The 72,089-nt window shown below is 41.0% G+C and overlaps 1 pseudogene; it reads right to left on the minus strand.

Moving 5' to 3' along the window:
• Nucleotides 1-13,914: 13,914 nt before the first annotated feature.
• LOC122681070 lies at nucleotides 13,915-31,135 on the minus strand (annotated as a pseudogene).
• Nucleotides 31,136-72,089: the final 40,954 nt, after the last annotated feature.

Here is a 72,089-nt window from a genome sequence, read left to right on the forward strand (position 1 = left end):
ACCTTTAGAGGAAAAGAAAATAAAAAATTTCAGAGACATTTATCAATTTAAATGGGCTTCCTAGATGGCACAGTGGTAAAGAATCTGCCTGCCAATACAGGGAATGCAGGAGACTTGGGTTCAATCCCTTGGTTGGGAAGATCCCCTGGAGTAGGAAATGGTAATCCACTCCAGTATTCTTGCCTGAAGAATTCCATGGACAGAGGAGCCTGGTGGGCTACAGCCCATAGGGTTGCAAAAGAGTTGGACATGACTCAGGCGATTTAGCATGTAGCATGCTGTTTAAGGTGAGTTAGTTCAAAAACATTTGACACGGATATAATCTTACAGGATTGTTCTAACCAATAGTTTCTATTTCTCTGTAAATCTAGAGTTAATGAAAGTGAGGTATAACGTGTGTTGTTGAGAAATCATTGCACAACAAATTTGTGTTTGAATGATCTTAACTCATTCAAACTAGTGGGTTATTTTTCCAGTTTATTTTATACTTAGAGTTAATGAACATGTGTGAGAGCAGCCAGGAGATCAGAATATTGAAACTGGTGCTGCCACTTCTGTGACCTTGTGTGTGACACTCAGACACTAGGCCTCATCTCTTTGTTTGAAAAGTGAGGTTGGAGTAGAAATCTCTCAGACCTATCTTGTGTTAAATGTGTGATATTCTTTGAAACCATGGCTAACTGTGGTGAAGTAAAGAAGCAGCAAGGTGTTTCAGAACTGGAAGGGATTATGCTGCTATGTCTGCTAAGTCGCTTCAGTTGTGTCCGACTCTGTGCGACCCCACAGACAGCAGCCCACAGGGCTCCCCCGTCCCTGGGATTCTCCAGGCAAGAACACTGGAGTGGGTTGCCATTTCCTTCTCCGATGTATGAAGGTGAAAAATGAAAGTGAAGTCACTCAGTCATGTCCGACTCTTCGCGACTCCATGGATTGCAGCCTACCAGGCTCCTCCGTCCATGGGATTTTCCAGGCAAGAGTACTGGAGTGGGTTGCCATTGCCTCCTCCGAGAAGGGATTATAGAGACCTGCTATTGTTTAATTTGCTGTCCCTCCTGTGCCTCTTACATCCCTGTCCTTTTTGACCAGTGTCATTTGTAAACTGAGAAATGCACCTTAGTTATAATTGCACGATTAATTATACATTTAGTCTCTTCCAAGTGAAATGGCAGGAGTTACTCCTTCCATCTACAGCTCAGTATTTTGCTCCTTAAACGTTGAAAAAGAAGGCTTAACCATACATCCTTTAGAACAGTATTGCTTAATCATTTTTGGGTTGTGAATTCCTTTCAAAATCTAATAGAGAAGTTTAGACTCCCTACCTAGAAAAATGCACACGTAGAATTTAGAATACATTTTCATCTGACAGTTACCCATGGCTAAAATCTGCTGCCTTATCCTCAGTGCCTGTATTAAAATTTGTTGTTTTACATTCTTGCCTTTCCTGACAAAATACCATTAATGACAAGTGATGTTTTAAGGATTAGTAATTATGTAAGAAAACCCCCTGGCTCAGTATCTGGCTTGTTGTCAAAGTTCAATAAATAAGAGCCCATACTGTTGCTACCATTTATGTTATTGTTATGGTATCATTACTACTCCTGCTCAGTAAGGGTCTATATTTTTTTAATATTTTCTTTGGTGACTTGAGTATAAGTATACAACTTTTCTATTCTTAAATTAAGAGTAATTGAAATTTTGGGGGTTTCCTAATTTGAAGCTTAATGTTGGGAGAGAAGAAAATTTTTATGAGTAGTCTTTTAAGATTCTTATTAGTGCTGTCACCTAATTCATGTTGGAGTTAAATAAAATTAGTTATAGTTCAATGTTAAGTAGAAAAATCTCCAAAAAAACAAAAAAGAAAAAGAAAAATCTCCAATTTGATTCTTTTGTTTTACTTTGCTTTTGTCGTGCTGGTTTTGTGATCACCAGAAAGCAAAACTGGGAAAGGGAGAGTTAGTCCTTCAAATAGAATTAATGACACTGGGTTTGGAAAGTACCAAGAGGCCATTATGTTTTGCAATATGCCCTGTGGACAAAAATATCTTTAGCAGCAGTAATTACAGTCTATAGAAATAGTCATACATTTTTTGTCCCCTGCAATTCAGACATGAGATAGTTATTGTCTTGATTTTATTAATGCAAATAAGTCAATAGAATGGTCTCATCCTACTTAGGAGATAATGTGAGGGGAGATTTATTAATTTCATAAATCTAAAGAGCTTTAATGAAAACTTTTTGAAGAGCTTCTAATAACTGACATTTATGTCTTATATTAAATAAAATAATTCTGGAAGACAAAATCTTGAAATACTTTGTGATTATCTTTTCCTTTCATTTCATGCCTTCCTTCCCTTCTTTACCATTTCCTAGGTGTAGTCCTTCATTATCCCTTGTTATGATCTTGGCAGTTGTTTTCTGTTGATTTTCTTAGATTTTTTTTTTTTTTCTGGCATTAACTTTTCAATATATAGAGCAGTTCCTGCCATTCCTTTCTTTGGCAGCCTTTGGTAGCTGCATATTGCTGACTAGATTTCATGCACCTTACTCAGCATTGCCAGGGGATACCTACTCTGGCCAGCATGTGTCCTTCAGCCTTCACTTTTTATTGTATCTCTTCTTTGCACTTCAGTAATAGTCAGATTACTTGTTTCAAAATGCTCAACTTCACACCTTTCTGTTTTGACCTGAATTCGGAGTGGATGACACATTAGATTTCTTAAAAAATTAATTTGTTGCTTTCCAAGAGACTTCCTTTCCCCCTTTTGTCCATGTCAGTTAAAGCATTACATATTTGCTAATATCATTTTCTCAGAAGGGCATACCAGTACAGTTATACTGAAAAAAAAACCACCAAAAAAACCTGCTTTTCACACTTGGGAAATGGAGCATGGGAAATATATTCGGTAGTAAACTACTTTGCTTTGGGGATTCTTTAATTACTTTTCCAATAACTTCATTCCTCTGAATATACCTGCAGTGAGGCCATATTTCTAGAAGCTGACTACATTAGCTCTTCTTGAATTGTATCTAACTTGTGACAAAATACAACAATCAGGAAGACTTATCAAATGTTTAGAAAGAAAAGTCAAAATTACTAATCTGCCTTTTTGACATCTCTTTTAGCCTGCTCTTGAGGTTCACAGATGATACTTTTGATCCAGAACTTGTAGCAACAATAGGTAAGTCCATGTTTAAACATTTAGTAGAAATGTCAAATATTTTCTTGCCTTCAGGATGTTTTATCTAAGTCCTCCTACCCATCCTCTCACTACCCCACTGCTTCCGTGTCTGTCAAAATTTTACTTGTCTTTCAAGTGTTACCTTTGGTAGTCATTCAGTTTCCAAAGTGTTTGTATGCTGCCAAATAAAAGACATCCCACAGCACAGGAATGTGTATACAGATAACCATAATATCTTCAGTGTTAACATAGGACCAGGAGACAACAGCAAAGGAAGTTGTATTTTTGCTTGGTGAGATCTACAAAGTCTTCGGAAACTGAATGACTACCAAAGGTAACACTTGAAAGACAAATAAGATTTTGACAGACATGGAAACAGTGGGGCACTGTCCTAAGAGATGGGTGTGGTGATCAATAACACAGGCTTGGTGTCTGTCACAAGGGACCTAGCAGTGTCACCCGAGTGTGTTGATTTTGTAGTTTTAGCATTTCATATAGTATCTGATATGTATTCTGGCAACATATTTATTGATATTAGTTATTAAAGACTGTGCACATAAATGCCTTTTAAAAATTGAAGTTTAGATTGCCTGAAAGTGGTTTGCCACACCAGTTTATTAGAGTATATGAGAAGACAGAGCTAGACAATTTGGTATCACATGTTTAGGGAGTAGTTGACAATGTAAAGTTACAAGAGAGAAATTGCAGTGGTAGAAAGAGCTGAGTCAGAGCAGTGTGATCGTCTCAGCTCTGCCTTTAATGTTGTCACCTTGAGCAAGTCATTAACTTCCTTGTCCTCATCTGTAAGTTGGGAGTAATTTGGGTGAGAATATATTTTTCTTCCAGCTCTAAAATTTCATGATCTGATGAGTAGAATGTAGTAAAGATCTGATCTTGTATTACTATTAGGGAAAGTGTCTTAATCAGATTCCCAAAATGTTCACATTTATCACATATGCTTTAGCATTCTCTCCACATACACATACACAGTATTCCTGCCTTTTTTGAATTGTTTGAGAGAAAATTGCATTCAGTATCTTCAATGTCTTTAACTCTAAGGACTTTATTGTATATTTCCTTGATGAGCATGGATACAGTTCTCCCAGATAGATTTTATCAGTTGTTCCACTAATATCTTATATACCAAAGAAAAGAATTGTTTCTGGTCCAGAGTCCAGTCCAGGATCCTACACTGAATTTTGCTGTCATTTTTCCTTAGTCTCTTTTAATCTGAACAGTTCTTCATTCTTTCTCTGTCTCTTCATGGCCTTGGCATTTTTGAAGAGCACATGCAGGCCAGTTGTTCTGTAGAATATCCTTCCATTGCAGCTGTCCATGTGTCCTCATGGTTAGATTCAGGCTGTGCGTTTGGGGCAGGAATTCCTCAGCAGTGCTTCTCAGAGCGTGGTGCGTATTGGTGCCGTTGGTGGTGATTGGACGCGGTTACTTAGATGAAGTGCACCATGTCGCTTCCTGTCTGCTGTCATCCCAAAACCCTGGTGGTTGTTGAACTGTGGTTTTTCAAATTCCATCTTTCCATTTACATTTCTTACTTAGAATTCTGCAAGGAAGAGCTTTGGACATGAGTCTGAGCAAACTCCGAGAGACAGTGGAGGACAGAGGAGCCTGACGGGCTACAGTCCATGAGGTCACAAAGAGTCGGGCAGGACTTGGTGACTAAACAACAACAGAGGAAAGGCTCTTCTTCGTTTCTATCAATATGATCTCATGGTGCCTCTAAACTTAATAAATTAAATCAGGCATTACTTCGCTTTTGTCTGACATATTAGCATTGACAGATTTACTGTTATGTATGAAAATAGAATCATTTAAAACGCTACTAGTTCAAAATCTGTTCAACTTGGTTTTGGTATATTATTTGCTTCTTTAAAAAATGAGCTATTAGTAAAACTTGATTTTACACAGACCATCCCTGGTATTGGATAAGCAAAGAATAGAGAATAGAAAGTGTCAGGTAAATAAACTTGCCTAGAGTTAAATTTTTACTAAGGGAATGGTCCTGCATATAATATAAACTTGTTGCTTAGTCTCTAAGTCATTTCTGACTCTTTGAGACCCCAGGGATGTAGCCCATCATGCTCCTCTATGCATGGGATTCCCCAGGCAAGAATATTGGAGTTGTTGCCGTTCCTTCTCCAGGGGATCTTCCTGACCCAGGGATCAAACCCTTGTCTCCTGCACTGGCAGGCGGATTCTTTACCGCTGAGCCAACAGGGAAGCTCACAATACAAACTGTCTTCATTTCAAACCCAAATGTCACTGGGGTCTTTCAGATTGTCAGATGATTTGTTGTCTTTATTACTAAAAAGGTTCTGCTTTAAAAACAAATACTAAGATTGTAGCATGTTGAGAGAACACTCATAATTTGTTCCCCCAGTCAACCCTGGGTCTTGAAAAGAATCTTTTACATTTTGGCATCAGATAATTTTCTGCCCTAGGTTATAACCAATACACACAAGAGGTTTTGAAATAAAAATAATTATCTCAATTGTTAATGGCTGTATGAAAATTAGTATTTTATGGAAAATTAGGGTTTTACCTCACAGTGTAATAGTAAGTAAAGCACACCTTTGTCTTCCAGTAGTACAATGAGACATTCAAGTTTCAATCATATATAAAATACCATATTAATTATTTGATTTTGGATTTGAAGATGGTACTATTAAGTTGGCATTTTCTTCTGCATTCTGGCAATTGGCTAATAACAACAAAGACAGAGAAAAACTAAAATACAAACCCCATAGTCTACTAAGCCACAAAACAGGGGAATGGCTGCCTGAAGCAGCAGAGACCAGGCAGGCCGCCTGTGGGAGAAGGTGGACGATGCCATGGCTGCAGAGCTTGGAGCCAGCAGGAGATGCTTCATGAAGTTGAGAGGCCCACCTTGAGGTGCAAAACCTGTTAGCCTTTGTTTGTAAAAGCAGGATGGCTTCTCAAGCCAATGGCAGGGGTTTCCCTGCCTCTGGTTTGATTTTGAGAAGTTGGGACGTGAAACCAAACAGGGAGTCACATAGACAAGGGGAGGAGAGGCCTTTTACAAGTGTCAAAACCCTCTATCTCCTCTGGATGCTGAGAAGTAAATAGCTGACTGATTCTCACGTAAAACCCTGAATCAAAGCAGAATTTTGCTGGTGCTGAACTGATCCACTATGGCCTTCTGCATTAGCTTCCTGCAGACAGCTTGTCCAGGAAAACGTCATCACTTTCAGTGATGACTTGGCAAAAAGAATCCAGCTCAAGGCTGCTACTGCCATTCAAGAATTGAAAAAGAAGACAGGAATGAAAAAAGAAAGGACAGGTGAAGAATACTCATCAAAAAACAATATTGCTGTAAAGAAGATGAAAAGAATGACCAAAAGTTTTGCCATGAATTTAAGACCCTTAATGGAAATATGTATTGGTGAGAGCACAAACAGTGGTATGAGGTCAGGGAAGAGACAGTGTGACTACTGAGAAAGTGCAGTGTGAGCTGACTGAGGGGAAAGAGAAATAAGATAAGAAAATGAAACTATTGCTGAAGATAAAGTTGGAAGGCTCACAAGGCACAGTAGAGACTGTGGAAAACACAGTAAAGAACAATGAGCTAGAAATGGATGAGTGGCTAGAATTTACGAAAATGAGTAAGAATGTTAAAACAAATTAGAGTGAGAAAACGTGGGAATCACAAAAGAAGTTTGTTATATAGCCTGTTTTCATCTTGAAGAAGAAATATAATGAAACAGCCAATACTTAATGATATAATCCAAGGTAATATTTCTGATATAAAAATAAACACACACACAGAGAAAACTGTAAGAATATTTTGACCATGTTTTTGTTTGTAACATGTGAGTGTTTTGGGGGGAAAGATTAGATTTTTCTTTTTTCTGTGGCCAGGCCATAAGATGATGCTTAATTACATCTTTACCTGAAGTATTTAATCAGCTGCATTAGATACAGTTGGTTGAATTTGAGCATGGATATTAGATCTAGTCTGAGTAAACAGCCAAAATTTTCTTCATGTATTCTGTTTGTGTTTTTTTAAATTTACCCTTTCTAAAGAAACCTTTGAATGCAAAAGGAGTGCTTTAAGTAAAACTTTTCAAATAAAGAGAAAATTTAGAACTGATTCTCTACTTAAGACAGGTTCACAAGCTATTTCTTAATTTGTAAGACTTATAACTGTTACAAATGCAGAAATATTTTGGGGGAGTTGATGCATTTTAGCTTAAGTTAGACAAATATTGGTTGTTGTTGGTGGACTTAGGTCAGTGATTCTTATCACTCCCTTAGTAAGTTTTTAAAGATACCCAGTTTGGCTTCTAAGGGCAGATACAAGATCTCCTCCACCCAGTGTTACTTTATCATTTGGGCTTACATAACAGAAAGATAACTTAATGAAAATAGAAAGCAGCTAAGACATCCTGTTTAATGCCATAACATAACCTTGTTAAAATACTTGGAAATGTGAGATAACCTAAAGAAAAACAGAACTATTCTATTTCATACAATTTCATTCAGGTAAAGGTTTTAAATGGAGTAAAGCTATAAATATGGCTCTGACATTTCTTTACTTAGAATGATGGCAAATGGTATTCATCATATATAAATTGTTTCTTTTTTTCTGTCTACTTACAGGCTTTATTAGAAAAGGTTGTGATTTTTTTTTTTCATGTGTTTTTCAGCACTGACTGATGGTTGACAGACCTTTTTATACTGAAATGTCCTTGCTTTCCTAGTTAAGTCTTTACTCATTTGTTTGATGTATTTCTGGATTTGGTATATTGCTTTGGGTGGTGTTGTCATTTTCACAGCATTGATTCTTCCAGTCCACGAACATGGTATGTCTCTGCACTTGTGTCACCTTTGTTTTCTTTCACCCAGTATATTTTTCTGTGTTCAGGTCTTTCAGAAGTGATTCATGCCATCAGTACCTTATTTTGATTTTATTTTTTTAACTTGTTGCTCAGACTAACCATACATCTCTTTGGCTGAACTACCATACTACATATGTTTCCCTGGTTTCATTTTTGGACAGTTAGAATTTTCTTCTTGACTTTTTCTTTTGGTTTGAGTCATGAGGACTCCCTTCCTTAACCTCTTCTTTCTGGTTGCTGTGGATGAGTTTGTGATTGAATCAACTAATGCTTTTTTTTTTTTTTTTTCTTAACGAGTTTGGGATTTTGTGTCACAGTAGACAGACTTTTTTCTTTCTGAGATTATAATTATCTACTTTTTTACACTTAAATATTGAGCCATCTGGAAACTTATTTTAAAGTAATGTGAAAAGGTTGTGAATCAATGATATTGAATGCTTGCTTCAAACAAAAATGGTGCCCCCTTTTCATAATATGGAATTTAATTGAAATATGGCTGCCCAATCAAGGACCTCATTTTCTAAGTCCTTTAACTTACATGTGTGGCCATGTGACCAGTAGTCACTAGAAGATGTACATGAGAGTGATGTATATCACCTGTAGGCCAAGACTTTTAAGAAGCTCTCTGTCCCATTTGCCATCTAAACACAGGCAACAGAAGAGGCAGTTGGATTCTGACACCGGATGTTTGGCAGGAACCCAGGTCCCTGAATTACCAGGGTCAAGATAGCCACTCACTGACCCCGAATATCAACAGTGACTGTTACACAAGTGAGAATTAGACTCTCATTGTGGTAATCCACTACAAAGTTGGGGTTTACTTATTGAAGTGGCCAGTATGGCTTCACCAATACAGAATCCAAAGAGAAGCTAACATTCCCTGAGCCCCTGTGTCTGAGCACACTTCATTGTATTCAGTGAGCACTCTGCCCACTGTCAAGGAACAGGAAATGTTAGTTACGTAATATTTGTAAAGGATCGGGAAGGAGGGGTGGTTTATCAGTGGGTGACTTTCACAGTTAACTATATGTTAAAGTGAAAATTCTATACAGTGCACCTGTGTCATTTACTTCACTAAACTAGACCACGGAAAAATCTGAACGTAAAAAGCAGAGGTATATCAAACCAATCCAGCCTTATTTTCATTTATCTCTTAATAATAATACTTCATTTAAAACAAGGCATCCAGTACAAACTTAAAATAGATGGTATACCAGGATGATGGTAGGAAACAATTTTGGCTTCTGGAGACAATTCACAATTGTGCAGGAAATTCATCAATGACCTCTGTTAAGCAAAATAGGCTTCATCTGTAAATACAAATGGATAACCCAAGATTACATCTGGAGGAATACATGAAAGGAGGAGATGAGCTAATAAAATACCTAAAGTTACTGAACAACAAATATTTGGCAATTAAGTTGAGGTTGAATTAAAAATATTCAAGCATTATAGCACACAGTTGTTCCTCTTAGCTGCCCAGTATCAGGCAGAGTTTACAAATACTTGATGCTTTGTGGAACTACTTTGAAAATCAAGCTGCTGCCCTGCAAAGTTATTGAGCTAATTTGTAAAACTGTCACCAGTTTCTAAATAGAGTCCTCTAGTCTTTTTTGTTGCAATTTGTTGAAAATCAGTTGTGATTCTTTAATCAGAATGTTCAATGAAGGGAACACCATAGAAACATAATAGCAAAATAGAATTCTTGAAAACATGGTACATAAACAGGAAGTAATTGAATTTGCCAATTCAAAAGTGAGGGACAAAATGACAAAATCAATTAAGAGGAGTTGAGCGTACCTGATTGAACTTTTATAACTGTGGTTTGTAATTTCACAAATTGTGAGAAGAATTTTTGAATGAGCTTCCGTTTGTAGGGTAAATTTACATTCTATAATGAATAGAATGAAATTGAAAAGCCCTATTTTTGTGACATCCCTATTTTGTTTGGCAAAGTATTCAAGATAATTAGAAACAGAGACAACACTGTTGAGGAGTTTTGTGTTATAAAATATTTGTCTAAGAATGAGTTTTAATGAAATGAAAATGATAATATGATGAAAATATTTGGACTAAAATATTTAAACATTTCCACACATAAAAGCATAATTATGTACACTCACTGAGAATTTTCCTGAGCTTACCAGGAATCTCAACATATGTAGAAAGAGTTAATTTTTTCAACAAAATATGGGCTACAGAGAAGAGCTTTTTGAAAGTGTCAATAAATTTCAATTTATTAATGATAAAATGCAATCTTGGGGACTGTTACAATTTTATGACAACTGAAAATAATGAGAGCATTTTTGTAATTAAGGTCACTGAATGAAAGGGGAGAGACAATGTGGCAGAAAAAACATTTGAAGAAATAAAGGCTAAAATATTTCCAAATAAGATGGAAAATATCAAGCCACAGGTCCTAAGTGCTTAAAGATATCTAAGAAGATCGAATAGAAAAAACACCACATATAATCTCATCATAGTCAAATTGCTGAAAGCCAGTAGTAAAAAAAAATATTAAATGAATATAGAGGGAAAAAAGACATATACCATAGAAAAGATCAATATGAAAGTGAAGACTGAGTTCTAATCAGCATTGCATCAAGAAGACAATGCAATGACATTTTTAAAGTGTTGAAAGAAAAAATTCTTCTCAACCTAGAGTTCTATATCTGTTTAAACTATTCTTCAAAAGTGAAGAGAAAATAAAGGTATTGTTTAATTCATGGTCAAAGAAGAAATCACAAGGGAAATAGGAGCTTATTTTAGAATAAATGATAACAAACATCCCTCATAAAAAAAAATTTTGTGGATACAGTTAAAACAGTAGTTAGAAGGAAATTGGTAGCACTAAAAGTTTTCTTAGAAGGGAATAAATGTGACTTATCCTACCACCTTAAAAAACTAGAAAATGTAGAGGAAGTTAAACTCAAAGAAAACTAGAAAGAATAAAGAGTAGAAATCAATCAATTAGCAAATAGAGAAACAAGAGAGAAAAGAGAGCCAAAAGTTGGTTCTTGAATAAATTTAATAAAATTGATAATTCCTTAAGAAATAAAAGGTATATAATACAAATTCCCAATATCAAGAATTGCACTGGGGACTTCCTTAGAGATATTTAAATGATAAGACATTTAAGTCACCAGGACTTCCTTGGTGACGCATCAGTAAAGAATTGGCCTGCCAAAGAAGGAGACACAGATTCAATCCCAGGGTCAGGAAGATACTCTGGAGAAGGAAACAGCAACCCACTCCAGAATTCTTGCCTGGGAAATCCCATGGACAGAGGAGTCTGGTGGGCTACAGTCCATGGGGTCACAAAGAGTCTGACATGACTAAACAACAAGAAAATAATCAATTAGCCAATTAGCAGAATGTGTAAATTCCATATAAAACAAACATACCAAAGTTGACCCAAGAAGAAAAAGAACATCTTAATGGTCTTCTATTTGTTAAAGAAAGGGAATCTGAAATAAAAATTCTCAGAAAAACTCCATGCCCAAAGACTTCACTAGTAAACTCTACCAAACATTTGATAAGAAATGAAAAAATGATGCAAACCATACATCATCTATTTCAGAAAACTGAAGAAGAGGAATATTTACTGGCTTGTTTCCTGAGGGCAGTATAACTCTGATATCAAGACCTGAGAAAGGCATTACAAAAAAGGGAATTGTAACTAACATGCCTCATGAACATAGGAACAAATATCACTGACAAAATATTAACAAAAACAGCAATATGTGAAAATAACAATGTGCCATGACCAAATGTGAATTATTCTAGGAATGCAAGGTTAGTATAAAGTGATTCCATGTAAGCTGATTTGACTTAAAAAATCATTCAGTATTAGTTGTCACATTCCACAGACTAAAATAGAAAAATAGACATGATAATCTCAGTTGACAGACAGAAATTTGACAAAATTTAATACTCATTCATGTTAAAACATCCCAGAAAACTAGAAGTAGAAAGGAGCTTCCACAATCTGACAGAAGATGGCTATGAAAAACTTCCAGGTAAACATTATATTTGATGAAATATTGATTCCGTTCCTTACAAAGTTGACAACAAGGCAATGGTGTGTCTATGTTTTCCTACATTTTCCTGGACGTTTTAAACCAGTGCTTAAGTAAGAGATAAAGTTTATGTAGGGAGAAATAAAATGGTCTTTATGTGACCTTTACATAATTACATAGATAAAAACTACTAAAAAACCCACAAAAATCTACATGAACTAATAAACAAACCTAAAAAGATTACACGGTATAAGATAGGTATACAAAAATCAATTGAATTTTTATATACTAGTGAAAAAAAATGAAAAAGGGGTTTAAAATATTTACTATGCTAAAAAATTAATATACTTAGGAATTAAATCCATGTATATCTATATGATACTTCTGAGAGACATTAAATAAGATAATAAGTAAGAGATAAACCATGTTCACAGATTGGAAGATTCCATATTGCTAATACATCTATTTTCCCCAAATTGATCTGTAGACTCACCATAACCCAATTCTGATCCCAGAAGCATTTTTTTTTTTTTTGATAAATGGACAAGTGATTCTAAAATTAGTATCTAAATGCAAAGAACCTATAATAGCCAAAATAATTTGAAAAAGAGGGGAAATGCTGGATAACTTACCTAACCTAATTTCCATAATTAATATAAAGCTTCAGGAATCAGCACAGTATGGTATGCACTCTACTACAGAAAAACAGATCAATGCACAAAAATAGAGCCACAAATAAACTGTCGCTTTGTTCTCTGACAGAAGTGCCAAGTTAGTCCGTCTGGTGAAAGGACAGTCTTTTCACTAAAAATGCTGGGACAACTGGATAACTATAATGGGAAGAAAATGAACCTCTATCCATACTTCCCAACAAACATAGGTCTATGAATCATAGATATAAATGTAACAACAAAACTATTAGCTTTGAGAAGAAAATATAGATGATTTTTTTGAATCTTGGATTAGGCAAAGATTTCTCAGAAAACACTAACTATAAAAAAAAATAAATATGATTCCAAACTTTAAAAACTTCTGTTCGTCAAAATACACCATTAAGAAAATGCATAGAAAAGTCCCAGGCTAGGAGAATAAACAATAGTCAGCTGCACTTTTACATAATAATGCATATGAGAAGTACAATGAAAATAATATTCTATTTTAGAGTACAATACATAAAAGTTTGAATTCCAGGCATAAACTACTAATTATGAAATAGAAGGACAAATAATTGGAAAACTATGCTTGATTGTATAGACTGTAATAAAGATGACAACACTTCCTAATTTAGTAGATATTTTAATGTAAGACAAATTAATTTTTCTTTTTTCTTCCAAGGAGCAAGCATCTTTTAATTTCATGGCTGCAGTCACCATCTGCAGTGATTTTGGAGTAAAAAAAAAATAAAGTCTCTCACTGTTTCCACTGTTTCCCCATCTATTTTCCTTGAAATAATGGGACCAGATGCCATGATCTTAGTTTTCTGAATGTTGAGTTTTAAGCCAACTTTTTCACTCTCCTCTTTCATTTTCATCAAGAGGCTCTTTAGTTCTTCTTCACTTTCTACCATAAACGTGGTGTCATCTGCATATCTGAGGTTATTGATATTTCTCTCAGTAATCTTGATTCCAGCTTGTGCTTTATCCAGCCCAGCGTTTCTCTTGATGTACTCTGCATATAAGTTAAATAAGCAGGGTGTTAAATAAGGTTTTTAAACAGTGTTTATAAGCCAAGGAAGCATGCCTTTGCTTTTAGTCTATTGACTATTCTTAATAGTGCATTTTCATCAGATTGGATTGGGCCAATCAGGAATTCTGTAATTGGTCTTTGGTTTGTTACTGGCTATTCAAACTCACTTTCAAAAAAAGGTTGAGAATACTGGATAAAAATTAGACCATGAGCAGCTCCAAATAACATCACAAGAAACATAGTCTTAGAAAATATCCTGAAGACGTACGCTTCATACCCCTTTGTCACACAGGGTAGCCTAGCAGATACAATGCTTCAGTGGCTTTTCAGTTTACTGAGGGCTCTGAATTGGAAACAGATGCATAGGAAATGTGACCAGAAAAGTCAAAAGAAAATCCTATACAAATGACAAGATTAATCATGGCTATGCAATCAAGATTGACATTCCAGAAGGCCATAAATCCCATGACGCCCACAATCACAGAAGCAATAGCAAAAGTTACCCAAAAAGAACAGAGGGGATGAGGAATTAACAATAAGGAAACAGTGAACATAACTGTTGATGCAACAGTCACATTTTGAACAGTGTTTTCTAATATTGCAGAATACTGACCAAAATATATGAATGCCTGGTTGTATACCATTAGGGGAACTTCATACTCTTCCGTCATGTCTCAGAACTGGAGTAACATCAGCTTCTTAATGGTTGAAGAAGACATACCCATGGTTTGAATGAAGTCCTGGGAGCAAATGACTTCCTGTGATGATGTAATATTAACATCATACACAAAAAGTGGAAATTCCATTAAAAAGTGGGAATATTGCTTAGAGAAGCTGTCTTTTTAAAATCTTGATGGAGTTTTTCCATACATTTTATATATTCTTGTAACCAAAACTCTGTAAGTTTTTCATCTACGTACTTAGCATTTTCAAAATCTTCCAGACATTTTTCCAGTTTTTGCCTAGTATCTTTATCCCAGTAGTCAAGAGTCTGTACAAAGTGCAGAGTTATTATAGAACAAGGAGTGATGAATTGTCTTATGGACTCAGAGGCAACCGGAGAAGGCGTCAGAAAAAGCAGTATCCAAACACAGACTCCGCAAGATCAATGAGACCTTGAGAGATGGGCAAGGTCCATCTCTGGGATAACCATAACCCTGGGACTATAACTTGGAAACTGTTCTTCTACATTAAAATATGGTGTGATGTAAGAGTCATCACTTGCCAAATTTCAGAGATCTAAACATACCTGCACTCAGAAACACCCATATATACTCCTTATGATGTATAAAATGTATAGGAGTGCTACAAAAATCTTGGACTGGGTGCTTGTGAGAAAAGGACCAAAATAGTCTCTAAAGAATAGATTCACTGGATGGATATCAGCTTTATGTTCATGTTGGAGAGAATTACGTGGGAGGCAGCAGGACTATTTAATGAGGAAAATTTTTGGTCAGTTGTTACTGGCTTCTTCAACCAGCTTAGATAGACTACTTCTCTTTTCCCATCCAAGGCCATAAATGCTCCAAAACAGGTGATGTTATAAAAATAACAAAAGAGCAGGGTTGCTCCTCTACAGATGCAAAAGTATTGTACAGACCCGAAAGAGGCCATACCATAGTTCCTATACAGGCCAGGACGTTGGTGATGGTGGTGATTGTCACGGACACTGCCACTTTTGCATAGACATCAGACATCCGCTTGCTTATGCTATCCATGAGGCTGGTCTTCTGCCAGGCAGAAATCATGGTAAGTATGTCATCAACCCCAACACCTGTTAGAGAAAGAAACAGAGTATTCATACTTTTTCAACATCTATTAAAAATTAACCAGATCAACTCAAACCATTTTCTTTGCCCATCTCTCAAGGTCTCATTGATCTTGCGGAGTCTATGAATACAGCTTTCTCTGACACCTTCTCTGGTTGCCTCTGAGTCCACAAGGCAACTCATCTCTCCTTGCTCTGTAATAACTCTGCGCTTTGTACACACTCCTATTTGTACACATAGCGCAGTACACTCTACTCCTAGTCATCATTCAGGGTGTTCAATGAAGAGTCAGGAAACCTGGCTGACTGCGTATTAGGTGAAGCAGGATTAGCAATGTATCTCTGATTCCATTAGAACATTTGAGAGACCATTTTCTCTTATAAACCATTTTACTCTAAGGCACTAATATTGAGGTAACATCCTGTTGTTTAATATATGAGCTGGATTTATCTGTTCTTCAGTTAGTATCTAGCTATCAATGTGGAATGATTTTAAAGGCACCCCATAGTTTATACACACACAGATATATACATACATGTAGTTTTCTTGTTAGTCTGTTTCTGATACTGAGAATGCTATTATTCAAACTTCACTTGCCCAGGTTAAAGCATTATGTCAGTAAAATGTAGGTACTCTTGAGATCAGAAATATGTACCAAAGTAAACCTTAAGATCCTTTACATATTAAGTGAATACTAAAGCAACCAGTCTCTTCCACAGTGATGTTTCCTGATTGATTTGTAATAAAGAGGACTGGAGAACATTTGAGGACTCTGAAATTGTCACCGAAGGTTAGGAGAGGAGGACTACAGAGAAGAAAGGGGATTACAAAGGACAGCCTAAGTATGTTGCAGATAAATTTCACTTCCCTCAAGCTTCCTACCTCTTTCACTCCTGTACACCTCCGTTTCTGTGTGTATTGATACAAAATCAATACTTAGAACTGAAAAGTGAAAAGAAAGTGAAGTCGCTCAGTCGTGTCCAACTCTTTGTGACCCCATGGACTATAGCCTGCACCAAGCTTTTCCGTCCATGGGATTTTCCAGTACCGAAGTGGGTGGCCATTTCCTTCTCCAGGAGATCTTCCTGACCCAGGGATCGAACCCAGATCTCCCGCACTGCAGGCAGACACTTTACCCTCTGAGCTACCAGGGAAGCTTGGAACTGAAATGCTGATTGATTTTAATATCAACCTTGGGAGATCTTCTCCATGGATTACATGGGAAGATACTGGGAATTGCACTTTGCCTTTAATTCCAATGTTCTGTGTGTATGATCTGGGAGAAGGGCCTACAGTGACACAGGCTTATGTAGTCTGAAACAAACTGCATCCTGACACGCCCCCTGCTGCCAGCTTTGTGGATTTCTCTTGCATTCAGCTGGACGAAGGGCAAGAATCCAAACTACTAAGGACCACAAATAAACTGATTGATACGGAACAGGTATTTAAAAACCGGTTTTATTATTTATGGAACTTGGTTCAGAAATTGTCCTGACACATTTCTTGAGCTACTGAAATCATAGCCACCCCCGCCACACACATGCACCCCTATACTCACATGTCTATGCATATACAGACAATATGAAGATGGTTGATATGAAGTCAGTTGTCTACACTTGAGTTGTTGATGGCTGTGGGAACATTAAATAAGCGTGAGCGTGTACTAGGAGGTATACATCCTGTGTACAGTTCCTTCCCTATATCCCCTAGGAAACCAATTATTAATTCTTTCGATCTGTTAACTTTCCAAAATATAAACATATTTACCTTCTTACACTTATTGTAAAATAAACCCTGAAAGTACAGGAAAATACAAAGAAAAATTTTAAACAACTGCAATTCCACCTGTCAGGGATAATCGTTGCTAATATTTTAAGTGTTATCTATCCAGAATTTGCTATACAAATACACATGCATATTTGTATATTGCTCAATTTTAAACATCTTGTTTCATAACCAGCATTTTTCATTTAACACTTTATAGCTACCTTTTTTTAAAGACTGAATAGGATTCCAAAACTTTAATGTACTCTGAGCAAACCAATCCCATGTTGAAATAGGATTAGCTTGTTTTTGAACACCAAGAACCACCAAACTATTTTTCACAACTATTATACACCATTTTATATCCCACTAGCAATGTATACATTTTTATGTTTATAGTTGTTATATCATCTTGATTAATTGGCCCTTTTACAAGTACATAATGTCGTTCTCTCTCTTTTAACAGTTTTTTAATTAGTCCGTGTTGTCTGTTATCAGTACAGGCACTCCTAGTCTCTTTTGGTTGCTATTCATATGGAGTATGTTTTTCAGTCCTCTTAACTTTCAATCTATCTATGTCTTTGGATCTAAAGTGAATCTCTTGTAAATAGCATATAGTTGAATCATACTGTTTTATCCATTCTAACAATATCTGCCTTTTGATTGCAAAGTTTAATCTGTTTAGATTTAAAATAATTTAAAATTTTAAAATAATTGCTGACAATGAAGGACTTAATTGTTTTGGTATTTATATTCTGTATATATTATAGCCTATTATCTTCACTTCATCCATTTATGCCTTTTTTGTGGCCAAACCCAGGCCCCAGCAGTGAAAGCACCAAGGAGTTCCAACTATTGGACCACCAGGGAACTCCTGATTTATGCTTTCTTTAATGTGTAGTTAGTGAGCTGTTTTAATTGGTCATTTTGCTGCTGGTGATGCCCAAGTCAGCCTGAGCCCTGGAATCACATGAAGACATTTTTAAACACGTGGATTCTGCAACTTCTCTACAAACTGTAGATCAGAGTCTGCAGAGATGTGTTCCAGGACTGCAGGAATCTAAAGTTCCAAGACTCTCCTAAGTCATTTTGAAAAACTGTTTAACCAAAGTTCTTCTTGGGGACTAAAAAATCTCCAAGTGTATTCACTAGTGTTCTATATTCACATCTTTCCTTCCATTGCCTATTGAACATTAAAATAAAGGTCATTTAGAGAGTCAACACAGCGACTAGTCAAAGTCAAATCACTCTACCCAAAAACATACTTCACTGCCCCCATCCTCTGAAAAATTTATAGCACCAATTCAGAAACCTGAAAGAGGGAATAGGGCTAAACATGTCATATGTAGCTTTTATCCTATTAATCTTTCTGATTTCAGGGTTCATCTTGTTACTTTTATCTTCAGTTCAGTTCAGTCACTCAAGTCGTGTTTGACTCTTTGTGACCCCATGGACTGCAGCATGCCAGGCCTCCCCCGTCCATCACCAGCTCCTGGAGTTTACTCAAACTCATGTCCATTGAGTTGGTGATGTCATCCAACCATCTCATTCCCTGTCATCCCCTGCTTCTCCCACCTTCAATCTTTCCCAGCATCAGGGTCTTTTCAAATGAGTCAGCTCTTCGAATCAGGTGGCGAAAGTATTAGTGTTTCAGCTTCAACGTCAGTCCTTCTAATGAACACTCAGTCAGGACTGACCTCCTTTAGGATGTACTGGTTGGATCTCCTGGCAGTCCAAGGGACTCTCAAGAGTCTTCTCCAACACCACAGCTCAAAAGCATCAGTTCTTCGGTGCTCAGCTTTCTTTATAGTCCAACTCTCACATCCATACATGACCACTGGAAAAAACATAGCCTTGACTAGATGGACCTTTGTTGGCAAAGTAATGTCTCTGCTTTTTAATATTCTGTCTAGGTCGGTCATCGGAGAAGGCAATGGCACCCCACTCCAGTACTCTTGCCTGGAAAATTCTGTGGACGGAGGAGCCTGGTGCGCTGCAGTCCATGGGGCCACGAAGAGTCGGACAGGACTGAGCGACTTCACTTTCACTTTTCACTTTCATGCATTGGAGATGGAAATGGCAACCCACTCCAGTGTTCTTGCCTGGAGAATCCCAGGGACGGCGGAGCCTGGTGGGCTGCCATCTATGGGGTCGCACAGAGTCGGACACGACTGAAGCGACTTAGCAGCAGCAGCGGCAGCAGCAGCAGGTTGGTCATAACTTTCCTGCCAAGGAGTAAACGTCTTGTATCTTAAACTCCTGTAAATCAATAGTGTTACATTAAGAAAGTATTGGTTGTAATTAAATTTTGTTGTAATAAAGAAATTTACTTTTATTTTGGCGCATATGTGTGTGTGTATGTTTGTTGATTTGGGGCCCTGAGTTTAACTGATAGAACCAGCAGTTTGAGAAAAGGTGAAATACAGACACACATAGTTGTTTTAATAAAAAGAAAGTTTAATTATTTTAATGTGGCCTTGCATGAATAAGGTGTTTAGTTATATTCTTGCTCTTTGGGAATCAGTAACTCCATTTCCGTAGCTGAATTTCTTAGTCTTCAAACGAAACTTAGTTTCTCTCTCCTACTAAAAGTTTCTAGAGGCAGTTATCAGTCATTTGTTTTGAAGCAGATAGCAATGAAGTAAAACAGAAACCTAGAGATAGTCATCAATATTTTAAGATGTAAAGTTGTGGTTGTAAGGGAGTTAAAGTATTAAATCTTTATTTTTTTATTTTTTTAAATGCTATGTATATATTCCAATTTTTGTTGGTCCAACCTAGAAACAGGCATAAGTTGTGTTATTCAAAGTGGAGCACATATTACTTTTTTTGCAATTAGTAGCCACTTTACTTGGGCTTCCTCAGTGGCTCAGCAGTAAAGAATCTGCCTGCAATGCAGGTTTGATCCCTGGGTTAGGAAGATCCCCTAAAGGGAGGGCACGGCCACCTGCTCCTCTATTCTTGCCTGGAGAATCCCATAGAGAGGAGCATTTCATCCAAAGATGAGCACAATATAGGACAGAAATGGTATGGAACTAACAGAAGCAGAAGATATTAAGAAGAGGTGGCAAGATACTAAGAAGATATTAATTAAGAGGTGGCAAGAATACACAGAAGAACAGTACAAAAAAGATCTGCATGACCCAGATAAGCACGATGATCTGATCACTCACCTAGAGCCAGACATTCTGGAATGCGAAGTCAAGTGGGCCTTAGGAAGCATTACTATGAACAAAGCTAGTGGAGGTGATGGAATTCTAGTTGAGCTATTTCAAATCCTAAAAGATGATGCTGTGAAAGTGCTGCACTCAATATGCCAGCAAGTCTGGAAAACTCAGTAGTGGCCACAGCACTGTAGAAGGTCAGTTTTCATTCCAATCCCAACAAAAGGCAATGCTAAAGAATGTTCAAACTACCACACTGTTGTACTCATCTCACACACTAGCAAAGTAATGCTCAAAATTCTCCAAGCCAGGCTTCAATAGTATGTGAACCAAGAACTTCCAGATGTTCAAGCTGAATTTAGAAAAGGCAGAGGAACCAGAGATCAAATTGCCAATATCTGCTGGATCATCAAAACAGCAAGAGAGTTCCAGAAAAACATCTATTTCTACTTTATTGACTAGTTCAAAGCCGTTGACTGTGTGGATCACAACAAACTGTGGAAAATTCTTCCAGAGCACCTGACCTGCCTCCTGAGAAATCTGTATGCAGGTCAAGAAGTAACAGTTAGAACTGGATACAAAACAGCAGACTGGTTCCAAATCGGGAAAGGAGTACATCAAGGCTATATAATGTCACCCTGTTTATTTAAGTTATACGTAGAGTATGTCATGCGAAATACTGGGCTGGATGAAGCACAAACTGGAATCAAGATTGCTGGGAGAAATATCAATAACCTCAGATACGCAGATGACACCACACTTATGGCAGAAAGTGAAAAACTAAAGAGCCTCTTGATGAAAGTGGAAGAGGAGAGTGAAAAAGTTGGCTCAAAACTCAGCTTTCAGAAAACTAAGATCATGGCATCTGGTCCCATCACTGCATGGCAAATAGATGTGAAAACAATGGAAACAGTGACAGACTTTATTTTTCTGGGCTCCAAAAATCACTGCAGATGGTGACTGCAGCCATGAAATTAAAAGACGCTTGCTCCTTGGAAGAAAAGCTATGACCAACCTAGACAGCATATTATAAAGCAGAGACATTACTTTACCAACATCAGTCCTTCTAATCAAAGCTACGGTTTTTCCAGTAGTCATGTATGGATGTGAGAGTTGGACTATAAAGAAAGCTGAGCACCAAAGAATTGATGCTTTTGGACAGTAGTGTTGGAGAAGACTCTTGAGAGTCCCTTGGACTGCCAAGGTGATACAACCAGTGCATCCTAAAGGAAATCAGTCCTGAATATTCATTGAAAGGACTGATGCTGTAGCTGAAACTCCAATACTTTGGCCACCTGATGTGAAGAACCGACTCATTGGAAAAGACCCTGATGCTGGGAAAGGTTGAAGGTGGGCCGAGAAGAGGACAACAGAGGATGAGATGGTTGGGTGGCATCACTGAAGAGATGGACTTGAGTTTGAGTGGGCTCCGGAAGTTGGTGATGGACAGGGAAGCCTTGGGTGCTGAAGTCCATGGGGTCGCAAAGAGTTGGACATGACTGAGCAACTGAACTGAACAGATTCGCAGCTTTCCACCCCCCACCCCCCACCACGCTTTGTTTTTGTTCAGTTGGTCTGGGCTAGTGCCTGGACATTAACATTCTCCCACAGACAAGTATGGGAGTTATTGCCCATGAGGACTCTGAAGAGGTGTCTGAGTCAAGAATGTTATGAATTGCTGGAATTTCAGTATGGAAGCTACCACCACAAGTTCCATTTTTCCCTCCAAATTTACAGGTGTGACTGTATATGAAACAAAATGTGGGTCACGGCCTTTGGAGTAATTTCTGCTGCCTTGGCAGTGGTGAGCAACTTTGGCCTAATGTTGTACATTGGGGTGCCATTTGTGATCATAGTTGCAAATTCACCATTTCTTATTCTAGGTGAGTAAAACAAAGCATGAGGCTGCACACTGTGTGTGTGTTGGGGGGGGGGGGTAGTGTGGGGTGGGTAAAGGAAGAGTATTGTGTTAGATTAAGCAAAATAATTATATATAGATGACTCTACAGATCCAAAATGAGGAATCAGAAGAAAAAGAAAATCAAATGGAATCATGTGCTTTTAAGAGTCGGAAAAATCTAGTACCCCAAATGGAAAAACACACACCAGGGACATGAACAGACATTTCACACACACACACACACACACACACACAGAATCCAAAATACTAATCACTGAAAATATACGAAAGAAATATTTGTCTTTTTGATTATCAAGGGATGCAAGTTCAACCAAAAGTGAGACATCTTGTCTTTTTATTAGATTAATAAATATTATAGCCAGACTGAAGGTTTGGGGAAGGTTGTATGCAAATAAACACATATTCTGCTGAGGGAAATTTATAAATCAATACACTTTTAAAATATAACTTTGCAACAAATCAAAAGACTTAAAAATTTAAAACAGAATACCTTTGACCAGCCAACTTCACTTCTGGGAATTTGTCCTAATTATTGGACAGGTTCTTACAAAATAGAATAAGTATGTTAATTTCAGTATGATTTAGAAGAGGAAAAAGCAAAAACAAGCTAATCCTATATCAACACGTTTGCTCTACTGAATGATTAATTCTGAATATGGTCAGTGTCAGGAACTTCTCTCATATGCAGCCAGCGGCCCCCAAAAATGAGCTAACTCAGTGGGAAGCTGGTGGAACACATGGAAGCATCTCCGAGTAATTATGAGCTGACCCCCCAGGCCAGCTGCTCCACCCTTCCCAGGTAAAATGCCCTGTTGTTCAGTTGCCCAGTTGTGTTCAACTGTTTGCAACCCCATGGACTGCAGCATGCCAGGCTTCCCTGTCCTTCACCATCTCCTGGAATTTGCTCCAACTCGTCCATTGAGTTGGTGATGCCTTCCAACCATCTCATCCTCTGTCGTCCCTTTATCCTCCTTCCTTCAATCTTTCCCAGCATCAGGGTCTTTTCTAATGAATTGGCTCTTTGCATCAGGTGGCCAGAGTATTGGAGCTTCAGTTTCAGCATCAGTCTTTCCAATAAATATTTGGGGTTGATTTCCCTTAGGATTGACTGGTTTGATCTACTTGCAGTCCAAGGGATTCTCAAGACCTCAGAGTCTGAAGGGAAGGGCTTGGAGCCTCTTGGGCCACAGCACGCTTGCCTGGTTGGCTCGTGCAGGCCAAGCAGGTTGCTCCTAGCCCTGGGTGAGCTTCTGGAAGCTTCCATTCCCTTACTTGAGTTACTCCTCCCGTCCTTCCCCCTACTGCCTTTTTTCTTGTGATAGCTTATGGTGAACAGTGTTGGATTCATATCTCCAAAGACGAACATTTAGCTTTGGGACCAGGGACCAGGTTTGATCACTCAAGAGCTTTTGTGTAGCGGAGTTTTATTAGAGTACGAAAACGGACAGAGAAATCTTCTGACATAGACATCAGAAGGGGGATGGAGAGTGCCCCTCTGCTAGTTTTAGCAAGCTGTTTTATGTTTGTTAGAAAGTTATTAAACAGATAAGAGAGGCACCTCAAGGCTGACGGAGTTTCACCAGGCCCCTCTCCCACAGTTTGCATTTTTGAGATAGGATGGTGCGAGGTGTGTCATCCCCCAGCCATAAAATGATTGATATGAATACTGGTTTATTGAGCTATTATCAGCCAAAAGTTAGTCTTAGGTGGAACCATTTTGAAGAAAGGCCAATTCCAAAGCAAATACGTAGATTCAATAACATTGCTTAAGAAAAACATTTCCATAGAGAGCTTGTTTCCTCCTGCTGCTTAAGGGAGAGAGAAAAAAAATGTCTGACACTTGCAGCCTATTTCCTCCATTTGGAGACCCCTGGCCTTCCTGCCTGTTACCCTCTCACTTGCTTCTTCACCTCTGTCTGGGGGAGAGCTTCCAACAGCAGGTACAGGTGACATGTCCTGTTCCTTAGCAGGTGGAAGCCTGGCAACTCCTGTGGACCGTCCTGCAGTGCCCCACTCAGCCCGGGCTACCTGCAAGGTCCTCACTCCTTCTCCAGCCCAGTCCCAGGGCAGAAAGCATGGCCTCAGGTACAGCTGCAGGCACTCTTGTTGCCTGGAGGGGGGAAGACTCAGTCCAGACACACCTAAGAAGGGCTTGCCGACGGGCCTGGGTCAGCCAATCCTTGTCCATCAGGGGCTCATAGTTGTAGAAAATGGGTCTTGCTGCCCTGGCCAGTTCCAAGGAACAGGTTTGGGTCCTCAGGGTCAGGATGAACATGTGGCTGCAGCTCTGGTTTTGTTTTCTAAGCATTTTAACTGGTCCATGAGTAGGAAGCAACTTCCCAAAGCCCTTCTCTGCATGAGAGGAACCCAGGAGTCAGGGAGGGGAAGGGTGGTGGGTGCAGACAGGTGCCCAGTCCCCCAGGGGCCATGGCAGCATTTTGAAGATATGCTGGAAGGAGGCCACACAGAGGGAAGCCCAGGGTCACAGACCTGTCCAGGAGCTGCTGTTTGTTAGTTCAGGTCCTGCTCTGAGGGGCTCAGGGTCCACTCTGACCAAGAAATGCACTGGGGATGCTCTGCAACAAGGGCCATGTGCACAGCTTCTCTGCACCGAGCCTTGCCTTGGTGCCCGTCCAGATGGGCCTCATGCCCTAGAAGGGGCCTGGCCATGTGAACCCAGTAGGCTGCCAGATGCCTGCCCACAAGAGCTCTCTGCCCAGTGCAACGAAGCCCACATGCCACAACTAGAGAGAAGCCTTCACACTGCAAGGAATGAGCCTAAGATTCCCATGTGCTGTAACCAAGACACCATGCATCCCAAATAATCAAATAAATAGATATTAAAAAAACAGGCAACCTCGAAGAAATGGAGAGATTCCTAGAAACAGTCTCTCAAGACTGAATCATGAAGAAATAGGAAATTGGAACACACCAATAATGAGCAGGAGGCTGAAACGGTCATTAAAAAAAAAAAAAAAAATCTTACCAACAAAAAAAGGTCAGGATCAGATGATTTCACTGAACCATGTTTCAGTTCTACTAAACACTTAAAGAAGAATGAATGCTAGTCCTTCTCATGCATTTCAGGTCCAAATTCTTACACTCAGTCGTGTCTGACTCTTTGCAACCCCATGGACTCTACAGTCCATGAAATTCTCCAGGCCACAATACTGGAGTGGGTAGCCTTTCCCTTCTCTAGGGGATCTCCACAACATCAAACCCAGGTCTCCCACATTTCAGGGGGATTCTTTACCAGCTGGGCCACAAGGGAAGCCCAAGAATACTGGAGTGGGTAACCTATCCCTTCTCCAGTAGATCTTCCTGACCCAGGGATTGAACCCAGGTCTCCTGCATGGCAGGTGGATTGTTTACCAGATGAGCCGCAAGGGAAGGCAGTCCTTCTCACATGCTTCCAAAAATTGAGGACAAATAGTCTAAAGGAGAATTTCACAAAGAAAATATCTGTAGAAGATACAAGAAGAGTGGGCCACTTTCTCTAACTCTCCTCCCTTACCCTCGTCCCTGTTGTCAGCCTGCCGGCCTCATCATTGTTTCTCTGCAGACGTCTGTTCTCTCAGGTTTACGGCTAATGGTGAAAATGTCAGAGCTTCAGAATTTACACATCCTATAATTAAATCTCCAGCAGGGAATCACAACATCTTCGCTTTTCAGGTCCAAATGCTTACAAGAGGAACTGTCTCATTGGTTCGGTTGGGCTTTACTGGGAAACCTGAACCCAAACATCAGCGACTATGCAGGTGGCGGCGGCGGCTATGGCTTTGCAGGCTATAGACAGAGCACACGCTGAGAACTGAAAAATACACCAAAGGGCACGCATGGCATCTTTGTATATTACATGAGCGTGTGTGCTCAGTGGCTGAGTGTGTCCAACTCTTTGTGACCCTGTGGACTGCAGCCCACCAGGCTCCTCTGCCCATAGAACTTTCCAGGCAAGAATACTGGAGTGGGTTGCCATTTCCTACTCCGGGGGATCTTTCTGGCCCAGGGATTGAACCCTAATCTCTTGCATCTCCTGCATCGGCAGGCAGATTCTTTACCGCTAGAGCCACCTGGGCAGCCTATATATTTCTTAGTTGTCTACATAGACAATACTGATGGCCCAAGTCGATCCGGGCAAATTTCAGTGTGCTTGCTTACAATTTGCCTAGCTTATGGGTGATTTGTGGATTATAAAGTGATGGAGAAAGGCTGGTGATTTGTGTTCACAACAAAGAAACTGTGTTTAAATATTTAAGCTGCGTCAGTATGAGGCAGAGCAAGGCATGATTTAGATGGTGCTGCGTAGATAATTTTAGCCTTTGTTGTTGTGCTGACATAAAAAAGAATAACTTTTGTTGCTTTTAGAGGATAAGGAAGAGATAAGAAGTTTTCCAAAACTGATTTTTTTAAACTCTAAGGATTAAGGTTTGTTTTCATTGTTCTTATTTCAAGGTCAAGAAGATGGAAAAATTTCTAGGTGTGAGAGAAAGTCAGTGTGAGGAAAGTCAGTTTTGAGGAAATATGACTATTGAAGACAGTCTTAAAGACAAAAGAAGAAATCAGTTTATTATGTATGCTGTGAGTGGTGAATTCTAAGTGTAAGGGAAGGAAAGAAAGATTGCTGAAAGATAAGAAGAAATAAATGAGGAATGTGAGAAGCCTGTTTGGCCAATTTAAAGGGAAAAATAAAGGGAAGGCAAAATCAATACAGATTTATTCCTCAAGTTCATCTGGAAGAAAAATAAAAGTATCAATATTTGGTGAAAATAGCAAGTTTTTTAAAGAGAAAGTACAGGGAGAATAACGGGTTTCTCCTAATGCAAAATATAATGTAAATATTATATATTTAACATAAAAATAAACTAGATGGCTACAAGAATTAAAGGGGTGGGGCACTGGTCAAACACCTAATAAACAAAGCAATAAAACAAAATAATGAGTCCTGAAAGAGACTCTAAAACTAAAAAAAAAAAGAAAGAAAGAAAAGAAAACTTTGAAAATAAGATACAGGAAATAACACAAAACAATGATGAAATAGGATGGGGGGAAAGATAGATCTTTGATTTACAATATATGCTCAAATAAAATCCAAGAAGAGGGAACTAATGGAAACAAAAGAGAGGAAAGAAATAATACTTTTCAGGTAAACTAGTAGTTGGACTTCAGCTGAACTTAGTTGGGAAATGACTTCCTTAATGTAAAAGCAGGGGAAGACATCACAGTTGCTCAGCCTTGCTGTGTCCCTCCACCCAGAGGAGGGCTAACTGATCCCAGAATGAGAGCTGACTTCCTTTCACGTGTGGAAATTGTCTCCTGAAACAGACAGATCTGGGTTCGCAGGATCAGGACCTGATGACTCAAGACTGTGTTTCTCTCACTGTGGTCAGTAGACCAACTGTATCCGAACCTCCCGAGATAAACTCTGAATGAAGGAATCAAGGAAGGAAGGAGGAAGAAGGAAGGACAGGAGGGAGGAAGGGAGGGAAGAAAAAAAGGAGGAAAGAAGATACAATTAAAAAAAAAGATTAAAAAGAAATTTTGATTCTATCTTGAATTAAAGCCTCTGGCAGTACAGCTCAAGATCTATTTTAACCCACATTTCAAACACAGTTATCAGGTTTTGAGAATTGCTAGCTTAAAAAGAAACATTGCTAAGTGGACTACAAGGAGGGCTTTTGAACAGAGATGTTAGAACACTCCATGGTCCCTATTGTGACATCCCAGGGTCACCCACAGAAAGATGTGGGTTTCTGGCTAAGGACAAGGCAGGTTCTCTGACTCTGATCCTACTCCCTACCCTTCACAGCCCCTGCCATTCTGTCTGGTTTCACGGCAGCAGTTGGCCCATTTACTCACAATCAATGGGTAAAAGTGCAAGAGAGAAATCTGTACAGTGTCTGGGTGGATTTTCTGTCGTTTGCAGAGAAAGTAAGCTACCTGCCATTTGGCATCACTGGACAAATTCCTGTTGACTAGGTCCAAACCAGAACTGGCTCATTCAATTTTCATTTCACCTTCCTTCTAAGTTTGAGAAGTTAGAAAGCCAAACGCTCTATTCCCAGGCTTCTTTGCTATTGGAGGTAACATGAAAATTCGATTCTGCGAATTGGATTGACTCACATGATCCTTGGATCATAGGAGCTCAGTGAAGATCGTCTTCCTGGGCTCTTTGCTGCTAAGCCAGGGACTCTGAAGCATCCTCCTGTTATATGTCCCCAGTTTCTTGGTGTATAGACACCAGAGGCTTGTTGATGTGGGGACATCTCCAGGGATGGTCTCCAAGGAGGTAGTTCTGCTGGTGGTCAGTTCTACAGTGTTCTGACAACAAAGATCGTGGAATCCCAGCCTAGAACTTGTGTTGGACTCCTCAGTAACTGTGTAATCACCTAAGATTATATTAAACCCTTTCTTGCTGAAAATATGCAGAGTGGATTCTGTTCTTACACCAAGCCCTCATGAACAAAATAACAATAAACAGTGCCAGGGATTCAGCTTTAAATGTCTTGAACAGGTTTTAGAAAGTCAGTTTCACTGAAGAATGACCTTGAAGAAGCAGTAACAATTATTAATTTTACTATTTACCCTTAAAATACATGTCTTTAAAATTTTCTGCATGATGAAATGGGAGGTAAGCATAAAGCCCTTCTGCTTCACGCCAGGTTGAGTTTGTCTAAAGGAAAAACACTTGGAAGGTTGTTGAGTTGTGAAATGAACTATTTACTTTTTCACAAAACATCATTTTTACTCTAAATAACAAATTACAGGCAAAGCAAGTTTATTGAGATTTGGGTATTGGCAGATATTTTCTCAAAAATGCACAAAATAAACCTGTCATGGCAAGGAAAGTCACTTGGCTGTTGTTGTCAATGACACAATTTGAACCTTCAAAGCAAAAAGTAAAATTTTAGGAAATTTATGTCCACCATAGTGGACTTGACATTTTCTCAACTTAGTGAGAAACTTAGTCACTCAACTTGAGTGACCTTCTCAATGTCACTTTTCTGGTGACATTGGTGGTGAAAATACTAAGTACATTTTTTCCTGTTGTAGAATGTAGTGGAATATGTTAAAACTCATAACTCAGCAGCCAGTGCCTTTCCAGATGGTCACAGGTCAGTGTTACAAAATCAGCTGTGGATAAAGACAGATTCAAACTGCAATAGAGACAACATATTTTAATGTGACAGAAAAGAACTTCACTGATGAGCTTTAAGATTTCACAGAGCAGCTAAACCTTAAGGAACTACCACTTGTCATATTTCAATGTAGATCAGAGAAGAAAATACCCAATTATTTGAAAAGGCTATATCCACCTGTGAGGGTGGATTTTCTTCATGTACTTCAACCAAAGCACCGCTTTGAAATGGACTGAATGTAGAATTGGACATGAGAATCTAGGTGTCTTTTATTAAGTTCTATACTAGATATGCAGCAATTTAAAACAAGGCAATTATTCTCACCAATTTTTTGTTTTGGGAAACGATCTTTTTCATAAATGTTATTTATATTAATATGTAATGACTTTATTATTGCTATTTTAATGCCTTAAGAAATGTTAACGTTTTTGTTTGCAATTTATAATACTATAAATATCGATTCTCAATATTGATCGTCAATAATTTTGGGGTGTACAGGGTGTCTGTGAACAAAAACCTTGAGAACTGTTTTAGTGTGCGGTTCAATACCACATGTCACCAGGAGGTGGCGTCATGAGCACACGTTGCACGTTCCCCGGCTGTGGCTTAAATTGAACGCTTCAGTTTCCGCAGCACACACAAACTTGCACCAACAACCTAAGGAGTTTAACACTCTACATGAGTTGATGGTGAGGAAGGAGACGATATAGAGAGGAAGATCGACTCTAAGTCTTATTAAACCCCTAAAAGAACCTGTGATCTTCCTTAGGAAGGCAAGGAAGAAACCAAACAGATGGTCGGAAATCTGCAGGGGTGAAGTAAGTGCGTTTTAGCGGCAGCGCCTACATTAGTGATGCTGGCTCATCTGCACCTTGAACTTGGAAAGCATCTCTGCATGCCCAGCTGTTAAATGAGACCTGACTTTTCCCCGAAGGAAAGCCTTCCACTCCTCTGGTTGCTCTTTACACCCAGAGAACGATTTCTTACTGTGAACATCAAGTTACTGTGAGACTTGGCCCTGACTTCATTCTTCACTGTCCACAAATTCAATTTCCCTCACCAAATTAACAGAAGCAGTTCTCTGCGTGGGAAGTCACAACCCTGTAGCTAGTGTATACCTAGAAATGCCAATTTCCTAGCATCATGAAAAATTATTTGATATAGCATATATTCATGTGGTTCATTCCTTGGGAAATTTGTTCTGAAAAAGCTACTTCATTTTGAAGATGTGGTGCCCACCCCCTGGAATGTAACTGTGTTTATTGTAAGGTTAGACTCTGCCAGTTCTTCATAGCTAATCACCCAGCCCTATGAGCAACACTCCTAAATGTTGATGTCCCCTCCGTGGACTGAGGTCACTGCGCTCAGAGGTCATCCACCCCTTCTAACTTACAGCTGCTCTAAACTCTGAAATGTGAGGCTGTTACTGTCCTGAGCTTCAGTTCTGGAGCAGCGTCACTTCCTTGGCCGACCTTCCTTCTCTGTGTCCTCTTCTGTGTCTGAATCCTCCTTGCTGGGCTGGCGCAGGCTCACTTTGTTCCTCCTGATTTTCATTTCTCTGTCCCTCAAGGAAATCCCTGTGCCTTGAGCTGATGTCACACCCCCTGGCTTTGCTCTCATCGCCCTCCACCCTCCACCAGACAAGAAAACGCAATAGCTGTGTCTTCGCCTGCAGAAGGAGAACCCCATCTAGACCCGGCATGGACAGCATGATTTTTCAGGGTTTCTCACTTACTGCTGTCCCTTCTACCCTGTTTTCCAGAGAGCCAGGTGGACTTGACCATCAGAGCCACCCCTCTGATTTGTGACCCCATGGACTGTAGCCCCCCAGGATCCTCTGTCCATGGGGATTCTCCAGGCAAGAATACTGGAGTGGGTTGCCATGCCTTCCTCCAGGGGATCTTCCCAACCCAGGGATCGAACCCAGGTCTCCCGCATTGCAGGTGGATTCTTAACCAACTGAGCCACCAGGGAAGCCCAGCTGGTGGATATCCAAGACCAAATCTGTAAGGCATCATCTCAGCCTCAGGCTCTGCTTCCATTCTTCCCGGTCTCTCTTCTGTCTTATGACATAGGAACCTCAATACCTTCTTTGTGCAGAAGTCCACCCCCTCACAGGTGCTGCTAGTGGTAAAGAACCCACATGCCAATGCAGGAAACATAAGAGACGCAGGTTTGATCCCAGAGTTGGGAAGATCCCCTGCAGAAGGAAATGGCAACCCATTCCAGTATTCTTGCTTGGAAAATTCTCACGGACAGAGAAGACTGGTGAGCTCCAGTCCATAGGGTCACAAAGAGCTGGACACGACTGAAGCTGCTTGGCGCAGCACATGCCCCCACTCACAGCGCTGGCGAGCCCTGTGCACTCGTGGGACCTCAGGGGGGTTCACAGGAGGACATCGATAGAAATCACGCTGTCATGGGGCTGCAGGTTTTACCAGGATCCTCTGCCGGGTCTCCCTCCCCTGGTCCCAGTTGTATCCAACTTGCTTGTTCCTTTCTCCCCATCCCTCCTTTGCTTTCATTTCACCTTTGTCTTCCTGAATCACAAGTATCAATACTTTTCTTTGTTTAGGAAGGCTGCTTTTACCTTCTCTTCTGTGGCTGGGTCCCAGGAAGGACCCTGTCCTTTAAATTTTCACTGTTCATCCCAGGATATATCAAGTTATATTTAGAAAACCAAACCAAACCAAGCGAAGCTCTTTTGGTAAAATAACGGATGACAATTTTTCTAGCTCATTGTTATTTTAGCTTTCAGTTTCTATTAAATTGGGATCCCACAAGCAGACCCCAAGTCGAGAGTTTTCCCGAGAGTGCCTTACTTGGGAGGTGACCGTGAGGGGAGGAAAAACAGGAAGAGCAGTGGAACGTTTACCATGACGGTGCTGGAACGTTCCTGTGTGAGTCTTTCTGGGACATGGGCTTCCATTCCTCCTGGTAAATGCCTGGCATCACATGGTCGGGTCATATGCCAGATGTAGGTTTAAATTTTTTCCGAAATTGTCAAACTTTTCCAAAGTGGCTGTGACTTTTTACATTGGTGTCAGCTCTGTGTGTGAAGGATCCGGTTTTTCAAGATCTGTATGCCCAAAATGATAACACAGTGTGTGTGCGTGCGTGCCAAATGCATCAGTCCTGTCTAACTCTTTGCGACCCCAAGGACTAGTCCACCAGGCTCCTCTGTCCATGGGATTCTCCAGGCAAGAATACTGGAGTGGGTTGCCATGCCCACCTCCAAGGGATCCTCCCTACCCAGGGATCAAACCCACGTGTCCTGCATCTCCTGCATTGCATGTGGATTCTTTACCACTTAAGCCAGAAATGCAAAAGGCCTGGGACAGACAAAATAACTTTGAGAAAAGAACAGCAGGATTGAAGGGATAATTTCACCTGATTTCAAGAATTCTCATAAATCTGGGCAATGTTTAAAAGTTCTGAGGCCTGGCCCATGCTCAGCTGGGGTGGGGCCGAGCAGCAGGAAGTTTGAGTCTCCCTAATTCCTATGTGCTGATTCCTCTGTGCAGACTACTCTGAAAATCTACTTTAAGATTCTTAAGTGGACATATTTCATGAGACCGTTAGGGGGCAGCCTAAGCTTAGGACTGCTGTGATTTTGCATTTGCATCACAATAGTGGGTCAAACTGACACTGCCTAATTTTTTCAGATAATCAGATAATGTGGGGAAGAGGGGAAAGGAGAAAGAATAAAGAAAATAGGAGGGATGCTTACTACCTCTGGTAGTACTTTAAAAAAAGCACTAAATATTCACCGGGCATGGGGACTGAGCATGCTTTGATTGGTTTTTGATTCTGTGTTGATTGATGGCATCCTGATGTAAAAAGTAGCACCCAGTACTTATACATGTTGGTGGCTGATAGAATTTTAGACTTAGCCTGGTGCTTGAAACCTTATCAAACTTGGCTCTAGTTTAAACTTCCATGCTCTTTGAAGCTTTCCCAGACTCCTACATAAACCCTCTGCTTCAGTCACACTGGTCTAGTCTAATCACCTCTTTCCCAACTTGAGGACCACCTCGCTCTGATCTTTGAGGTCCCCAGCCAGAGAATGCCCCAGTCCTCCTCCCCAGGATGTCCTCTGTTTCCCTCCAGCCCTCAGGGACCGCTGCTCCTCAGAGTCCACTAAGACCTCTTGTTTCTTGCTGGGAATTTATTACAAGTGTGTATACATGCTCAGTCTTAGCCAACTCTTTGCAACCCCATGAACTGTAACCCGCTGGCTCCTCTGGCCATGGAATTTTCCAGGCAAGAATACTGAGGTGGGTTGCCATTCCCTACTCCAGGGTATCTTCCCCACCCAGGAATCAAACCCACATCTCCTGCATCTCCTATATTGGCAAGAGGATTCTTTACCACTGAGCCACCTGAGAAGACCCACTTATTACAGGACACCCCCCTGTAGTCCTGAATTGCTTCATTACTTGTCCGACTGACCATACTGGAAGGCTCTTTGAGTCCTGGAGCCCCACTCCCTTTTAATTTAATAATCGTTGGTAGTGTTGCATGTAGATGATTGATGATATTTACATGATGAAAATTTTTGTTATGATTAGATGAGTTTAAAGTGAACTTCCCAAGAAAAGAGCTACATTTTATGATTCTTAACCTTTGTGCTTAGCATCCTGCCTGGAACAGTGCAGGTGCTTGGTATATGATCATTGCCTTGAGATAAATGTGTCCACGTTCAGTATTTCCTTGCTTTAAGCTGAATATTTTCCCTCCTCCTCTTTTTTTCTCCTTCTCTCTTTTCAAGAGACAGCTTGGTGCAATCTGGCCCTGGGCTGCTGCTTTTCCTTCCCTCCTCCTACCTCCCCTGTCTTCTCCTCTCCTCTCTCTGATACATGTGCCTCTGTGATAGAATAAGAAACCCAGGTTTGGTCTCTGCCCCCAGTTTCTGGCACAGAGCTTGTAAAACCCTTGTAACTTTCTGAGTGATGGGTGCTGGGAACATCTCTTGGTTTAGTATTTGTTTTTTGATTCCCAGTTCCTGACACAGAGCTCCTGAATTCATTGGAATTTCAGGGGTGATAGGAACATGTTTTGTTCTAAGGAGGTCACTCTGGATGGGTTCCCAGGTGGCTTCAGAATGGAGGCTGGTCACCAGAAAGACAAAGATGTGATTAGAAGCTTAGGACTTTCAGCTCCATCCTCCATCCTCCAGGAAGGGAGGCAGGCTGGAGACTGAGTTAGTGAGAGGTCATGCCTACATGGTGAAGCCTCCATTTACAAAATCCCTAAACTATGGGCTTTGGGGAGATTCTGGGTCTGTGAACACATCCACGGGTGTGGGGTGATACACCCCAACTCCAAAGGGACAGAAGCTCCTCAACATGGGACTCTTCCAGACATCACCCTATGCACCTCTTCATCTGGCTATTCATTTGTATCCTTTGTCATAAACCAGTCAGTCCTAAAGGAAATCAATCCCAAGTATTCACTGGAAGGACTGATGCTGAAGCTGAAGCTCCAATACTTTGGCCACCTGATACGAAGAGTTGATTCATTAGAAAAGGCCCTGATGCTGGGAAAGATTGAGGGCAAGAGGAGAAGGGGACTACAGAGGATGAGATGGTTAGATGGCATCACCGACTTGATGGACATGAGTTGAGTAAACTCTGGGAGATGGTGAGGGACAGGGAAGCCTGGCGTGCTGCAGTCCATGGGGTTGCAAAAAGTTGGATACAACTGAGCGACTGAAAGACGACAATAAGCCACTATAAATGAAAGTGCTTCCCTGAGTTCTGTAAGCCATTTTCACAAATAATGGAACCTGGAAGGGAGTCATGGGAACAAACTGCAGTCTAGACCTGGTTAGTCAGAAGTACAGGTGATGTGACGACTTAGGAAGTGGGATCAGACTTGCAGGTCGATTCCCTAACATGTGGGTTCTGTACTGACTCTTCGTAGTTAGTGTCAGCATTGAATTAAGTTGTAGGACACCCCTTCCCACTGAGGTCAAAAGAATGGTTATCAGTGAGAAGAAAAACCCTATACATTAGTGTCAGAAGTTTTATGAGGGGAGAAATGGTTCTCCTTGAGCTTGATTAACACATTCAATAACAAGACTGAAGCAGAGACAGGCACAAGAGCCAAGGTATTTACAACAACTCTCAAGCTTTCTGCACAGAGCCATGATGTTACTGATGACACAGTCACAAAAGCCACCAATGCCACTCTGGTTTATCAACCGACGTTCAGGGTTGAAAAAAAGTGTTAAATTGTCGCAGAATTTAGTGAGCATGAAGATGTAATTTCTGCCCAGATATGCTCACAAATCCATTCTGTCTAGAAACCTTTGGTGCCAGGAGGGGTCTGCGGTGTCTCCAAGTTAAAAACCTCTCATGTAGCACGATTTGTGAAGTACGTATTTTTCTTTAATGGTCAAACGAATTCTCTTTCATTTTCTTTTTATTAAAAAAATTCTAATCTTCAGAAAAGTTTCTAAGCTGCTACCTTTGAGTATTGGAGAAGGAAATGGCAACCCACTCCAGTATTCTTGCCTGGAGAACCCCGTGGACAGAAGAGCCTGGTGGGCTGCCGTCTATGGGGTCGCACAGAGTTGGACACAACTGAAGCGACTTAGCATGCATGCATGCATTGGAGAAGGAAATGGCAACCTACTCCAGTATTCTTGCCTGGAGAATCCCAGGGACAGAGGAGCCTGGTGCGCTGCCGTCTATGGGGTCGCACAGAGTCGGACACGACTGAAACGACTTAGAAGCAGCAGCGGCAGCACCTTTGAGTATAAGGTCCCACGGATAACCTGAGACCAATATCAATGGTGCTTAGACATAAGCATAGGAATCAGAGGGCGTGTTCAGCCCAGAGGCCAGGAATGGCTCACCCGAGGCAGGTAGGCACTGAGCATCTTCATTTCCAGCAAGCACCCAGGCGATGTTGCTGGTGCAGGATGCCCCTCAGAGAGCCACTCCTTATAAGAGTTTGGCCTTCTGACACACTGGGAGTTTGAATTGGCCGAGTGACCCCCTGGGAGGGGGGAGGCCAGGGGAAGCAGGAAGAGCTGCTGCGTGTGCTTGTGACCTGAGGGGCCTTTGAGTGTGAACAGCCTCGGGGAGGGGCTGTGTGCAGATGCTGGAGACGGAGCCGGGTGGCAGACGACTTGGACATCCCACCTCACTCCGTGGTCACCCTCCAGCTTGCTGACGTTGCCCGGGGCCAGGCCTGTCCCCCACATCACTGGGGTCTGTGCCCCTGCACGCCGGGAGAGGGGTGCCCTGGTTGGCAGCATCTTCCCATCGAGGTCTTGGAACACATTCCCAGCCTCACTGTTCTTGCACCACCTGATTCTATGTGGCTGAGAGCCTGTCGCCCAGGGCAAGGATATGCAGGCTGCATCCCACTTTACCTGCCGTCTCTGCCTTTCCTGTCTCACCCTCTTCTCTCTCCTCTCACCTTCCAAAGAAAATGACTCCTTCCCCAGTGCTTGCAGCAGGGGCTGTTTGTGGGGGAAACTCAACTCACCCTAAGGCATGCTTTCAAATCCCAGCCTGCCCCTCACCCTCGGGGCGCCCCAGGAGTGGACCAGTCTCCCCAGCTCCATTTTTGCACCAGAACTAAGGGACCCACCTACCTATTTCCCAGTTATCACCGAGATGGGCTCATATTCCAGAGGCACCCCAGGGCCAGAGCCTGCAGTGGGTTCCGGAGCTCAGCAGAATGTAGTCCCTGGTCCTCCCTTGAGGCTGGCGGCATCCTGGGAGGAGGAAGGAAGAAGGCAGAAGAGACGATGAAAGTGTCAGATCCGTGAAACCCACAGGCGAGGGGTTTGCAGCCACTCGGTGATCCTCGGAGTGAGTGGGCGGACCGCGTCTCTACTCCCCAGAGATGCAGCTTTCCTTCTTAGAGAATCCAACTGACAGTAAAACCGTGGGTGGTGGCCTTGGATGCTTTGAGCCATCCTGCTTATCTCCTGGGATTTAAAAATCATCCTCCCACAGCGCCTTCTATAACCGTATAACATATTCGGTTTCAGCGGCCGAGTTCTGAGTGGAGAAGATGGCCTCATTGATTATCTAACAACCTGGTCTTGCCTTCTCCTCCCTCCTTGTCTCAGAAAGGAGGGTTTGCATTTTTATTAATCTGGTCATTTATCTCAGAAGTATTAATGACATGCCTGGAATTCACTGGTTTGTTTGATGGTGGATCTTTTAATTTATTTATGGTTTGGATAAAATTCTATACAGTAGAGAAAGAAATAAAAAAATTCTTTAAATTAATTTCAGAATTTCTTGCTCAGCAAGCATCTCCCCTTCCAACTGAAAACAAGATATTGAAACAATTGGATAAGTGGTGCGGATGGGGAGAGGCGATCAGTGGGACTGGCTCTTCCTTCTCTTCTACTCTGTGTGAATTTTCAAGCAAGCTCTGTCAGGGGAGATGTGTTTTTTTTTTTTTTTTAAGAACATTTGCTACAGGCAGATGCATCCAAAGGACAGAAAAGGAGGAAGACAGAGTTAGAGAAGATGAAGAAATCATGAAATGCAAGAGAATCCCAAACAGACATGTTTAGAGTGGCAAATCACTTTTTGTAATTTAAAAGAATTTTAAAAGACAGTTTTTATGAGTTCAGACTGAAAGGAGGGCATCTGTCTTCTGAGGAAATTTTACATGTAATTTGAAGTACGGAGCTGTGGATAGCAAAGTGCGCTTTATCTGCCATTTCATCCCTCAACTTGGTCTTAGCTCAAAAGAGCCTGTATGAGCCAGTGAGTCCATCTTTCTGACTCCTGGCTGAGCAATGGAATGTGGCAGTGGGTCAGGAAGATCAGGGCAGATTTTAAATAGACAAATGGAATTTGAGATGCAGATGATTAAAAGCTAAGAAACTGAAGTGAATCTTTTGATAGATCACGGCAGTCTGTTTCTTCAACCACAGTAGACCAAGCTGCTTGGGTCCAGGATTCATACCTGATACATCCTGAGTTTTTGCACAGCACCCCTGGCCCTTGAAAAGATCTTGTGCAAATAGGTTTAGCCTTCAGATTTTATTGCATAACATCTTTGCTATATATAGTGTGTGTGTATAAGCAAGATGTCAGATATCAAGTGTATACATGTGCATTCACACACTTGGAGTGAAGGGAGAGAAAGGGCAGAGACAGACAGATAGAGACAGAGAGAGAAACCTTTAAACACAGAGCCCAGAAATTTGCATTGAATTCAGTTGGCCACAGGAGTCAGTCACTAAAATTTTTGCATGGAGTATTGATAAAACCAACATTTGCTTTCAAGAAATTTATAGTGGCGATAGATGGATTAATTATCTAAGAATTGATGGTGCTGAGGTTGGTGATTAGAAGTAGAAAGGATAATCTGGAAGCTCTTGAAGATTGTCTGGGTGAGAAATATGTCAAGCTTACCCAGTACCAGGGGCTTCCTGGGGGTTCAGATGGTAAAGAATCTGCTTGCAATGCAGGAGACCTGGGTTTGACCCCTGGGTTGGGAAGGTTCCCTGCTGAAGGGCATGGCAACCCACTCCAGTATTTTTGCCTGGAGAATTCCATGGACAGAGGAGCCTGGTGGGCTACTGTTCATGGGGTGACATATAGTCAGACATGACTGAGTAACTAACACTTTCACTTTCACCCATTACCAGGAACAGAGGTGAATTAACATGCTGGGGAGATATTGAAGGAATTGGGGTCAGTGACACAGCAGTTCTTCATGTGAGGGGGTGAAAGGAAGGAGCCACAGAGAGTTCAGAAATGCTGCATCCTGTCTGTCCATCTCTGAGTCAGGACCTCATTAAAAGAGCCCCACACCCAGTTATTTATAGTTCTGGAAAGTCCTCCCAAGAAATGCTGTGTGTCCGCCAGCCTCTGCTACCTTAATGCTTGCATGCTGTGCTGTCTATTCCACAGGTGACAGCACTCCAGGTAATCGGTGTGAAGGCTTTGGTTTTATATAAAAGTAAGGGGGCAGCCTTTTAACACTGGATATATTCTTTTTTAGGTCTTCCCAGGTGGCTCGGTGGTAAAGAATCCACCTGCCAATGCAAGAGATGCAGGAGGCAAAGATTCCATCTTTGGGTTAGGAAGATCCCTGGAGGAGGAAATGGCAACCCACTCCAGTATTCTTGTTACAGTCCATGGGGTTGCAAAGAGTTGGACACGTCTGAGTGACTAAACAGCAGCAGCATACTCTTTTTTGAGATGGAATTTGGTTAGCCTTTATAAGATCAGCTAAATTATCTAAGAAAGGAGAGAAGATGGCCTCCTCAGCTTTTGGATGGGAAGATGGTACTTTGGGCACACAGACAACCGGGACTCCAGCCTCCCAAGGGATGGCAGGACCTGAAGAGTGCCAGCCTGGATGTTTCTGAAGTCTGGGCAGTAAGCACTGGACCTGGGGATGAGAGGAGAGGAACCCCAGGAATTCAGTGGTCAGTGGGGTGGACATTAAGAGGGACAGATTTGTGGTTTTCCTGAGCCAGACTTCTTTGTTGAAGCCATATTAGAAAACCTCTGGTTTATCTATGGCCCAAGAGATGGAATGAGGGAGCCAAGATAAGGGCTGACATCGCATGGACATCTTACTGGTCCTAGTAAATGGAATCTGAAAGCCAGGCTTATATTGATTTTTCTTTCACAGGTCTGTTCTCAACTTTATTCTGTTCCAGTTGTTTGTTTTTGTGTCAATTTCGTACTTGCTTAATTATTACAGCTCCACGTGTGTGCTAAGTCACTTCAGTCATGTCCAACTCTTGCAACCCAGTGGACCATGGCCTGCCAGGCTTCTCTGTCCATGGGATTCTCCAGGCAAGAATACTGGAATGGGTTGCCATTTCCTTCTCCAGGGGATCTTCCTGATCCAAGGATTGAACCCAAGCCTCTTAGGTCTCCTGCATTCAGCAGATGGGTTTTATTTTTTTTTAACCGCTAGCGCCACCTGGTACCTACCACAGCTCCATAGTAAGCCTTAATATCTGGTAAGTCCTTCAGCTTTGGTTGATTTCTTCTAGATTATTCAGAATTTCCATGTAAATATTATAACTAGTTTGTCAGTTTTCTATAGGAAAAACTTCTGGGGTTTGGACTGGAATTGCTTTTAATCTATAAATCAGTTGTACGTCTTTGTAATGTCAAATTGTTCTTCCCATACATGAACATGGCATATCCCTCCATACATGAATATGAGTCTCCCTTAGTCTCTCTAAATAATGTTTACCTTGTTTTAGAGAATAAAGACATAAGGTGATTCATCTACTTAAATACTGTGGGCCACAAATACCTGCTGCAGTGATTAAAATGCATGGCTCTGCAGTTTTATTGGGCATGCTTTTTAGAGGTGTTTCTATGACTGATTTGATTGGGTTTCAGTTCAGTTCAGTTCAGTCGCTCAGTCGTGTCCGACTCTTTGGACCCCACGGACTGCAGCACACCAGGCTTCTCTGTCCTTCACCAACTTCTGGAGCTTGCTTAAACTCATGTCCATGGAGTCAGTGATGACATCCAACCATCTCATCCTCTGTTATCCCCTTCTCCTCCTGTCTTCAATCTTTCCAGCATCAGGGTCTTTTCCAATGAGTCAACTCTTCTCCTGAGGTGGCCAAAGAATTGGAGTTTCAGCTTCAGCATCAGTCTTCCAATGAATATTCAGGACTTATTTCCTTTAGGATGGACTGGTTGGATCTTCTTGCAGTCCAAGAGACTCTCAAGGGTCTTCTCCAACACCACAGTTCAAAAGCATCAATTCTTTGGCGCTCAGCTTTCTTTAGTGTCCAACTCTAATTGCAAAACTCTCAGCTTCCTGGGATAGCTTGATGCTAGAGTGGAAATCTATAGTCAGTGTCATCAGGGGCCCGGGAAATAGAAGCTATGTTGTAGACATTTTTTTTGAGCCTTGTTAATTGTGTATGTATCTCTAAGATAAGTTCTTTCTGAGCCTCATCAAGATAATTCCAAGCCTGTTATACCATTCTGGAGATTGACATTGGGCATCCCTGTTCATTCTCTAAGTTGTGCCAGTTTCTTTGTGACCCCATGGACTGCAGCATACCAAGCTCCTCTGTCCTCTGCTATCTCCTAGAGTTTGCTGAAGTTCATGTCCACTGAGTCAGTAATGCTATCTAACCATCTCATCCTTTGTCTGCCCCCTTCTTGTCTTGGATGGGTAGGATGATCATCTCTGCTGAAGAGGAAAGTTACTTTCAGATCAGAAATAGATAAATAGGAAATATTTTTTCTCTTCTTTTTTTACCGAAAAAAAAAAAAAAAATTGACAACCTCTTTTCCCTTTAATTGTTTAACTAAGATGTAGTAAGATGTAGCCTTATCCTGTGGAATGCTGGGTTAATTCTTTAAAAAATATACACACACATACCCATAAACACACATGCAAACAAACAAATGTCAAGTCATCTAAATGGTAACATTACTTGCTTAGGACCTTATATCAGGTTTTCTGAATAAAGCTCTTGAGATTCTGCACCAAGGCTTAGAATCTATTTTGTAGAAGCAGGAGAAAATAACCCTGTACTGGTTTAGAGGACACCTTAGACTAATGGGTGGAAGTCATTTAGGGGGCTGGCTTCAATCCGATATATGAACAAAGAGCTTTCTTACAATGATGACATGACTACATATTCATAATACACTCTGTTATCAGTTTTTAGAATCTCAGTTTTTAGAGCAGTCTTTTCTTTAATTAGTTAATTAATTTTCAACTGTGCTGAGGCTTGGCTGCTGCCCGTGGCCCTTCTCTAATTGCAGTGCGCGGGCTTCTCATTGTGGTGGCTTCTCTTGTTGCAGAACACAGGCTCTAGGGCGCACAGGATTCAGGAGTTGCCATGCACCAGGTTAGTTTCCCTGTGGCATGTGGAATCTTCCCGTGCCAGGGATAGGACCTGTGTCTCCTACACTGGCAGGCATGCCAATGTATTTTTAACAATGAATGAATTTTTAACCACTGGACCACCAAGGAAGTCCTAGGGCAGTCTTTATAATACAATACTATTTTTATCAAAAGGAAAACATGCATATATGCCCAGTAAAAAAAGTTTGATAAGACTGAGTTTAAAATGATAGTAGTATTTTTCTTTCTTTTAGCCTATATTTTCTAATATGTATCCACAAGTCTGCATTTCTTGTGTCATAAAAATAGTCATGGAGAACAAAAGGACTTCTTGATAGAGCTGTTCAAAGATGGGGCAGGGTATAAGGCAATAAAGCATTCATCAGCAGAGGAAATGAGCAAAAGTGAGAAGGTTAACTGATAGAAATTCCATAGAAAGAGAGCCTTCCACTTAGTTGCCATTGGGCAAAGATAGCCTCTAATCCCCAGCTCAGCCCCAAGGTCTGTGATTCAGAATTCCTCTCATGTGGGCTCTATTTTTCCAAGCCAATTACAAATACTCTGACAGTCATGGCTCCTGGTCACATGAAGTGAAGAGACCGCTAAGATATTTTTAGCCAGTGTTAAATCTCAAATGTCCTCTGTATGTATTCTTTTCAGCAAAGTGAAAAGGGCACCATTTTGTATAGAGACTGGACTGGTTGCATAGTAACTGTCAGCAGCCCTCATGCAGACCTGCCTCCTTCTGGCAACCCCATTTCCTTATCCCCAAAGGAAGCCAAGTTAGCAGTCACTTAATGGCAGATCACTAACTTCTTGATGAAGTAAATAAAATAATTGACAAATAAAGGATAACCCAGATTTTCCTGACACAATGCAGTCTTTTTTTTTTTTTTTTTTTTAAAGAAAAAAAGCTAGAAAACATTTTAACAGGCAGTCATCCTCCGATCCAGACAGGCTTTTAAAAGAAAGGGAAGACCCCACAATAGGGCCTGTCCATGGGGGCCCTTGTTCAGTTTCTGTGGCTGGAGCAAACACTTTTCTATAGAAATGAGAAAAGCTATTTGTGGAGGATCAAAGCAACGCTTCCTCGTGGGGCAGACAGGAGCGGAGGGATCTCGTCAGAAGACTTTATCCATTTCATGGGTCTCCTGTGTCTCACCTTGTGAAATGAAAGGAACTCTGAATAGAAACCCCAACTCATGAAAGAAAAGACACAAAACATCGAGTACATTTTCTTCACTTTCCTCTTTTTTTTCCTCTCTCTTAGGACAGTTTGTTAGGCTGGTAGGACCTGAATGCCGCCTGGCCCCATACCTACCATTCGTCTAGATGTTCGCTGGTCTTCTGCTTGTCCCAAGTGACTTTTCAGAAATAATGAGGAGGTTAGCGATTGCTGATGTGCAGAATTTAGCCAGCAGAGAGGGCGTCTCCTCCTAAGTAACCCCACGCTTCTTCTGGGATCATTTCTTAAGAAAAAAGATGAAGTTCAACCACTGAGAGAGATTTTTTGCAACATAGTTTTCTTTGCCATTTTTGTTATCGTTAGGTGAGAAGGGCAGTATGACGGGGCTTTTACTAATTGCAGGATATTTGTTCGGCATCTTGTGTCTAGCTTTGACGCTGGGCTTTCCCACTGCACAGGGCCTCAAAGCCCCTGATTTTAACTCTGTTCACCGATTGTCTTAAACCAGGTTTCTGAACTCAAGTAGCAGTCTTTTCATATCTAAATCTTTGTGAGGGATTTGTTTTCTGTTTTCCTCTTCCATATAAAATTATTACACAGACAATATTACGATGGGAAGGAAGGGACCTTTTATTTATTTGCTTTTTTGACCTACTACACAGACTTCCTCAGTGATCAATGCAAAGAAATAGAGGAAAACAATAGAATGGGAAAGACTAGAGATCTCTTCAAGAGAATTAGATATACCATGGGAACATTTCATGCAAAGATGGGCATAATAAAGGACAGAAATTGTATGGACCTAACAGAAGCAGACAATATTAAGAAGAGGTGACAAGAATACACAGAAGAACTGTACAAAAAAGATCTTCATGACCCAGATAACCACAATGGTGTGATCACTTACCTAGAGCCAGACATCCTGAATGCAAAGTCAGGTGGGCCTTAAGAACATCACTATGAACAAAGCTAGTGAAGGTGATGGAATTCCAGTTGAGCTATTTCAGATCCCTAAAGGTGATGCTGTGAAAGTGCTGCACTCAATATGCCAGCAAATCTGGAAAACTCAGCAGTGGCCACAGGACTGGAAAAGGTCAGTTTTCATTCCAATCCCAAAGAAAGGCAATGCCAAAGACTGTTCAAACTATGGCACAGTTGCATTCATCTCACACACTAGCAAAGTAATGCTCAAAATTCTTCAAGCCAGGCTTCAACAGTATATGAACCATGAACTTCTAGATGTTCAAGCTGGATTTAGAAAAGGCAGAGGAACCAGGGATCAAATTGCCAATATCTGCTGGATCATCGAAAAAGCAAGAGAGTTCCAGAAAAACATCTACTTTTGCTTTATTGACTAGTCCAAAGCCATTGACTGTGTGGATCACAACAAACTGTGAAAAATTCTTCAAGAGATGGGAATACCAGACCGCCTGACCTGCCTCGTGAGAAATCTGTATATAAAGTCAAGAAGCAACAGTTAGAACTGGACATGGAACAACACACTGGTTCCAAATCGGGAAAGGAGTATGTCAAGGCATTTTATTGTCATCCTGCGTATTTAACTTATATGCAAAGTACATCATACGAAATGCTGGGCTGGATGAAACACAAGCTGAAATCAAGATTGCCAGGAGAAATATCAATAACCTGAGATATCCAGATGACACCACGCTTATGGCAGAAAGCAAAGAACTAAGGAGCCTCTCGATGAAAGTGAAAGAGGAGAGTGAAAAGGCTGACTTAAAACTCAACATTCAGAAAACTAAGATGTGGCATCCAGTCCTATCATTTCATAGCAAATAGATGGGGAAACAGTGGAGACAGTGACAGACTTTATTTTTTATTTTGGGGGTCTCCAAAATCACTGCAGATGGTAACTGCAGCCATGAAATTAAAAGATGCTTGCTCCTTGGAAGAAAAGCTATGACCAACCTAGACAGCATATTAAAAAGCAGAGATATCACTTTTCCGACAAAGGTCCATCTAGTCAGAGCTATGGTTTTCCCAATAGTCATGTATGGATGTGAGAGTTCGACTATAAAGAAAGCTAAATGCCAGAGAATTGATGCTTTTGTATTGTGTTGATGGGGAAGACTCTTGAGAGTCCCTTGGGCTGCAAAGAGATCCAACCAGTCCATCCTAAATATCCATTGGAAGGACTGATGCTGAAGCTAAAACTCCAATACTTTAGCCACCTGATGCAAGCAACTGACTCATTAGAAAAGACCCCAATGCAGGAGGAGAAGGGGACAACGGAGGATGAGATGGTTGGATGGCATCACTGGCTTGATGGACATGAGTTTGAGTAGGCTCCAGGGGTTGGTGATGGACAGGGAAGCCTGGCATTTGGCAGTCCATGGGGTTGCAAAGAGTCAGACCAAACTGAACTGACCACACAGCATATGGGATCTTATTTCCCTCACCAAGGATTGAACTCATGCCCTCAGCAGTGGAAGTGCAGAGTCTTAGCCACTGAACTGTCTGGGATGTCTCAGGAAAGTGCCCCTTTTAACTGAAGAAATATGATCTCATCATTTAAGGTATCAATTATTTTGTACTCTTGTGCTTTCTTCTGATCCTTATGTGTATTACATATGGTGAATATGTATTTTACAGAGTTATTTGTAGAATAATCCAACTGTCGTTGGCTTCATATTCTGTGGTTTTCAGTTAACTTTTTCTTGTAAACACCTTTTCCCATTTCTCATGGTTGTTTGTAACTACTCTGTGACATAATATCACAGGGAATGATGTACTGTAATTTTCCAGACCTTCTCTTATTGAACTTTTGGTCATTTTATTAACATATTCACACTACTGTAGACATGATATAAAGATAGGCCTTTTTTGCATTTCAGTAAAGACACAAGCTATCATTTGACTCCCTAATGGGTTACTAAAGATGTCACTAGCTGTGTAATTGTTTGTTAGTGTCTTTTATACACGATTATAATGCCATTAGCCTGTTTGTTTAAGGCATACACTTTCTACTGATTGGCTTTCTGGGAAACTAGGATTGAAACATGGCACCATGAGGGCCACTCAAGCCTGAAAGTGAAGTTTATTTATAAAAAGAAATTTGAGAAAATCCAAAAAGACCTTGATTAAACAAGAAAAGTTGAGGAGAGAGAGTGTTCAAGTTTATCGAATTTCCTGATATTTGCTACTGCTGTTATTATTAGCATATATGTAGAGGTTAAAAAACTATTTTCATGATGATGTTGTTCTTGTTTTGTCACCAAGTCAGGTATGAGTCTTCGCGACCCCAGAGACTGCAGCATACCAGGCTTCCTTGTCCCTCACCATCTCCCAGAATTTGCCCAAGTGCATGTCCATTGAATCAGTGATGCTATCCAAACATCTCATCCTCTGTCGCCCTCTTTGTCTTCTGTTTTCGTGATATATACTATTTTAAATCATGTATCTTGGGTTCATAGAAAGAAAACACTTGTTCCTCCTTTATCTTGGCTCCCAACACTGTGTGTAAATCTACGTGTCTCTCTGTGTCAGGGCAGTGCCACAAATAGGCCCTCACGTGGTGAATGTAATCCGCCCCCTTTGAGAGGGGACCGTATAGACCTGCCTGCTGTCATTCTGGACACCATGCGGCTGGAACATCGTCCCCGTCGTTGCAGTAGAGGGGCCACAATATGACGAAATTTGAGGATTTGCTCCAGAACCCATGGCTCCCTTTTGCAGGCATGACCATTTCAACAAGATTCCAGATATGAGTATTTGGGTCTGTACATTTTACCTGTTCTTTCCCATTACAGTCAATTGCCACAAGAAATTCCAGACAATCAAGGATGCCATTGTTTAAGGTCTACAGAACTCCAGGACTTAAGAGATGGCAATGATCATCCAGGTGAGGAATTTAAAGCCTGGAGGAGTCATTAGTTTCCCTCAGAGATTAGGACTTGACTTGAAGCTCTGAAGCTTCATGACCCAGTGCTCTTTCATCACTTTCAGCTAATATTTAAAGTTTTATTGCATATACTCTTGGATCTTTTCTTATTGAAACAGAAGCAGTTGACAGAGCATCACTTAAAACATTCACTCATCTTACCCTTGATTTTCTGTCAACTTGCTTTACAGGACTGCATTAAGTCATAAAGCAAAGATACTTGATTTACTGTCTTTCTTCTATTAAATTTTTTATCGTGTATCTACATTGTGTTAGGATACGAGCTAGGTGCTTAGAGTACAAGACGAAGACAGTTTGTGAGGCAATTTGGTGTGGTAGTCAAACATACTGGGGCTTGAATCCAAGTACTGCCATTTATTAGCCAAGTACTGCCCTTAGGAGGGCTTCCCATGTGGTGCTAGTGGTAAAGAACTGACCTGCCAGTGTGGGAGACGTAAGACCCCCTGGAGGAGGACATGGCAACCAACTCCAGTATTCTTGCCAGGAGAATCCCATGGACAGAGGAGCCTGGCGGGCTACAGTCCATGGGGTCACAAAGAGTCAGGCGTAACTGTAACAATTTAGCATACACACACACACACACACACACACACACACACACACACTGCCCTAAGGGACAGTGGGTTATTGATAGATTCATGTATTCATTCACAAACATTCAAAGACTGCTTCAGTAGCACACATGTGGTGAAAGAATAGCTAATTCAACAACAAACTGGTGAGGTGCTACAAGAGTGTGACACAGTGGGAAGAGGCCACAGTTTGGAGTCCTGTGCAGTGACGTGCTTCCAGCGGGGCAAGAACGGCATGGTTGTCTCTCAGCAGCACCTGGAAGAGATAGGGCACAATCTAGGGGATTTACAACCAACATCAGTGTGAAGACATGGTTTTCCAAGAGACTAGTGAAAAAACAAGGTCCCTTGAACCCTGGTGTTCAGGCTTTCTTCAGGTTTTGAGAGACATGATAGCCTGAACATTAGAGTCAGAGCGGTCTGGTCCTGTCACAGATGTTAGCCAGGGTGCATGTCAAACCTTGAAACTCAGGGCTGTCCTGTGGGATAAACAGAACCACTCCCTGTAGTTCCAAGGTGGGACTGAATCTTTGTAAAAGCATCTTAGTTTTATTGTCCTTGCTGTTGCTCCTCCTCCCTTTATGTCAGATGTAGCAAGAGGAAAATGAGTTAGAAACCCTCTTGGCTCTCAAGGGTGTGCTTTAGTCTACAAATGGAAAATTACCTACACTCTGGGAATGTGAAAAGAAAGAGAAATTGTAACTCTTTTGAGTGGATGCAGGAGTAAGGAGCCTTCCTTGCACTCAGGCACACTGGGTGCTGACTAATAGAAAGTTTTATGATATTTGTATGTGAAGTTAAATGAGTGATGACTCAGGAAGCCACGGTGAATGAGTGATTGTGAACCAGGCAAAATATTTCTGTGTACTCCTTCCTAGTTTTTTATTAAATGAGTCACAGAAAGGGAATATGAAACTGACTCCATAGAAGCCAATCTGTTAAGTAAAAAACCAACCCAAAGCTTAACAGCAGAAAAAAAAAACGACCATAAATTACTCTCCCAAATGGGAACTTGATGACAGTGTGGGGCTAGTGTTCACTGCTTTCAAAAGCAAGAAAAATTGAGCTACAACCTCTCCTTCTTCTCAGATAATAAAGAATGAAATTGGAGTTGGAAAGGAAAATTTTTGAAGCTGGTTTATTCTAAATGAATCCAACAGTGCTGTGTGGTCCCATGTGCCAGAGACCAACATTCCACCAGATTCATGGTCTAGATGGTTCCAGTGATTTAATTCTATGTAAGAAACAATTCCAGTCTTCCCAGGTAGCGCTAGCGGTAAAGAACCTATGCAGGAGATGGAAGAGATGTGGGTTTGATCCCTGGCTTAGGAATATCTGCTGGAGGAGGGCATGGCAAACCACTCCAGTATTTTTGCCAGGAGAATCCCATGGACAGAAGAGCTTGGTGGGTTACAGTCCATGGCGTCTCAAAGAGTTGGACACATCTGAAATGACTTAGCATGCATGCATGCGAGAAATAATCCCAGTCTTCATTGGCTTAAAACAATTAACTGTCCATCATATCTTATAATGCCTTAGATACTTCAAGATAGGCGCATCTGGGTAGTTCTTCTGTGCCACGTGGCATTGCCTATAGTCACTTGCTGGTATCCATCTAGCAGAAGGGCTAGTCTGGAGGGTCCAAGATGGCCTCGCTCATGCATCTCGGCTGGGGCCACTGGAAGGCTGAGCTCCGCTGGGACTCTGGAACAGAACACCTACACATGGCATAGCCCAAAAGGCAGTCTGAGGACAGTCAGATTTCTTCCATGGCAATTTAGAGCTTCTGGAGTGAGGATCAAATATCATGAGTGATAGCTGAAGGCATTCACACATGAAAGCTCAGCCCTCAGTCCCAGAACATCAGTTCTACCACATTCTATCATTGGTCAAGCAACTCACCAAGTGCAGGCCAGTCCAAAAGGGAAAAGAGTGAGAACTGACCTCTTCCTGAAAGGAGTATCTGAGAATTTGTGGCCATATTTATTTGACTATAGAGACTAACTCCTGGGTTATAAATGCTAGGGGACAATTCAGACTCAAGTTTCTCATTATATACTATCGTTTAGCTCTGGATAAGCATCTTTCTGTGTATTCTGAGGGCCTCTTCCTGCAATCATTCATTACTCTCTGCCCAAGAGTTTTCTCTGGCCACAGGGTTTTTCTCAGCCCAGTTGAGGATCAAGCTGGAAGACCTGGTGCTTAATGCTTGCCAGTGAAGGATGGAGATGGAAAGCCAGTATTGTTGTGTTATAGAAAATCATCATGTTGGACTCATTTATCACTGAGGCTGTTTAGAAACTCTGACACGTGGTGTTGAATACAAACACTGTTAATGAACATGCCTGTTTAGCTGAGATGAAGAAACAAAACATGAACAGTCACCCCAGAAAACACCATGTTCCCTCATCCTATGTACTACCCCTCTCCTGGGGGCTACCACTCCCCTGACTTCTAACCCCATAGGTTGGTTTTGCCTGCTTTTTTTCAAAAATTAATTTTTATTGGAGTATAATTGCTTTACAATGTTGGGTTGGTTTCTACTCTACAACAAAATGGATCAGCCATGCATATACATATCTCTCATCTGTGCTCAGTTGTGTCCAACTCATTGTGACCCTGTGGAGTGTAGCCCTCCAGGCTCCTCTGTCCATGGGATTCTCCAGGCAAGAATACTGGAGTGGGTTGCCATTTTCTTCTCCAGGGAATCTTCCCGACCCAGGGATTGAACCCATGTCTCCTCCAGCTCCCGCATTGGCAGGAGGATTCTTTATCACTAGTGCCACCTGGGAAGCCCCTATACAAATGTCCCCTCACTTTTGGACTTCCTTCTCATTCAGGTCACCACAGAGTGGAGTAAAATGGAATGAAACTGGGCCATTGGTTTTGCCTGCTTTTGAACTCTGCCCACATGGAATTGTAGAGCATATGCTTTATGGAGTCTGGCTTTTCTCACTCAACATTATGTTTAATCAGCTGTTAAAATCACTGGTACATGTGGCAGCTGTAGAGTGTCCCTTTGTCTGATATGCCACAGTTTACTTTTCAATTCCGCTTCTCAGATATTGACTGGCATTTGGGTGGATTTCTGGTTTGGGCTCTTATGAACATATCTTCTGGTGGAAACAGCATTTCTTTGTTGGGCATGAGCTGATAAGCAGAGTCTCCCAAGTCTTCTTTGGAAATGCATTTTCCCTTCCTTTTCATACACTAGACCTCTGCTCATCTTTGCACCTTTACTTATGTCTCTCTTGAGCTACTGCAACACTTTCTGGTTTAAGTAGATCCATTCTCCAGTCTACCTGTTTACTCTTTCATCACAGTTACTCTTCTAAAACTGATAAGGCTTGATGTCCCTCTTCTAACCCCAAAACATCTGGTGAATCTTCACTATCTTCAAAACAGAGAGCAGTGTGGGGGCGTCTTCCAATCTCATGCTCTGACCATTTCTGCCACCTTCCACTGACCTCTGCATCCTCTGGCACAATCTGTTGATTGGTCATATTATCTTATTTACAGTTCCTGAGTCACAGGTGGTGCTAGTGGTAAAGAACCTGCCTCCCAATGCAGGAGACATAAGAGACATGGGTTCGATCCCTGGGTCAGGAAGATCCCTTGGAGAAGGGCTTGGCAACCCACTCCAGTATTCTTGCCTGGAAAATTCCATGGAGAGAGGATCCTGGAGGTCTACAGTCCATAGCGTTGCAGAGTCAGACATGACTGAAGCGACTTAGCATACATGAATGAGTCACACCAATACTGTTCTTTGGGGGTATTTGTTCAGTCTAAAATACTTGCTCTTCATTTTCCAGTTCTCAAAGTTTTAGACAAATGTTTGTAGCACAAAATAACAGTTGCTGTAGAATTAGCAGTGGGTCCTTGGCGACAGAATGTGTGCATGCTCAGTCATGTCTGACTCTTTGTGACCCCATGGACTGTAGCCCCCCAGGCTCCTTTGTCCATGAAATTTCCCAGCCAAGAATACTGGAGTGAGTTGCCATTTTCCCCTCCAGGGGATCTTCCTCACCCAGGGATCGAACCTGCATCTCCTGCATGGTAGGCAGACTCTTTACTACTGAGCCACCAGGGAAGTCAGCTGTGAAATAAGGATTGGCACCTCTTGACGAACTCATCCTCTCTCCGCTTCTCCTCCACCCCAACTCAGTCAAATACACTTCGCACTGGCTCAACTCAACTCGGAAGCCACCTTCATATCCTCCTGCCCTCCTCCTCTCCACATTCGACTCCTGAATGGGTTCCAACCACCTGCTTTCTCTGCAGAACTCATCCCAGCTCTGACTCTGGCTCCTTCCTGCTATTGGTCTTGTGCCAACTTCAGCACCCCAAGCTTGGACCACCCTGACACCTCCCTGTCTTCCCAGCCAGTTCCTTGCTCACTGCAGTCAGCTCTCCACAGCAGCCCATGTGATTATTAAAAATGAATCCATTCCACATCATCCCACAATTCTGAAAACCCTCAAGCGTTTCTGACTTCACCGGAAGTAAAACCCAGCCTCCTTACTGCCGCCTAGAAATCTGCACAATGGAATTTCTCTCATCAGTGTCTTCTTCCCAAATGTTACTTCCTCTGAGATGGTGCCCGGGCCCCTCCAGCTCCCTTGTTACCCCCTTGCTCCGATTTAATCTCCAGGCCACTGTTGCCACAGGCTGGCCTGGCGTGCTGCAGTCCAAGGGGTCACAGAGAGTCGGACACACCTGAGCGGCTGAACAACAGCAAACTACCGTCATGGCTGAAATAACACTTGTCATTTGTTTGTGGTCTCCTCTCATTGACCTGTCAGCCCTGAATGGCAGAGCTTCGTATGGGTCATCTCTGCAGCCCCAAGGAACATCATGGTGACTGCCCACAGTAGGCACTGAATAAATACTTGTTACCTGAGTGAATATGTGAATGAATAAATAGATAAGTAAATATCCAGCACCACACTTCCTCTACTCATATCAGGACTCCAGATAAAGGCTTTCACTCCCCTGCCATTGTCTACAGCAAGATCGACTTGCTCCTTCCTCTAGAATAATTTATATCAACTTTTCACATACTACTTATTTCAGTCTGATAAACATAATCAGCTTACTTGTCAGCCTCCCCTGTGGGTGACAGGCTCCTGAGTGCAAAGCCTCTCCACGCAAGGCCATCTCTGTGTCCTGAACAGACAGACCCTGCACATGGGCTTCCACCCTTCCAAGGTTGTTGGTGCATCAAGGAGAGCTGTAGTGTGCGTTATGGGAGATGATTCTGCAATTCTTGGTTCTAACAGGAGGTGCCTGTGATGTCCCTGGTTCTCTTATGTGAATGTGAAGGATAGATACACAAAGAAAATGCCACCTTACGCAGAACCCATAAATATTTGTTTATTTATATATTTATTCATTCATTCATCTGACAGCATTACTTTTTAATAACCAAAGGGAGTAATACAGATACAGGGACATCTTTTTTTCTCTTTTGAGATTTTTCTGGTAGGACGTCTCGTGAGAACTAAAGATGCTTCATATGTAAAGAAAGAAATAGAACTAACATTTCAAGCCATATTTCAATTAGTTTAACAATCAACTAGAGGATGAGATGGTTGGATGGCATCACCGACTCGATGGACATGGGTTTGGGTAGACTCTGGGAGTTGGTGATGGACAGGGAAGCCTGACGTGCTGCGGTTCATGGGTTGCAAAGAGTCGGACACAACTGAGCGACTGAGCTGAACTGAGGGTTTCTTTCTTTTTCCCCTTTATTATTCTGCCATCAAGTAAATAGGACAGATAATCAGGTCATCAGAATAACAAAAAGAAGGCTGAGGTAAAATCCTATGAAGTAGCAAATTCCTATTTTATTGCAAATGTAAAATGTAGCAAAGCAGATATTTCATTGATATACGAATTTCTTTTAAGTCCTATGTTAATTTAGATATCATAGCCCTAGCTCTAAAATGATTGGAGGCATACAGGTATGTATAGAACTTTGGTCATATCTCAAATCATTTCATCATATCTCTAAAGCCTTCCCGGGTGGCATTAGTGGTAAAGAATCCCCCTGCCAATGCAGGAGACACAAGAAACAAGGGTTCAAGCCCTGGGTCAGGAAGATCCCCTGGAGGAGGAAATGGCAACCCACTCCAGTATCCTTGCCCGGAGAATCCTATGGACAGAGGAGCTTGGTGGGCTATAGTCTGTAGGGTTGCAAAGAGTTGGACATGACTGAAGGGACTTAGCATGCACGCATGCATGCTGAAGTCTACAAAGTGACAATAACTTGTTACAAGAGTGATATTCCAGTAATAAACGTCTCTTTGGGGAACGTCACCCTAACATTTAACCATTTATAGTTAAGGGTATATAGCTGTGACACATCTAGTGCTTAAAAGCAAGTCTTTCCTTGGATGACAGACACCATCTTTCTCCAGTCTGGCCTCACCGTTTACTAGCAAAATAAACTTGGATGAATTATGAGGCTTTGATGAGGGTTCTTGGTTATAAGCAGCAACTAAGACTCTGGCTCACTTAGACAGGGAGGGAGTTAATTAAAAAGATAACATATAGGAAGGTTGGGAAACCAGGGAGGGGAAAACACAAAAGAACAGGGAAACTAGCTGGAACCACAGCCTACACCCTGCTCCATAAGCATCTATTGAGGGGCTGCAGTCACTATGTCTGGACCCTAGCACCATCACCACACCAGACACCCCCATGGTCACCCTGGACTTGGGTGTCATAGCAGTGACAGCAATGAAGAGGCCCAGGTCGGTCCTTGGTCTTCTCATCGCCATCTACACTCAATCTCTCATCTCACCTGGTCTCATGGCTCCAAACATTATCCCTATGATGCTAACTCCCCAGTTTACATCTTCTCTTCTCCTCTTTCCTGAACCCTAGACCCTTACCCAGTGGCCTGCCCAACCTCTCCACTGGGATGTCCGAGAGAGAAAGCTCAAGACAGCAAGTCCAAAACTGGACTTCTGAGCTCTCTCGTTTCAGTGAAAACTCTTCCTTTTTCTCACATTCTACTTTCAACCCACTGGGAAATTCTCCTCATTCCATATTTTAAATATATGCAGAATCTGACCTCTGCTCTTTGTTCCTGCTCGCACTCTGATCTGAGGCACCAGCATCTCGCATCTGGATTGTTGCACAAGCGCCTATTCTGTCCTGCCTCTGCCCTCGACCCACCACCCCACCGCACCCTGCTCTCAGCACAGAAGCCAGAGTGATCACGTTAAATGTCAGTCCTTGCTGGTCTCATGCTTGTTTCTCACAGCTACAGCCTTTCTGCCGTCCTCAGGGCATTGGTGTAGACCTCTGCCTCTATGTGAATGATTTTCCTCTGGGTCCATAGATCTTCGGATGTGTACTTAGGTGCCTGGGGCGTCAAATCCAACTCACAGAGGTGCTGAGGGTTATTTTCCACAGCTTTATTGAGATATAATTGGCATACCTCACTGTATAAGCTTAAGGTGAACAGCAGAACAGTCAAATTTACATGTATTTTTATATTTTTAAAAGTCAAGGGAAAAAAAAAAAAAAAAGTCAAGGGAAATACAGTGACATCTGCTGGACACACCACAAAGTACTAACTTCAGGTTCTTAGCAAATCCAGCATTAGGTTGTGTCACATTACTTTCTTGGACATCCCAGTTGTGGGGGAAAAAAATAATAATAATTTTGGAAGTTAACAAGGAAGCACAAAATGAAAATTAACATAAAACAAGAAATGAGATAGTTCTTTCCTAATTCAATTCCAAGGATCTGAAAGTTGTTGCATGCCCAGGTAGGCACCTGAAAGTAATCCCATTAGAAAGCTATCATGGTTATTTACGAATTCAATAATTTTTTTTTCTATTAAGGAAAGCTAAGTAAGCATGCCAGTGTCTTTGCATAGAAATGATCACTGCTTACTCAGTCTTTACTGATGGGTGGTGAGGTAGTTTCCCATCTGAATTCATACAACAGACTTTCCTAAACTTAGGGAGATAGCAGAGACACTGGATAACCAAAGTTTTAAAAAAGGTTCACACCATGATGTAAACTCTCCTTGCCTTAGTTTGTTCATAGATTACGTGGGACTTTTTTTTTTTTTTTCATTTATTTTTATTAGTTGGAGGCTAATTACTTTACAGTATTGTAGTGGTTTTTGTCATACATTGACATGAATCAGCCATGGATTTACATGTGTTCCCCATCCCGATCCCCCCTCCCACCTCCCTCTCCACCCAATCCCTCTGGGTCTTCCCAGTGCACCAGGCCTGAGCACTTGTCTCATGCATCCAACCTGGGCTGGTGATCTGTTTCACTCTAGATAATATACCTGTTTCGATGCTGTTCTCTCGAAACATCCCACCCTCACCTTCTCCCACAGAGTTCAAAAGTCTGTTCTGTACATCTGTGTCTCTTTTTCTGTTTTGCATATAGGGTTATCATTACCATCTTTCTAAATCCCATATATATGTGTTAGTATACTGTAATGGTCTTTATCTTTCTGGCTTACTTCACTCTGTATAATGGGCTCCAGTTTCACCCATCTCATTAGAACTGATTCAAATGAATTCTTTTTAATGGCTGAGTAATATTCCATGGAGTATATGTACCATAGCTTCCTTATCCATTCGTCTGCTGATGGGCATCTAGGTTGCTTCCATGTTAATAGCATCTACCTTTCAAGGCATTTTGAGAATGAGATGATCTGATGCCTAGAAAATAGTTAGCAAAGTGCCATGTATTCAAGGGACTCCAGGTCATTTAAATGAGTGCTTTGTCTTTTTTTTTGGCTGAGACCTGTGGGATCTTGGTTCCCCAACTAGGTATTGAACCCATGTCCCCTGCTTTAAGGGCTTCCCTGGTGGCTCAGCTGGTAAAGAATCCAACTGCAATGGCTGATTCATGTCAATTTGTGACAGAACCCACTGCAATGTTGTGGAGTATTTAGCCTCCAACTAATAAAAATAAATGAAAAAAAGAAAAAAAAGAATCCAACTGCAATGCAGGAGACCTGGTTTCAATCCCTGGGTTGGGAAGATCCCCTGGAGAAATGAATGGCTACCCACTCCAGTAGTCTGGCCTGGAGAATCTCACGGACTGTATAGTCCTTGGGAGTCGCAAAGAGTTGGATACGACAAATCGACATTCACTTCAACGCTGCATTGAAAGGGCAGAGTCTTAACCACTAGACCACCAGAAAAGTCCCAGTATTTTTTCTTTAGGACCAATACAGCCCATTTATGTATAGGAGTTGTAGTTTGATGAATTCATCAAGAGAACTTTAGAGAATATGAGGGCACTCATATCTCTTACCCACCTCAGCTACCTTCAGTGTTTCACTTCTCATTAAGTCTTCAGGAAATGGGTGGTATTTGGTTTTTGGTTTATAGTTTTCAAAGAAAAAGTATAATGTAACATTTTTGAGTCTTCCGCAAGGTGAATGGACATGTCTATGGAGTAACCATTCAATTTAGATGAAGCATAAGTCTATCTCTTTTACTGAACACCTTCTAATCCCCTAAAGATGATAATTCACACAGACAGTAGAATCTGATTGAGCACTCATGCATGACCATAAAAGTATTAGAAACCAACAGGAGAAATCAGCTTGGGTGGAACAGTGGATAAAAGGCTTTAGTGATAAGCTCATTCTTAAGATGGCTCTTGGATCCAATCATGTGGGCATTTGGGCTGTTGATTTTTAATTTTAAAAAATTAAATATTTAAATTATTTTTTAATTTTTAAAAATGGAAAATATTTTTTGAATTTTTAAAAATTAAATTTTTTTTTTTAAGTTTTAGAGGCTGTGTCGGTTTCTACCATACAGCAACTTGAATCAGCCATACTTAAACATATACCCTCTTCTTTTTGAGCCTCCCTCCCCTCCCCCCATCCCACTCCTGTATGTCATCACAGAGGGCCAGACTGGGTTCCCTGTGTTAAACAACAGCTTCCCATGAGCTGTCTATTTTACACATGATAGTGTTTTTATATATGTTGATGCTGCTTTCTCCACTCATTCCACTCTCTCCCTCCCCCACTGTGTCCACAAGTCCATGCTCTACATCTGCGTCTCCATTCCGTTCCTGAAAATAGGTTCATCGATACCATTTTTCTAGATTCCATATATATGCGTTAATACGTGCTATTTGTTTTGACTTACTTCACTCTGTATTACAGGCTCTAGGTTTATCTACTCTGGGCTGCTGATTTTTAAAGAGGAAAGTGCTTATGATGTAGAGGTGTGTATATTTGGAAGGAGAGGCTGAGAATGTCAGCAGCTCACCTGTTTCTCTTCTGAATACATTCTGGTTAGTTCTGCCCTGAATTCTTCTTCTAAATGACACTACCCCTTTCCTGGTGCACTGGGCACGAATGGCCAGGGCGCCTTGGATTCGATAACTGTCGGGTTGGTGTGCCTTCAGGGTTATTATTTGTCTCAACTCTTCTTCCTTGCTCCAAAAGATTTTGTGTATGTGTGTGTGTGAAACACTTAAAATTGTGATAAAAAAATTTTCTCTTAACTCTGTGTAATATTCTAGTCACTTCTGTTTTTATCTTACAAAAGTAGGATGATGGAGAATCCATGGAATTCTCCAGGCAAGAATACCTGAGTGGGTTGCTGTGCCTTCCTCCAGGGGATCTTCCTGACCTGGGGATCGAACCCGCATCTCTTATGTCTCCTGCATTGGCAGGCAGGTTCTTTACCACTGGCGCCACCTAGGAAACCCCTTGTCCATCTCTAAAGCATAATAAGAACTCTATTGTGTCCTCTCTTGGAAGCTAATTTTTCTCCTTTGTGCTGTTTCCAGAATTTGAGCCTCCATTTACTTTGTTCTTTTATTCTATTGCTCCCTAATCCAGAGCCTTGCTAACAAGATTCCCAGCTGCTTTAAAAGATGCCTTGAGTAAATGCCAGAAGGTACAAGTGGCATTTACTCGGAAAATATTTTTAGAGCCTCTGATGGTGTTTACAGTTAGAGCGATACTTGAAGGCATCGTTTTCAATTCAGAAGCAAGTAAACAAAAGGGTCTTCCCAGCTTGAGATGTGGTGCCTTTATAAAACATCCATTTAGCTTGGAGAAGACAGTGACAGACTTACTTTCACCCTCCACTCTCTGCTTGACACCAGCAGCCACATTCCTACTTAGAAGAAAGCCGCATCATCAAACAGTTTGAGGTTAATTTGGTATTTTGTTTATTTGTTTAATTAAAAAACATTCTGGATAGCCAAAACATGACAAAATATAAAAAGCATAAAATGTTATACAGGGGAAAGTATAACTAGTTCCCAGCCCTGTCTAGTTCCCTTTTGCAGAGGCAAACACTGTTGGGGGTTTCTTATGTATTCTCACAGCTAAATTTTATATATTTTATATATACTTGGCACCGATGGTAAAGATTCCGCCTGCCAGTGCAAGAGATACAAGAGATGCAGGTTTGATCCCTGGGTCAGGAAGATCTCCTGGAGTAGGAATAGACAATCCACTCCAGTATTCTTGCCTGGAAAATTCCATGGACAAGATGGAGCCTGGGGGGCTACAGAACATGTGGTCACAAAGAGTGGGACCTGACTGAGTATGCACGCAGTTCTGTTCTAGTTCTAGACATACTTTACATATGTGAATATTTTCCGAATGGCACACACTGCCATGCATCTTGATCGTGTCGACTGATGCTAGGTCTTAGAGGTGCTATTACACAGTGATATACAGACCTGGCTTATTCTTTGTAATGAAGGGGTGTAACTTTCCACCATGGAGCTCGACTGTCCTTTGTTGAACCTTGCCTCTGTAGGTAATCACTCAGGTTGTTTCACTATTACAGGCAGTCCTACAATTAATATCCTTGAACACATCATTTCTCATATCTGTAAAATATCTAAAGATAAATTTTTAGTTGTGATTTTCTGAGTCAGTGGGCCTGTGCTGTTGACTTCTAGTAGAGACAGCAGGACCTCATTAGATGTTTTCATTTGCATGACCCCCAGCGGGCCAGCTCCTCCAAATCCTCCCTAAGCCTGTTATCAAACGTGATGACTTTTCCAATCTGATATTTGAGAAAATGAAATTTCATGGCAGGTGAATTTGTGCCTCTCCTATTGGAAATGATGTTGAACATCATTTCATGTGATTTAGGGACTTCAAGATTTCTGATGTTTTTTGTTTCATGTCCCTTCTCTATCTTTTCTATGAGGTTTTTTTTTTTGATTCATGTCCCTTCTCCATCTTTTCTATGAGGTCTTGCTCACTTATCTACTTGATTTTGGAGATTTATTTACGTATTTAGGAAAATAGTTCTTCTTGTGATATGGGTGGCAGCTTTTATTTTTCAGAGATTGTCATTTGCACTTTGGCTTTTTAAAGAATGTTTTTGTGATACTGAACTTCCTCCATCCTTCCCTCCTCCTAACATTCCCCTCCTCTTTCCTTCTTTTCTTTCTTTATGCTTAAAGGGACTTTCCACACTTCCAGGTTAGGAAAAACCTCCCGTGGTTTAGCTTAGTGCTTTGGGGACTTTGTTTCTGCTTTTATTTATTTATTTTTTTTAATCTATCCAAAATTGATTTAGCACAGGCAGAGACCCAAACACATATCTTAACCGGAAGCTGCTTGGATGTTTTGCACCATTCATAGATAATTCATTTCTCCCATCTCTGACATGCAGTATTATCTTTATCAGCAAAATTTGGGTTTACTTTGTAACATTTGTCTGTTTTACTGTGGTCTTGCATTTGAGGGCTGTCATGTACCTATAAATAGTATGTTCTTATATTTCGTTGGGATAGTTCCCCTTCATTCACATTCTATATTTTTTTTCATATAAACTTTAGAATCAGTTTTAAATAATTTAAAAATTATTTTAAAAAATAATTTAAAAAATCTTTTAAAAAATCTTTAAAATCTTTTAAAGCTTTAAAAAAATCTTTCTGTATATTTTTCAATGAATTAAAATGTATTACTGATCCTTTCTATCACAAAACAGGGCATGCAGTTTTTTCATGCTCTCATGTGGCATTTTACTGTTTTCGCCATATAAATCCTGTACATATTTTATTAAGTTTACTTCCACATACTGCATGTTTTTCCTATACTGTACATATATTAGTATTTTAATTTTTTTTCTCCTGAATTTTCTTTTCTTCCTCTTATTTTCCATTTGGTTGTTGTTTATATAGAACTGAGTACTGATTTCTGTATATTTATGCACCCAAGCAGCTTGCTGAATTCTGGTTCAAACAACTTTTCCGTTTATTCTCTTGGGTTTCCCAAGGTATACAGTACATAATACATAATTCATAATAATTTCACCACCTCCTCTCCAACTTTTAAACACCTATTATTTCTTTCTCCCACTAAATGTAATGACTCCAGAACAATGTTAAATAATAGCAGTAATTGTGGACATCCTCGTCTAGTCACACTTTATTGACGTTGTTGTTCAGTCGCTAAGTTGTGTCTGACTCTGCGGTCATATGGACTGCAGCACGCCAGTCTTCCCTGTCCTTCACTATCTCCCAGAGTTTGTTCAAGCTCCTGTCCATTGTGTTGGTGATGCCATCCAACCATAACATCCTCTGTCGACCACTTCTCATCCTGCTCTGTCCTCAGTCTTTCCCAGCAGCAGGGTCTTTTTCAATGATTCAGTTCTTCGCATCAGGTGGCCAAAGAATTGGAGCTTCAGCATCAGTCCTTCCAATGAATATTCAGAATTGATTTCCTTTAGGATTGACTGGTTTGATCTCCTTGCAGTCCAAGGGACTCTAAAGTAGAGTCTTCTCCAGCACCATACTTTAATTTCCCCATTAAACAGGAAGTCTCAATGTTTGCAGGAGACACATAGTATTAAGAATATAGTTTTCTAGTCTTATTTAACTAAGAGGTTGTTTGCTTACTGTTAAGAATAGATATAGAATTTTAATAAATGCTTTTCAGAATCAGAGATAGTCATATTTTCTTTGGGTCTATTAGTATGTTGAAATATAATAATAGACCTCCTAATATTGAAACATCCTTGATTACCTAAAACATACACCATTTCTCCATATCCTGTTACTCTTAAAATGTGCTTCCAGCTTCTATTGTCCAAGATTTTATTAGGATTTATGTATAGGGTTTTGGCATCATTGTTATTTGTAAGTAGATTTGAAACAATATAAGTACAGGCTGAGGTATCTATTTTTTAATGATTTGATAGAATTCTTCTGTGAAAAAGCCCAGAACTTCAATTTTTTGAGTTAGAAAGAACATCATTCTTTGAGATTTTTCTCAATTGTTTCCAGGATTTTTAGTCTCTTTAGATTTTTCCAGTTCTTTTGGGGTCACTATTGGGTCACTGTTGATAATTTCTAGTTTCTAGAAAGGTGCCATTTCCCCTACATTTAAGAATTTTAGGATTTAAAAAAGCTATCTTTTATTAGTCTTAATTTTTTTCATTTCTATTATTTACCTGACCTTGTTTCTTGTTTTGACTATTTTTGCATTCTCGTGTTTTTTTTTTTTTTCCTGGATGGAGGTAACTACTTTACTGTGTTCCCCTCCAAAAAAATCAACTTAAAAATTTTTCTATTTATTCTTATATTTTCTAACTTATTAATGAATTTTAATTTTATTAATTTCTATTTCTGATTTCTTTAGTATTGCATTTTTCTAACTCTCTATCTAATTGGTTTTCTTTTTTTACTTCATTTAGGTGTATAACTATAAAGTTTCCTCTAAGCTTTGGTTCAGCTGAATCCTATATTTTCTGATATATATATATATATATATAATCATATATATACTCATATCCATATTCACATTTATTTGTATAGCAGACAAATGATTTTATTGTTACTTTTCCAGATATTCAGTAATTTAAATTTTCTTTTTGATGCAAAAAGAAATGTAAGCAGAATTATTTTTAACTTCTAGGTAGATGAGCTTTATTCACTTAAAAAAGTTAAATACTAGTTATTGACTATTCTCAGACTAGTTGTAGTCTGAGAAGTGAGGGAATGAATGCCCTTGGGGTGACTTTCAGACTCTGAAGTGTAGAAGTTGGCGGACAATGCCTCAGCCCCTCCAGTGGCCCCAGCCTCTGTGGAGCTGATTCTGAGGTGACCTGGACACAGTATCTCAGAAAGTTCCCAGCTGAATGGAGTTCAGATTTCCCATGGAATTAACTCACTTATTAATGTCCTCACTTGGTTTTTCTTTTTTCTCTATTCCTTTCTCCCCTTTCATCACTATCCTTCTGGAATAGAAGCTAACTGCAGTCAGTCCTGTCTTGGTGTCTGCTGGGAGAATCAAGGTAAGACACAAAGTATCTTATGAGAAACCATTGAAGAGTGATATCATGTAGTATTTTACTGTCATAGAAGGATAGAGGTCAACACTGGCTGGAAGGAGAAAGAAATGAGAAGTACTTCGATGCTTAGAGTGACTGGAAGTGTTAGAAAGAGGAGAGAGAGAGAGCATAGTTAGTGGCTGAATAGGAATATTCCAGAAAGATAGAATAGCATAATCTAGACGGGATACCAGGAGCGTGTGATGTTGCAGTCAGTGACGTTATCCACAGATTTGCATGGCTCAGTGGGTAAAGAATCTGCCTGAAATGCAGGTGACACAGGAGGTGTGGGTTTGATCTCTGGGTTGGGAAGATCCCCTGGAGGAGGAAATGACAACCCACTCCAGTATTGTTGCCTGAAAAATCCCATGGACAGAGGAACCTGACAGGCTATAGTCCATGGGGGTCACAAAGTATGACTTGACTGAATGACTAAGCATGCATGCTTGAGGGAGTAGTGAATGCCAAGCCACGTTCTAAGAGCTAGGCTGCAGTGGAGAAGAGGCCCCAGATCTTTCCCCATATGAGTCTGTGTTCTTCAGACATAGAGAACAGACTTATGGATATGGCTGCAGAGGTGGGGTGGGGAATGAAGGAGAGCGTGGGATATGTGGAGAGAGTAACATGGAAACATACATTGATATATGTAAAATACATAGCCAATGGGAATTTTCTGTATGACTCAAGGAACTCAAACTAGGGCTCAGGAACAGCCTAGAGGGGTGGGATGGGGAGGGAGGTGGAAGAGAGGAAGAAGGAGGGGACATGGGTAAACCTATGGCTGATTCATGTTGATATTTGATAGAAACCAACACAATACTGTAAAGAAATTATCTTTCAACTTAAAGTAAATAAATTGAAAAAAAGGAGTCTGTGTTCTCCTTGACCACCTGCAGTGTGATTCTGTAGATCAGAGAGCTGTGGCAGGTGCTACATGTCAGGCATTTGAGAGACAGAGGGGAAGTAGTAATTACAATGACTATGGAACTGGGTGCCTCTTGCTAAGTACAAGTGATGTGTTGGAAAAATTTAATAAAAGGTCAGGAGTGATTAATCACAGATTTAAGGCAAAATGTGAAAGTCAGAGGACTTCCTTGCCATTGTGTGAAGGAACTGTCATATCCTGCAGCTGGAAGGCAGTACAAATCCAAGGACCAGGTCTAGATTTAATTTAAAACATGCCAGAATTCCAGAGAAAGTGGTCTAGTTATTACCATCTGGACATCCTGTATGTTAGATGGGATAAATTAACAAGGATGGGCAAGAGTACAGAGGTCTTGGTAAGAGTCATGTGTTCCAGAAGAATGGGTAAACCCTACAAAGGATTCAGGGCCTCCTACATCAGTGACATTGTTAGGGGTACAGTGGGCTGGGAACATGGAGGATACTCCATGCAAATTATTGGGTCTTCACAAAACTTTGATCACTAAGAAGGAAGCATGATTCCTGGTAGGACTTTTCAGATTCTAGAGTAGCATGTCCAACACTTCATGTGTTTCGGATCCATTTTCTAGATGACATGGGAGACTGCCAATGTGGAGTCAATGCCAGAAGAGGAAAGGACTCTGCAGCAGGTCTAGACTCTGATATAAACAGTCCTGCTCCTTGGCCCATCAAATCCTAAGGCATTAGAGGAGTCTTTGGGGCAAAAGATAGTATGTAGTCTATATAGTGTGGCAAAGTCACTATGTAGATTTTGGCAAACCCCTCCAGGGGCCAATCTGCAGCCATGACTGGGAGAGGCAAGCATAAAAAAGCTGCCTTCTTACCCTTGACTTGTGATATCTCTGAAGGACTATCTAAGCTTCAGAACATCTCCTAGGGTCAGCTGAGTCTCTGTTGAAACTGAATCCATTTAACTTCTCCCTCTGCCCATGCCTGTGTCCCTCATTCTCTGCAGCGGCTTTTAAGGTTTGTTCAGAAACTGTTTGGCGTTTCTTCCCTCAAAAGGTGGAACTGAATTCCCCTTCTCTTGTGTGCGGGCAAGACTTTGGGGATTCACAGATTCACAGAAGCCATGCATGGGGCATTATACCCTGGCTTAGCTAATGGAAAGATTGGTTCAGCCTCCATGAAGTACATGGTACCTCCCATCCCTCCCTCACTCTTACACTCTTTCAAGGAGGCCAGCTGTCATCTTCCAAACACTGGGAAGGCAATGAACTTGAGAGTGGATCCACCAATGGACAGCTTAATGAATCCTTGTGAGAGCCAAAACCACACATCTAAGGTTTCCTGAATTCCTGACCAACAGAAACTGTGTGAGACAATGAATGTTCATTGCTTTAAGCTGCAGAGTTTGGGGTAATTTACTACATAATAGATAGTGAATACACTCCCTTACAAATGTCCTTGAGAGAACTCTCTAGAGGATGTCTTGCCTGCAGATCTCTGCCTCAGAGTCTGTTTCCCGGGAAATCCATCCCAAGAGAGAAAGAAAAGGCATGTTGATATTACAGGGCTGGCTTTTTCAGAGGGATGCTGAATAATTTATTGCAGCTGAGTGTAGGGAAGCTGATTTATGGCAGTGAATGTGATGGGGAGTGAGACAAGAGGTTTTCTAAACCAGGCTCATAAAATATAACTTTTATTGTATAGGCAGTTGGGGGGGGTGCTACTGAAGTTTTGGGGGCCAGAAGAACATTCTGGAAACAGAATGAAGGATGGAGAAAATGGAGAGACTAGCAGTAGAGAAGCAAATCTGCAGCTGGATGTGATGTTTGAACAAGATATAAGGAAATAAACTACTCACTAACCCCAGTTGGTGGGACCTATAAAGTCTACCTGACAAGGAGTTATTAGGACTGAGTGAGTCGACAATGGCAAAGGGCTGAGAACAGCTCCTGGCCTGTTGAAACCCTGTGCATGTGTTCGTTAGGTAAATGTGTGCTAGGCTGAGTAGTTCCTCCGTGGCCAGAGAATTTACCAGTCAATACTGGAACATCCAGAGTTCAAATAGGAGGGAAGGGCAGACAACAGTGTGATTCATGGTAAGGTCAGTGTTCTAGGAAATTCACTAATGGGAGAGAGCACGTTGGGTTGATGGTCATCATTCCAAGTTCAAGGCCTTGCTGCCTCTCTCAAATTGGGTTTGTGCTCTTGATAATAAGGGCCACTGGAAAGAGAAGCAAAATCCATCACTGTGACAGTAAAAATAAATCCAGATCTTATGTCTTGCTGACATCTGATCAGCCACTCTGAAGTCTCCCGAGGAAACTTCAAGATGGAAGCCTATCCATCACGGCTGGCCGTGGCCTTTACTCTCGCTCTGCAGAGTGGACTCATGGCTGGAGACTTCCAAAGCCTTCATGGCTGCACTGTACCTCCTCCACGAATAGGAGGGTAAACTGTGGATGATTTGACCTGGCAAGTTCCTGCTGCTTCATTGCATAGGTCACAATGGATTATTTTCCTAAAAGGCAATTTCCCACTTACTCAGGGCTTAAAAGGCTTCCTCTGATATTTCAGTTGCTGGCTCCAGCTAATGGGCCCGGCTAGCCCAGAGCAGTCACTCAATAGCTATGTAATTAAGAAAGTATTAGATGTCATGTAGAATAAAGAGGAGGAAGTTTATGGCAAAAAAAAAAAAAAAGATGGACTGATGCCACCTAAAAACTCAGTCAGAAATAAGGCAGAGTCTGCCCAAACTAGGGTTTTAGGTACAAAGCCATCTAATGGAGGTGCTTTAATGCGGGGCTTTTTTGAAGATGACAAGTGAATTTCTGGAGAGCCATGAAGCCTGCATTCTTGAGGGGAAAATACATACAATTTTCTCAGCTGGGATTACATCCTCGAAAGAGAACCTGTGCCAGGGCTTATGCAGGCAGTCTGTTTGGGAGAGTGAGTCCAAGGTCAGGGCTGGGGCTCTGAGAAGAGTCCAGGTACATGCACAGATGCTATTACAGTCTGATTTTTTTTCACAACTCAACTGCAGGTTTCCGTCTTTGTGAATAAGTCATAATTGACTTATCCATTTTCCCATTGTTTAGTATTTATGTTGACCCCATTTTTTTCTATTAAAAACAGCATTTTGAAATGTCCCTGTGCATTACCTTTGCAAACATAGCTGATTTCCCTAAGATAAATTGTAAAACCAAAATGGCTGAGTCAAAGATTGTGATGCAGATTATCACATATTCCTACAGAAAGTTATACTAATTTACATGCTTTTGGGTAGTGTATGGGAATGTATATTGCTTCCTAAGTGGCATATTACTATTCTTTTCCATTTTTCCTAGATAGAAAATGAGATCTCAGTTGCTTATTTCCGATGTGGACATTTTAACCTGGAACAGAACATTTAAAGATGTACTTATTGGCCATTAAAATTTTTTCATTTATGGATTTCCCATTCATATCTTTTGTTCTTTTTTTTAGTGAGTGTGCCAGAATATTTTTCATATTTATTTGAACAAATTCTTTATATAATAAGGAGTCTCAGTCAGTCAGTCAGTTCAGTCGCTTAGTTGTGTCCAGCTCTTTGCGACCCCATGAATCACAGCACGCCAGGCCTCCATGTCCATCACCAACTCCCGGAGTTTACTCAAACTTAAGTTCATCGAGTCGGTGATGCCATCCAGCCATCTCATCCTCTGTCGTCCCCTTCTCCTCCTGCCCGCAGTCCCTCCCAGCATCAGGGTCTTTTCTAATGAGTCAATTCTTCGTATGAGGTGGCCAAAGTATTGGAGATTCAGCTTCAGCATCAGTCCTTCCAATGAACACCCAAGACTGATCTCCTTTAGGATGGACTGGTTGGATCTCCTTTAGGATGGACTGGTTTCAGTCCAAGGGACTCTCAAGAGTCTTCTCCAACACCACAGTTCAAAAGCATCAATTTTTTGGCACTCAGCTTTCTTCACAGTCCAACTCTCACATCCATACATGACCACTGGAAAAACCATAGCCTTGACTAGACGGACCTCTGTTGGCAAAGTAATGTCTCTACTTTTTAATATGCCATCTAGGTTGGTCATAACTTTCCTTCCAAGGAGTAAGCATCTTTTAATTTCATGGCTGCAATCACCATCTGCAGTGATTTTGGAGCCCCCAAAAAATAAAGTCTGAACACTGTTTCCACTGTTTCCCCATCTATTTCCATGAAGTGATGGGACTGCCCTTTGCAAATATATACATTATATATATATATAATATATATATTTTCACCATTGTTGCTTATTTTAAAATTTTGTTTATAACAATGCATGAAATTTTATAGTTTATGATATAAAATCTGTCAAGTTAAAAATATTTTATGCTTTTCAACTAGAATGTGAAAGTGTATATTCACCATATATATTTAAGATATTTGTTTTCAAGATAAATTAGTTTTATCTTGATCAAAGTTTTATTTTCTAATCATCTTTTTTTTCTCAACTGATCTGATGCTATCTTTATCATAAAATGAATACATACACTTGGGTCTGTAAAATAATCACAAGATGAGAAATACAGACATTTGAAAATGTTCAGAGAAAACTGTGTGTAACTCTATGCTAACAACTTGAAACTATAAGTGAAACGGCAATTTTCTATAAGAACATGAATTTTCAGTTAACTCATAGAAAATTTGAAAAGATCGATAACCATTTAAGAATTTTTACCTTTTAAGTTTAGCTTTGAAATGAATAGAAATTGAATTTTTTAACTTATCAAATCTAGAGGATGTTTTTCTTTTTGATATCTTGCCTTACTTGTAGCCTGAAAAAAGCAGCTCTTTTGCCTGGATGAATGAAATATTTTCCTTTAGAGTCATTTATGATTTATTTAATTTTATATTAACTCATATCACATCCAGGATATAATTTGTATAAGGTGTGACACAAAGAACGAACTTAATTTTCTCTTTCAAACAGTCAACTTCTAAATACCAGTTGTGAACCATCTATTTGTTCATGTTTTGCTGGTGCTTCCTTTACTGTATACTAAAGGGCTTTCTCAAGGCTTCAGCTATGCTACCATAGGTCTCGTGTTGATATCTCAACTTCTTAATTACTGAAAAGCTACAATACCAAGTAGGTTTTTACCATATGATTTTAAACCATACAACTCTTTTATTCTAGTGTGAGGCTCTTAAGAGTTACACAGTGAAAAGAGAACATAGGGCTCAGAGAACCACACCCCAGGTATGTTGCCAAGTAACTGAGCAGCCCTTGAGAAGTCTCTGAACCTCCCCAGCCCCCAGTTTTCTCATTTGTTAAATAGATAATCAATCCTGAATATTCATTGGAAGGACTGATGCTGAAACTGAAACTCCAATACTTTGGCCACTTGATGTGAAGAGCTGATTCACTGGAAAAGACCCTGATGCTGGGAAAGTTTGAAGGCAGGAGGAGAAGGGGTCAGCAGAGGATAAGATGGTTATATAGCATCACTGGCTCAATGGACGTGAATTTGAGAAACTAGGGCTCAGATGGTAAAGCTTCGGCTTGCAGTTCAGGACACCTGAGTTCCATCCCTGGGTCGAGAAGATCCCCCAGAGAAGGGAATGGCAACCCACTCCAATACTCTTGCCTGGAGAATTCCATGGACAGAGATACCTTGTGGGCTATAGTCCATAGGGTCACAAAGAGTTGGACACAACTGAGCGACTGAACAGATAGATATAACCATATTAACCTCCTGGTTGTTGGACTTAATTCTTCCAGAGAAACAAGCAATAGAATGTGTAAACATACACACACACACACAGAGACAAACAGAAAGAAATAGACTGAGTGACAGCGAAACAGGGGCAGAGAGAGAGAGAAAGACAGAGACAGACAAAGAGACAGAGAGAGACTGAAAGACATTGCAAAAATTGATTCATATGGTTGTGGAGCAGGGAAAATTCGATGCTGCAGTATGAGTCTGAAGGCATTCCAGAGGTGCAATGCCTTCTTCCTCAGGGGACCTCGGTCTCTTCTATTAAGGCTTTCCCCTGATTGGATGGATACTTTGGCCATCTGATGCGAAGAACTGACTCATTGGACAAAACCCTGATGCTTGGAAAGATTGAAGGCAGGAGGGGAAGGGGACGGCAGAGGACAAGATGGCTGGATGGCATCAATGACTCGATGGACTTGAGTTTGAGCAAGTTCCGGGAGCTGGTGATGGACAGGGAAGCCTGCCATGCTGCAGTCCATGGGGTTGCAAAGAGTTGGACCCGACTGAGTAACTGAACTGAACTGAACTGATTAGATGAGGTCCCTCCACACTGCGGAGGGGAGCCTGCTTTACTCAGAGTCCACCAATTTAAATCTTATCATGGCTTAAAGTGTCTTTACAAGCAGTGTCTAGACTGGTGTTTGACCCAAAATGGGATACCATGGACTAGCATCACAATTATATAACCTTCAAGGTACTTTTACTTCTAAAGTTCAGAGGTGCCATGAATCTGAGTAAGCGCTTCTTGTGGGTTACATACATCCATTGTCTCAGATTCTTTACTCCATTTGGACTCCCTGTCCCAGAACCTTCTCACTGGAGTTCCTTCTTTAGCCTACACTGGGTGGATGAGCCGGTTTTATCCTACAAATGTGATATCCCATGTTAAGTAGAGTTCTGGGTCTCTTTCTCCCATCAGCATTGTGTCCTCAAAGATGTCTAGCTTTCTTTCGTGCAGGACTAGAGTTGCTTTGCCAGAAGACACCCCTTCCTTAACATTCTCAGAGAAAACTCAGATATTAGGAATGGCCTCTTTCTGAGCATAAATTTGGTGTCTAAATTTAGACTTGTCAAGGGGCATTTCCCTTGCAGGATATCATGCTGTCTTCCTGACAGTTTGGAATGCTTGCGTGTGGAACAAGAAGAGGCAAACTACCATCTTGCCTTGGAATAGCATGACTTTTCTTTTCCAGAGTGAACTTAGTACAGTCCTGCATTTGCAGACTCTCTCCCTGAGACATCCCATAACCACTAATATCTCACCCTTTCCCATTAAATCAATTGAATTGACTTTTATGAAGTCCTGTTATCCACAGCTTCCTATATCCAATTTAGGAAAGATATAACAGTCATGAAGGAGACCCGGTAACTCAGATAGTACAGAAACTGACTGCAATGCAGGAGACATAGAGATGCAAGTTCAAGCCCTTGGTCAGGAAGGTCCCCTGGAGAAGGGCATGACAACCCACTCTGGTATTCTTGCCTGGAGAATCCCATGAACAGAGGAGCCTGGAGGGTTGCAACATAGCATGCATGCATGGCCAATTAACAACGTCGTGATGGTTTCAGGTAAAGAGTGAAGGGACTCAGCCAGACACGTGCATGTATCTATTCTCATCCACTTTGCACAAAAGCTTTATACCTCATTCACTTTGCACTCAAGTCATCTGTGACATAACCTACTGACTCTGCTTTCAATGTCTGACTAAACAAAATTAGAGTAACACATCCTTCAGGATCTCAGTGAAAACAAACGTGATATATTGGTCACATCCCTTTTCTGTGTTTACTGTCAAACATTAGCAGGTCTAATCATGAGACATTCACGCTAACCCTTGTTTCAACGTGTGACTTTTAAAGGTCATTTTATCTTTCTCCCTTGAGCTCTGGATCTCATTAGACTTTAGTCAAACTCATAAAAACTCTGACCTGATCACAGAGAAATGATCAGGCTCCAGGAGAGGGGATTTGATAGCGACCCAGGAGCTGCATGAAAGGTGAGTAAGTGCCTCTCTGTGTGGGTTCTGATTGTATTGCTGCTGTTCAATGTTCCAGAAGGGAAATTCTCCTTGATTAAAGAGGGAAAAAATTGCATTTTTTT

Source organism: Cervus elaphus, chromosome 23, assembly GCF_910594005.1.
Source record: "Cervus elaphus chromosome 23, mCerEla1.1, whole genome shotgun sequence".
Lineage (NCBI taxonomy): Eukaryota > Metazoa > Chordata > Mammalia > Artiodactyla > Cervidae > Cervus > Cervus elaphus.